The sequence below is a fragment of the Diadema antillarum genome, unplaced genomic scaffold, assembly GCF_040938485.1.
Source record: "Diadema antillarum isolate AM-2024a unplaced genomic scaffold, OU_Dant_1.0 seq00001838_RagTag, whole genome shotgun sequence".
NCBI classification, from domain to species: Eukaryota; Metazoa; Echinodermata; class Echinoidea; order Diadematoida; family Diadematidae; genus Diadema; species Diadema antillarum.
In genome coordinates, this window is record NW_027272511.1 from 76,358 (window position 1) to 148,446 (window position 72,089).

At 36.9% G+C, this 72,089-nt stretch overlaps 1 long non-coding RNA gene across 4 annotated transcripts; it reads right to left on the reverse strand.

Annotated features, from left to right (window-relative positions):
• Positions 1-1,105: 1,105 nt before the first annotated feature.
• On the reverse strand, positions 1,106-17,237 carry LOC139712665 (uncharacterized). Of its 4 annotated transcripts, none has more exons than XR_011709587.1 (7): positions 17,163-17,237; positions 15,814-15,858; positions 13,714-13,824; positions 12,912-13,045; positions 11,799-11,871; positions 2,002-2,025; positions 1,106-1,273 (listed from the first exon to the last, which is right to left on the reverse strand). It is a non-coding gene; the product is annotated as an uncharacterized lncRNA (long non-coding RNA). The 4 variants fall into 4 exon arrangements; XR_011709585.1 differs by having other exon boundaries at positions 1,134-1,270; XR_011709586.1 differs by having other exon boundaries at positions 1,178-1,270; positions 11,807-11,871.
• Between the last annotated feature and the right edge of the window lie 54,852 nt (positions 17,238-72,089).

Consider the following 72,089-nt stretch of genomic DNA (forward strand, 5'->3'; position numbering starts at 1 on the left):
CGCGGCCGAGCCCAGTAGTGTAAAGGAACAAAATTGCGGGGCTTGGCCTCGCAATTGAGGTTATGCTCAACCACGGCTTGGCCGCAGCATGGTGCAGCCCCACACTGTAAACAGGGTCATAGAGTCTTCCTCAACTAACCCCACACCTAGAGCATTACTGAAGGTTTACATATATGTGCATACACAAAATATATGCATCAATTACAGACCAAGTCTCTCATTATGGTGAGACTCATGCATTTAGGGTCTGTCTCACGATTTCACACATAGTACCCATTTTTCTCAGACATCAAGTGAAATTGCAACTTGAACCAAAAATGAGGAGTGTAGCTAAAAGGATTGAAGTGATGCTTGCAATTGAAGGTGTATTTCCCTTCATCATGCCAAATTAGCAAACAATAGTCACTTAATTATGCACCAGATCCTTTATTAACAGCTACAAATTTAAAAAAGGCTCCTTACTGTGGGAGGGGGAATACCCTTCTCGTTTGCGCGAGCGCAAAGACACTAAGTCATGAAAATCTTGTTGTTAATTTTTTTTAAACTTTGCATCTTTGCAATTATTCAAAGGATAAAACAGAAAAAAAGACCCACACTTGCTTCTCACAATCATCATCTAATATCTAAGTCATAGCTTTGATCCATAATGGAAAAATGTAAAAATACTGCACATTTGCATTTCACATACTTCTACTTTTATGGTCTACATTTTGGTTTTGCCCTTAATCAAAGACGTTTCTGTGTCAATCACGAAAACAATATGGTGGTGTAAATGATTATGCTATGGGTCATTAACACGTTACCACTTGAGTGTCTCCAGGGACGGTGGCTTAACATGCCACTATGGCTAACTTACCGTACCTTCCAATACTACACATGATCTGATTACCACCACATAAACATAAAATTAATAATTATTGAGGTATTTTATGTTGCGTAAATCATTCCACAATACTTCAATTACATTTATACCCTTTGCTTTTGCATTTATCATGCATACTGTTCACTGTGCTTAGAATTATTGTAGATGGAAGAGAGTGGAAGTCCTGAGAAACTATTACGTTGCTCATCTGTTATCATCTGATATGAAGTGCTTGCATGTCAACCAAGTTTGATCCAAGATTGACAGCTGTCCACACAGTTGAAATAGATGCGATCCACACCTGGTCCAATTGACTGGTTTTGAGCCTTTAACCAGTAGAGTTCTACTCCCTGTGCTACACCAACGCTGCAAAGCAAAGCTGGTGTGTTCTCTCTGTTGGTCAAGACCCTGCTTTAAAATACATAAACAACATACTGTTACAAATGAAGTACACTGCTTATCTTTTAACATCGATAAAATGAAAGAACTGAAATATGTGTTGTTAGAATGGGAGAACATAAATATCATTATCACAAATGTTACGAAGAAAGTTACATTATGTTTTACATATTTTAGACAGATACAACCAATTTCTTGTAGTCATAACTTGCGAACACAACTGTACTGAAACATTCACAACTTCACATAACATCACATCACCTTTTATGTTAACCTTTCTTTTCATGAATACATACACCTATTTCTCTTACAGGAGTACAGCATATACATCATAGTTCTCTGGATGTATATCATGTTTAGCTACGATGTAAATTGGACAGAACAAAACTACACTTGTACAGTCACATTTATAAGAATAAGGAATATGTGAATAACATTTCATAAATGTAATATGGAATTAACAAACTGTTTCAGATCACAGACTTTAGATGATAGAACATATATTACAAACATTTCAGGGGAAAAAAAAATAATTCTGAAGAAACACCTGTGTATGCATAATTCTACAGGTTATGCTAATACAGCTTAAAAACACACCTGGAGAGATTATTGTGAGAATTTAATTTGAACACTGAGTATGATTGAGCCTGATTTTGTCAAAAAGTTGTGTGAAAAGTTAAATGCATACAAATCTGACAAAAAGTAGGGGGAAAAAAAAGCAAAAAAGAAATAAAACTCACCGGTGGAAACACTTGGGTACAAGGCTGGACATGATTGCGGCACAAGCACAGACCAGTTCATCATTCACCAGGCAAATGTAAAGACATAAAGATGTTAGCCATAAACACCTAGATGAAATACACCTAATTGATGCTTTTTTCATTTTGGCCAGTGCTTTATTCTCACTACCATGGGTGCTAAAGAGAAACAATGACATCAATCAATGAAAGCAAATGTTTGAGAAACAGGGGTTTGAAAACTCAAAACATTTTTCATAAATTTGCATGAAATCAATCAAAACTTGTGCTATGTAGCTCATAATGTTTACGTAATAAATACAATTCTTGCACCACATACATGATCACTCATGGATTTCACTCTATCTTCTCTGGTGAAATATTCATTTCTATCAATTACAACATATGCCTATTGATCAGGTTTTGCACATATAAATGCAACTCCTACTTTTTCCATTTATTTCAAAGCACTTTCATCAGCATTTACAATTTGATTTTCCTCAGCTCTAAACGCTCATCAAATAGTAACATAAACTTATCATTATCAGCATTTAATTCTCTGAAAAAAAATATTTTTCAAAATGATTATTATGCCAAAATCTACCTTTCTGCACTGTCATTTTCTGGGCTATGTTTTATTTCTGTTGTGCCTGTTCTATTTTTATTCTTTGTCTATTCTATTTCAATTCCATTTTCTGTCTTTTGTTTTATTTCTGTTCCATACTGAACTTGTATCTTCCTTTTATAGTTACATTTCCAACAATGATATTTAGAGAAGAGCAACTACCAGCTCAGCTACTGCTTTGTGAAAAGGGTTGATAATTCTCACCTAGATTCAGCATTACCACTTCATAAATTTTTAATATCACCACTATTGCTGACATACATGTAACATTATAATTACAGTCCTTTAAATCATTTTTGCAATTACACAATTTATGTGTTTTTCCTTCTTCTTGACATGCAAGCCCACATTTCTTTCAACAAGCAATCAAAGATCATTGTTTCTGTTGCATGCTCTTGTCGTTGTCTATTTATTTTTTCTTTATAATGTCAATGTGTTATGTAGTACTTTTATTGTTGCCCAAGTTTTGTTTCCTGTGCACAATCAAGGTCGCTTCAGTGGATCTCTCCACCCTTTGCACACTTTGCTCATGGCACACTGTTTTCCTCACTTCAATCACTTCAGTATTCATTACAATTTAATATTATCATAAGGTTTCACTACTGTTGAACATTCTGTTCATTTCATTCATCATATTTCATCTATTCTCCATAACATCATAAAAATATGTATGATGAAAGATGAAAATATATTTCATTTGATTTCAGCATTGTGAAAAAAACCTTGAATAAACATCTAATGTTATTAGTAAAAACAAGTTCAGTGAAACAGTATTCAAATAGCTTCATGGTAACTGTAGTAAAGGCGAATAACTTCAATGGTGAGATCATTAATACCTATACTACATACATGACCGATAAATGTGCCACCTTCTGTTGTAGCATCAACTTCATGTTGTTGATATTCATAAGAACACATCAAATTATGCCAAGCAAATCACTTGAACCTTGTCTGAGAATTTCATTAAATTCACCAATAACTATGCTTTTTGTGCTTATTTGGTGCAATTCAACAACTAATTTCCATAATTTCTCACATTATTTTTGGGTCATATTTAGGAAGTCTATAATCACTGAATTGTCACTTTCTGTCTCATAATGTCGCTGTTTTCTGTAGTACTAGTAGTCATACTTTTGTTGAAGTCTTGTTTCATATTCACAAGCATAATCTTCCCAGTGGAACCCTCCATACTTCACATGTTTTACTCATTGCAATTTTTTTTTTTAACTTCAAACACCTCAGTATTGATCATAAGTATCACTTCTACTCATTTGTTTTTGAATTGCTGTATGCTCTGTCCTATTCACACTTTTTTATTTTCCTCATTCTGTATTACAAAAGGAAATATGATGACAAAAGAAAATAAATATCAATTGATTTGAATATATGTGCCACATTACTTTGCGTAAACTCAAGACATCACTCATCAGAACTGTATTTTGATAGCCTCATGGTAACTGTAGTAAAGTGGAATAACTTCAACATGAAGTGAGTCTATACCTGTGCTATATACATGATCAATCAATGTATTACCTTCTGTTGTAGCATCAAGTACATGTTGTTGATATCCGTAAGAATACATCAATTTATGCACACATGAATCACTTGAACCTTGTCTGAGATTTTCATTGAAGTCACCAATAACTATGCGTTTCGTACTTCTCTGCTGCAATTCTACGAGTAGTCTCTTCAGTTTCTCACAAAATTGTTTCTTATCATATCTGGGAGGTCTATATATCACAGAAATGAGACATGAAGGACAAGTTACTGCAAATGTAATATATTCTAGATTATTGACATGTAAATCCAGCCTACTAATAGATTTGATTTTACTGTACACTGCAACTCCACCATGTGCTTGATTTTTCAGTGCCGAAAATAAGGGACTTTCATCTGAATAAGATTTTGACCGAGGTTGATTGTACATTTTAAAATGATCTAAATTCACATCAAAAATGTCATCATTAAGCCAAGTTTCAGTTAAACAAATAATATCAGAATTTCTACATAGGAGGTTTGATTGGATATCTTTGAAATGTGCTTTAAGACCTTGAATGTTATGTAGCATTATATTCAGAGTCGCAACAGAAACATCATTATCAAAGCTCTTTTCATCAACAAATGTTGGCATGTTTTCTAAACTTTCTTTAACAGTTGGATTGCAATATATAACTTTGGGATCAAAATCTTCAATAGTTAGTCCACGTATTGATGTGACACGGCTCAGAGCAACATATGCTTGTCCGGGCAAAAATATATTTTTCAGAGAAACAACAGCTTTTTCCATTGTCATGCCCTGTACTTTATGTATTGTGCATGCATATGCTAATTTCAAGGGAAATTGTTTCCTCGTATATTTTTTCCCAATTGATTCCTGTTGCATTTCTATTGACTGTGTTCCTACTTTTTCATTGTCAAATTTCACAAGCACACTTGAGGGTCTGGCATTTTCATTTACTCTTACTAAGTCAGTTACAGTGCCAATGCAGCCATTTGATAAACCTTTGGTCACATTCACATTTTTGATCAGCATCACTCTAGAATTTTCAGCAACCCAAAGATATGCTGGCAAAGAAGCTTTAGTACATCTCCGTGGCTTGTCACATGCTTTGTTTTTACCCTTATCGCCAAGTTCAAAATCTTCTGCATCAAGACAGATGATATTTGTGCATTTCTTGTGAAGCATTATTTTATTCCAGTCATTTACTTGTTTGTTTGAAGAATATATATGCAGTGCATCCTCACATTGCTCTCCAGTTTGGCATGATTGAAGAACTGCAAAATCATCACTTGATAATTCATCTTTCTTTTCTTTTACCCTTAATTTGTTCAAAAGAACAGCAAAGTCTGCATCATCCTTTTGTCTCATTATTTCATCCAAGTTAATCATAGAGAAGTTGTCTGTCCATAAAGAACTTTGCAATGTATCTTTATACAAAGGAGTACCTTTTACTGGGGGTAACTGATAAAAATCTCCAACTGCAATAACTGAAACCTTTCCAAATGGAGCATCATCACGCGTCTGCTTTATTTGCCTTAAACGTCCATGTACATACCACAGTAGCTTCTGATCAACCATGGATATTTCATCAATTATTAGTATCTGTAATTGGCCCAGCTGAGTACGTAAATGACTTATCTTTTCTTCTCCAAGGGGTTGATAAGGTAATGAAGCAGAAATGGGTATGGACAGTGCATTATGAATAGTACTACCATCAATATTGTAGGCTGCAATTCCAGTTGGAGCTACTTTCATAATTGAAAGATCATCTGGATTATGCATCATTTTACCTAGAATTCTTGTCCCTTCATTACATATGCATTTCACCAGATGACTTTTTCCTGTTCCAGCACCACCTGTCACAAATATCTGAAACGGTGTGGCTTCTTTTCCATTAACTCTGTCAAGACACCATTGTCGTATTTTGTAGAACACTTTTTGCTGCTTGCTGTTTAAAGTTCTTAATAAGACATTACTGTCTTCTCTCGAAATGCTACATGATCGAAATTCTATGCCATATGACTCTTTCTCCTGAGATTTAGATTCAAGATCTGGGATTCTAAACTCATTGTCAGCATCTTCAACTTCTACATGGATTTTAGCTGTTTCATGTCTTTCAACTTCTGTTTCTGGACAGAGTAATCCCCATGCATCTTCTTGTGCACCAAATTTCTCAAGATATTCTTGTGCCTGATCAATTGTATCAGCGTTTTTTTCATACTGCCTGAGATTTTCATTGGCAATACTTTTGACACTTTCCAAATTCTTATTAAACATTCGAACAGATCCATTTTGATAAAATTCCTCATATGTCAAAAATTGGTCAGGTTTTAACTGTTTATCAGTACGATATGGCAAAAATAGTTGCAATATACTCTGATAATATTTTTCTGGGGTTACAGTCGGTGAAAAACGAGGGTATCTCACTACAGCATCATTGGTTCTTGTTCTTTTTTGTATATAGCCCAGCTGATCTCTCAATTTAAACACACTCTGTTTCTGTTTCTTACCCTTTATATCAGATTCACTGAGTAGTCTATACTTTGAACAAAATGTGGCTAAACACATATTTTCAAATTCAAAACCATCAGGTCGGGCTTTATATTTATCAATTCTGCTTGGCATCCATGGGCTCCTATCATCATCGTCTCGTCTGCTTTGAATAACACTCAGTGGTAGACTCATTCTCACAGGGTTTGGTCCAACAGGTATAAACTCTACTTTTCTTGAGCACTCTTTCAATCTCAGGCCACAAACACGATACACACTTTCTTGTGCTGAAACTTCACGGTTTTGCATATACACATGTCCTATTTCTTTCATACTCTTTCGAGCATCTTCATTGCCCTCTCTCATTTCACTTTCAGCATTTTTCAAGAGCAAACTCATTTCTCTTTCTGCTTTTGACATGTATGACACAACATAAACAATGCAGGCATACTCATTTGTTATATACTGCAAATCCATATTGGCATTCCAAGCTCTGAGTAAGAATGAATTATATTGATTAACCCATATATCTTTTGGATCTCTTTTCATGACTACATCTTCTTTTGTAGCTACAGCATTATAGGCATCTTCAAATTCCTTTTGAGACATCCCAAGAGCTTCAAAGAGCTGCCTAGCATTATCATATTTGCCTTCCACACATGATGAATTCTTTACTGCAGACAGAACATCTTGAGCCTCATCTGTAACTTCTGGATTATCATCAGGCTTCACAACAAATGTTTTCTCAGAAGGTGGTCTTGGAAAATTAAATCTACAGGAGGTTCCCTTTTTCTTGCATGATTTTGAATGTTTCTTTGAGTGAAGCTGAACATTCTTCACTATTTCATACAGTTCTTCATCTTCATCCTCACATGGAATGTTGCATGAAATATACTTATCAATAAAATCTATGACAGTTTCATCTTTCTCGACACCCAAATTAGGTGCATTTTCAACCCAGAATAAACAGTGTGTATGTGGAGATCCTCTCTGTTGAAATTCAATCCTGTAAAAATAGTCAATTATCTTGCCAATAGGTTCTGCCTCAGAAAGAATCACTCTGTTCAAAAATGCATGAAAGCGTTTATCAAACATACGAGCTACTGTCACTGGATTTGATTTTAATAAATTACACTTATCTGTCCAATCCAGATCACTTGCTTTTCTCCCATCACCTTGTTGATTTAGCAATGTGTTAATAACTTCAGGCCATCTCATTTCAGCTGATGAAAATGATGCAAACCATGTAGGCTTTCCAAGTTGTCTAACCATTGCTAATACATCTTTCTGTGTAGATTGCCAGTATGGAGGTGTTCCTCGTATTTGTTTCAGAAATTTATATCCTTTATTCGAATCCAGTATCTCATGAAGTTTTCTTGCATCCTTTAGATCTGAACATCGCATCAATGTGGAATTATCTATTTTCTCTGAGCTTTTTCTGACAGCTATAGAAACACTAGAAAGTATTTGTTGCAGTTCATAAATACACTGAGCATAGAAAATATATTCTGTATTTTTTGCAAATCTGTTGTCTACATGCATCAAACGATTATGCAAATAACGACCAAGTGTTACTTTAATGTACCTGGTATCATGAAATGTTGGCTGGCCTGTTGGAAACAGAGCAGGAAAACATTTTGCCTCATTACTCTCATCCATCAATAGTGACACAGGACTATTCTTTTCACAAGGAGCACAGCATATAATATCATCAAAAAACTGATCAAGCACTTCTTGTCTCATATCGACCTTCTGCAAACATGTGCCCAACTGAATGCCTTGTAATCGTCCATCTTGATCATCCTCTATATCATCATCATCATCATTAGTTTCACTTAAATCAAATAGTTTACCACAAGCTGTTTTACTATTTTTGTCTGATAAATCAGAGTCCCATTCGCTATCAATAGCAATATCAGAATACCACTTATTATTCTTTTTCAAATATTCCAATGCAGCTAGGACATTGTTTTTCTTGACAAACTGATATTCATAATGTCCTTTATATGACAGTTTCCTCTTTAGCTTTACGCGAATTAATTGATCATCAGTCTCCGGTCGAGGTAATATCTTTACAGTTTCATTTGTGCGTGAAGGTACACAAACTGTTGGGCCATGCACTCCATATTGTCCTCCTTTAGGCAAATTCAAAACTTTCATAAATGGAATGTTTAGTGCAATCAAATGTGTTTCCAACTGATTCAGATTTCCAAGTTCCGCAGGAATAGCACGTAATTCTAAATTATTTCTGCTAGCTTCAGCAGGCATATTACCAGCTAATAATTTCCTGTGGCAAGTGTAACAAACCCATAAAAAATTTCTTGATGACTTTACTATTTGACAGTCAATATCACAGTCATCGCTGCATGTATGTAAATACTCCTCCTTTAAGCACCTCAAATCGTTATATTTTGCTTTTGTACACTTCAATACTTGATTCTTGAATAATAATTTCAAACATACGCAACATACATATTCAGGGCCGTGTGAAACAATTTCCCTAAATTTTTTCAAAACATGGTCACAATTTCTCATATTCATTTTTTCTTGTTTTTTTCGTTTCATGTTTCTCATTGCAACCTGCTGTCTGTACAAAAAATTTGTCTTGTACTTAATGTTTGAAACTTTCCTCATAATTTTCTTACGCCTCTCTCTGAATAAAGCATTGTTTTGATATCTAGCTTTCCTCATTTTCTTAAGCCTTTCTCTATGTAGAACATTGCACCCATAGTTTACTTTCCTCGTTGTCTTCAGCCTTTTTCTGAATGAAGCACTGTTTTGATATTTGGCTTTCATCTTTGTTCTCATCCTTTTCTTAATTTTTTCTCGAAATGAAGCATCATTTTGGTATCTAGCTTTCATCTTTGTCCTCATCATTTTCTTGATTTTTTCTCTTAATAAAGCATTGCGTTGATATCTAGCTCTCATCTTTCTGCTCATTGCTCTCTTGACATTTTCTCTGTAAGTAGGATCGAACAAGTACCTGTTTCTTTGTCTCTCCTTAATTTCTCTTCTCTTTTCGAACCGGTAAGGTTCATCTGTTTGATATTTTACTTTCTTTGCAGCTGCATTTTTTAGTTTGCGGAATAGAAAAGGCTGAACATCTGATAAACATTCTATTTCTAACTGTCTTTGCTCATTTTTTTTCTTTTCTCTCTGTGCTCTCATTCGATCTCTATTTTTTCGTCTGGTAATATTTGCATTACTTTTTTTTCTTTGTTTTTTCCTTTTTGTAGTTTGCCTTGTAGTTTCAACTTCTTCAGATTCTTCACTATCCCTACTCATTTTAACAGCACGTTCAATGTCATCCTCTAAAACTTCATTGTTCAATACATTTATTTGACAATCACCGACTTGTTTCGTAACTTTTCTCTCAGTTGTGAGTCTTCTCTTTCTTGTCACAGGCGTTTCCATAGCGGTAATGTTTTGTGGTCTTGACAAGTTTTGGCATGAACTTAATGTTTGGATCCTTGGACATACAGACTCTACAACATCGTAATGATTGCCATTTGTGTGTTGCAAGTAAACACCTCTTTGTGATGTAACAATTCCAAACTGAAGTTTGCTTGCACCAAATAATTTCCATTTTGAACAGTTTTCTTCATATGTATAAATATCAGTATCTAGTAGATTTGATAAGGCCATTATTTCCAATTCTGTAGCCCATGTGCCATTGTTGAATACTCTTTCCTTTGCAATGTATTTTACAACATCTGTGTATCCTGATTTTAAAAGGCTTACATAATCTTGCTTGTTTTGTAAAATATGCATAACTGTTGCTTTTCGAACATCACGGTGTGAATCTTCCTTGCCACATGTGACATATGACATAGCTCTGTAAAAGCAATTTCCATCACCACTAATTTTATAGATAGTTAATGGTTGTGACAGGACAGTAATATTACCATTTTCCACCATATCTTTTGGCACATCATTACTGCTACATTTGTCATTAACCTTTATGCCTAATTTGCAACAAAACTTCTCTCTGTCAAATTTATTCACAGGTGTGTACATGAGATTAATCTTTTTAATTTCTCCCACTTGCTTCACCTCGGATGCATCAACATCGACTACTGTCTGTTGACATGTGTTTTGTAATGGAATTTGTGTCTCTTGCAAGTTTGACACCATTATTTGTTTGGACATCATTTTCTTCACTCTAACACTGCCTTTCTTCAATGTCAAGTTTTCGGTAGCCTTAGATGATTCATGATGACTTTCTTTTTTACTTTCCACATTTGCATCTGAATTCACATGAAACACACTTAATTTTTCATCCAAAGTACTAGACTGAACAGCAGTTACACTTTCAACTACATCAAAATGATTGCTTCCAGTGAACACAATATATATGCCTCTTTCAGTTGTTACCTTGTTATAGTACCCCGGTTTCCTTGCAGACAAAATTTGCCAATTTTTTGTACGATCATCATACACATATATATCACAATCTAGCATATGTGCCATTGAACTAATATCAGTGTGACCAGCCCATGTTCCTAAATCCATCAATTTCTCTTGAAGTACAAAGTCCCTGACATTCTGATATTTCACTGTGTTAATTAAATTTTTAAATAAATCACCCGTTTCCAGTAAATGTGCCACATTGGATTTCCTGAGCATGAAATGGTTTCCTTCACTGCCAGTAACTACATGAGAAATACTTCTGTAAAAGCAGTTGCCATCACCCATAACTCTCTTGATATTTACAGGTTTCCTCATACACAAATTTTCATTTGTATCTTCCACTGGTTCACTGGCTGCGCCACAGTAATTGACATTTAATCTATTGCACAAACACTGCTTGTCTACATATGTAATTGGTGCAAATTTGAAGTTTCTATCTCTTCTTTGTGTTGTCTTTTCAAGTGAAACAAATTCAACTTCATTCTCACTTCCATAGTCATCACTGCTTACATTAACTCTGGTTTCCTTTATTGTTACATTTTGAGTCTCATCACTATAACTCAGATTTCTTTCAATATGATGACAATGTTGCGAATAGTCGCTGTTTTGATCATTTATATTCCCACACGCAGTATTTAGGGTCTTTGATCTCTTAGAGCCACTAGTTGTCAATACATTTTTCTTAGAATTGAATTCTACTGCCAGACCGGTTAATTCAAACTGAGTAGTACGTAAATCACATGCCATAGATTTTGCCAAATTCAAACAGTGTACCTGTATACCTTGCCATGATGAAATGCTAAGCAAGACACTGCATCCATCTTGTACCAAGTATCCATCATGACTTCTGGAATGAGAATCAAACACATAATAACCACTGTGATGCCTAATGATTGCAAATGTACTCTCAGCAAAATTCATAAGACATGCATCATATCGGCACAGTTCTTGTTCTAATGCTTGACTCAATGGCAAAGCACCAAAATTTGACAAATTGTTTTGATCTCCTTCCAACACTCCATATTTCGATTCACCATAGGTTATTTGAAATTTTTCATCCAGAATATGAAGTTCCTTCGGTAATTCATCTATCATTACAAGCTCTTCATTCAGTTGTGAATCCTTCTTTATGTAATAATACAACTCATTCCCAAGTGTCAGAATCTGATCAAGATCACGAGGTCTCATTTCGATTCCATTCTTTGTTTGAATGTAGAGAACTGCCACAATAGAATTACATGCACATTGTTTGCCAGCAGTATAACCAAATCGTTGATCACCTTGATTAAAATTTCCTTGTGCGATTGTTTTAGTCAGAGGATATGATTGCCTTCTATCATATTCTGAATCTGAAAGAGAAACAGGCTTACAGACACGTTCTTCAGTCTCTAAATCATTTGCAGCTGGTTCACCATCTAATATAAGTACAGACGATTCTTGAACATCATATGAATTATGGTGGTCAACACTATTTGCAGAACCAGCATTCATTACTATGCAATCAGATGGATTAATAGTTTTTTCACGTTCAGGCAGGAATATTGATTCATTACAAACTTGAACACACATGTTTTGCATACCTGAAACAGGTTTGTGACACGGAGAGTGAACATTTACATTTGTAGTAGAATTCACAGAGAACAATTCATTCACTGATATTTGACTGTCACCTTCAACATCTTTTGTTTCGCTGTAACATGGGTTTAGTTCATGCATATCGTGGATTCTGTCACACTTCACTTTGGACATATCATTCGAGCCTGTGTTGTCTCTATTTGTGGAATTACTGTCCTCACGGTCAGATATTTCATTCTTACACAACTTTTCATTCTTTGCTGCATGTTCTCCTTCAAAAATGTCATGTTTCACCTTTTCATTGTTACGCACCTGTGAGTCAGCATTTTTAACCACTGGCACACTTTGTTTGTTGCGGATCTTCGTGAAACGACCTTTCTTTCTTGGTTGCCGTGCATTTCCACCTCCATAGAGCCTGTTTACATTCCAAACTTCTTTTTCAATGTCTGTGGAAAGGACAGAGACACATGTAGCCTGATCACCACTCAGTACGAAACATCCATTAGTCATATTCGGAGTGCTTTTAGCCACATCAGCCCAACTTCTCTGTGTTTTTGCATAGATTTGCTCAGAGTATTTTGCCATAACATGAGGTGACTGAACACACTTTGAATATACATTCAATACAGATTCAGTATACACCTGCAGACTATCATTTCGTTCTGTGTCCAAGTTTCGATTCATATTTCGCTTCACGAGTTCACCATGTTCTTCTTGCCTTGTTTCTACTTTTGATTTTTTGCCTTTGCTGGTCTTGGCTCTTCTCTGTTTTTCAAGATAGTAGCCTTTCATTGCTTTGCCAATGTAGGTCACGCCAGGTTGGAGAATCACACCATTTACTGATCTCACTGTGCTCTTGTTATTGGTCTTGGTCTTAGGATTGTTAGTCATTGTTTGGGATGTTGTCAGTTTGGCCTTCTCAATCACTTTTGTCTTCCTTGATTTCACAGTTGTCCAACCATCATCAACTGCAGTTTCTAATGGTTCAAATTGCCTCCTAGTGAGATTTGAGATGAATGTCGGATCTGATTCATCTCTGTCACAATTTGCTCTTTCCTCCACACACACATTTGTCATTTCTAGAACACCACGTTTGTTCTTTCTTCTCACATACCTCTTTTTCAGTCTCATCTTCGTTGGTTTCTTTCTCTGGTTGCTCTTGCGTGATGTAAGTGAAACATCAACATGAAAATCTTCATCACCAAGGTCTTCGAGAAGTTCGTATCTATTGAAATGACAAGGAATGCCAATTTTGTCAAAGATGCGATGGGCAATATTATTGCTTCCACATGCTGAACATATCCAAATCAACCTTGCATCACACATTCTAGCCTCATGAGAAATAGTTCCTGTACACATCACATGAAACTGCTTGCCACAATCCTCACATGGTACTCTGCTTTCATTTTCATTGATCACACTGCAACATGCATCACATTCACTGACCTCTACATTTCTCATCAAGTCACAACTATGGAGGATATCTAGGATATCACCAATAACAATCTTGAATTCACTTGCTTCCATTGTCAAACTACAGGGCTTTCGAATCTTTGAAAGTATAATGGTACCTATTACTAAATAAATGTATATCAATCAACTGTCAATCAACACAGTTATATTCCTTGAATCACTATACTTTTATGAATCACACCTACTCCACTAGTACTGCGATTGGTAACAAAATTGTCGGATTGAATAGCTTTGAAAGTTGCACTAATACATGTGTACAGTACATGTACTATATTTCACTGCAATACAAATTCCAGCAGTAAGCTGCAACACCGATCCATATAATGTTTCTACCAACAGGTGGGGATATTTCTACAATGTTTGCTTGTTTCTAGCAACAGGTGGCACTCTTTGTCTGTTACGTGCTTCAATTCCTACTTTATAGAAAAGCTATGCCAATTTCCTTTTACGATATCTGCCAACAGAAATTTCAGCTTCAATTCTCTAACATTTGATTTGACTAAATTATGCCTTTATCTCGAGATTATGCTCTTTGTAAAAAAGGTTACAATTTTACCAATTATGCTTTTGCCTTAACTGCACAATAATCGGTCTCCCTTATATGTTTTTCTCTTAGGGTAGGGTCTTTCGCAACAAAAATTTCAATTTCACCAATTATTCTTTGTCTTCACCGACAATTAAAGAAACAGTAATGTTTCTGTTTTGAGATGACTCCTTTTGCAATAAAGGTATGTCTTTTACTAATTGTGCTTTTGTTTTCACAGCCCAATATTTATAAATAGCCCTTTAAGGTGCAATATTAACGTCTCTCCCTTCATTTACTATGACTAAAATGCTTTTATCTGAAGATGGCGCTCTTCAATTATTCTTTTATCCTATTAACAATTAACGAAAATTCAAGACTCAAGATACCAAAAAATATTTTTACATAAAATTTTTAGTATACTTCTCGCCTCACCTCATAAATTGTTTCTCACACTTTTAACAATTCCTTCAAAATTTCAACTCCTAGCTATTAGCTCTTGCCAACTGTAGTTGATTTATTTGCAGCAACTTTCAATGCAGAATATATCAAATATCAAATAATCCTTGAAGGTGCAAATTTTGTCTACCCCAATTAGTTTACAACACTATAATGCTTTCGTCTTATGACGGCACTCTTTAATAATCTTTCAGTGTAATCTGGACTCTTAAACACCTTTTCTCAAATTAACTGTTTCTATTTTCAAGTTTCCAGCAAACTTCTCGCCTTCTCTAGGACAATTCTCTTTCCAGTTTTTAACTATCCTTTTAAAGAATGCACTCTTTCATTCAAACACTCTTTAAAACTCTGTTATTCTGCTTAATTTTTACTCCTTTTTCGTCAACTCTCACTCTTCCTCTCTTTGATTTCACTCTTTTTCTCTTTGACTCTAACCCTTTCTGCCTCTGATTCTGAAACTTTCTCTCCTTCTGATACTGTCTTATTCTCATGCACTCAGAAGTTCTCTGTTCTCAGCTTTCTTCAAGTTCAAGTTAAGGTATTTCAGGTAAAGTTCAAGTTAAGGTATTTCAGGTAAAGTTCAGGTATTTCAGGTATATTTCAGATATTTCAGGGATGAGTTCGTGAATTCCAGGATGAATTTCCAGATGTAATCTCAGTGAATATTCACTGAATATTCAAGGATGAAGGTGAAATGGTATGAGATGAAATGTAGGATGAAGATGATTCAACAAATAACAAACACAAACACAAACGTACTTTCAACAAAGACCAACATAAATCTCCTTCCAAAGCAACCAGTACCTGCAGAAAGAAAAGAAAGGAAAAATACAAACGTTACAACAATACCTGTATAGGCTATACAGTGAACTCTCTACAATTATCACTGATACGACGAAGTTCACTATAACAAGGTAATTTTTTTGTGGTCCTAGATTGTAATTTCAATTTGTATTGTATTATTTTTGTAACCCTGATATAACAAGGTTTCATTATAACAAGCACATTTTTCTGGTCCTGAGGACCTTGTGTTAAGGACAGACCACTAATAATGTGAGGTACACACATTCTGAAAATACATACCGGTACTTGAGAGGAATATGAGGCACAACACCCAAATTTTTTATACAAATCTTTGTAAAATTATTTTACTGTTCCTGCAATCTAAACAATTCTTATAACAAAGGAAAACCATCTTTTAAACTTATAATCTTGCTTAAAAACACATTTTTCACTGTGCACACATCTGCACAGGGAAACCCTATTGTTATAACACGGTCAGCATAACTCAGTGAAATTAGGTCAAAGTCAAGCTTGTGATGTGTAATTGTGGGACTACATATTGGAAAATAAATGACTTCTCTTCAGTTACATTTCATGATTAAACAGGAATGATACTTCTGTATGACAAAACAAGGTCCAGGCTAAGTAACGTTATATTTCTTCCCCTGCATGCCCCCTATAAAAAAAGGTGAAATGAAAGGGTTGTTGTTGTTGGTGGTGCTTAAAGGCGCATCATTCAATATTGAATATTTACGGGACAGGAAAGGGGGACAGGGAATATTTACGGGACAGGAAAGGGGGACAGGAATCACCGCTATATAGCACTGTAAAATACGCCCTCTACTGGTCGTGGTGTTAGCTACGCATTAAAGTATGGCGCCCGCATCTCGCCCAGATTTGGCAGAAGCAAATCACCAGAGTAACGCTAAGCCCTCTTAGTCAACGTCAACTCTTAAAGTAGGTTCTTTGGAACTTAGCCTTCCTAGTAATTACATAGCAAATCATGATATGGCTCACACCTTGTCCATTCAGGAAACGCGGTCTAACGTTAAAAACTTCGCAACTTCCTTCCTGATACTCCTGACATTTAAACGTACGGTCTACGCACTACAACAGCTTCGTACACGTATAGGGCCTGAGCTGTGGTGATACGATGGGCATGTCCCCAGACACTACTGAACACATAAGAGTGATACTACTGATAGACCCTAACGTTTATTATAGTCACTAACACTAACAGCACCACGACTACACACATGAAATTTTGTTCTAAAAACCCAAACATCTGTGTTTAGGCATGCCTGCGTTTACAGACTAATACCCACCTGGTACTCGAACTCCAAACTAATCAAACCGTCAGTCTCACGCAAAGGTCTTCAGAAGTCGTATTTGTGAGCCTGTCACTGCGCTGCCACGCCAATGCAGTAGGTTACGAATTGACAAACACGTACACCACCTCCGTATTGTGTATGTGGGTAAGGTACTACGCATAAAGCATGGAGCTACTAACAGAGTAGAGCCATGGTATAAGCGTACGAGCACGCGTGCGCTTCTATACTCTTTGGTACGTACGTACACTCCACGCAGGCATGCACTGTGTGGATCACGGAGGGAGCACTGCGAGAGACGCGATACTACCATGGAAAGCCCGTCGCACACGCCCGAGAATTCGTGGGTGTTTCATAAAGCTGTTCGTAAAGTCACCAACAACTTTCGACCGACTGGTGATCAGTTCTTGTGCTGAATTATTGAAATTCTAATAACTATAGCAATCGAAAAGTGATCACCAGTCGCTCGTAAGTTGTTCGTAACTTGATATACGAACAGCTTTATGAAACAATTTACGCACAACTTTGTCTTCACATACTAGCAGGGGCGTCACCAGCTTTTTTTCAAGGGGGGTGCGTTTTGACACTAAATGTTTACGAGATTTTTTGGACAGACATTTGGAATATAGGAAGCTCTCAATCCCTAGACTTTTACTGTTTTTTGAGGGAAACCAAGCGGGGAAAGGGTTAGGGTATACCCCCTATAAATGGATTATGGAATGACGGTGTGAAACGACAAATTACTGGCAGCGATATCAGGAGAATGGCATGACGACTACATGCGAGCGAGGGGAGCGAGCGAGCTTGAAAATTTTGACATTTTACAGTCCAAAAACTGCCGTTTGTAGCCATATTTTTTTGCTTTGTAAATTAAGGGGGGCGCACCGGGCGCAACTGCTGGCAATTACTGGCAGCAACATCAGGTAAACTGCATAGTAATTAAATGCGAGCGAGCAAAGAGAGCGAGTTTGGAAATTTTGACATTTTACATTTGGAAGTAAAGGAGGCGTGGGGGGGGGGGGGCGCAACGGGTGCAACTGCCGGTATTTACTGGTAGCAACATCAGGAGAATTGCATAACAATTAAATGCGACCGAGGGGAGCGAGCGAGCTTGAAAATTTTGACATTACAGTCCAAAAACTGCCGTTTGTAGCCATATCTATTTGCTTTGGAAATTAAGGGGGGCGCACCGGGCGCAACTGCTGGCAATTACTGGCAGCAACATCAGGTGAATGGCATAGCAATTAAATGCGAGCGAGCGAAGAGAGCGAGCTTGAAAATTTTTGACATTTTACAGTCCAAAAACTGCCGTTTGGAGCCATATTTCTTCGCTTTGGAAATAAAGGAGGGGTGGGGGCGCAACGGGGCGCAACTGTCGGTAATTACTGGCAGCAACATCAGGAGAATTGCATAACAATTAAATGCGAGCGAGCGAGCGAGCGAGCTTGAAAATTTTGACATTTTACAGTCCAAAAACTGCCATTTGTAGCCATATTTTTTTTTTGCTTTGGAAATTAAGGGGGGGGGGGCGCACCGGGCGCAACTGCTGGCAATTTTACTGGCAGCAACATCAGGTGAATGGCATAACAATTAAATGCGAGCGAGCGAAGAGAGCGAGCTTGAAAATTTTGACATTTTACAATCTAAAAACTGCCTTTTGGAGCCATATTTTTTCGCTTTGGAAATAAAGGAGGGGGGGGGGGCGCACCGGGCGCAACTGCCGGCAATTGCTGGCAGCAACATCAGGAGAATTGCGTAACAATTAAATGCGAGCGAGCGAGCGAGCGAGCTTGAAATTGTTGACATTTTACAGTAAAAAACAAACAAACTGCCGTTTGTAGCTATATTTCTTCGCTTTAGAATTTAAGGGGGCGCATCGGGCGCAATTGCTGGCAAATACTGGCAGCAATATCAAGAGAGCATAATGATTACATTCGAGCGAGCGGAATGAGCGAGCTTGAAAATTTTGCATTTTACAGTCCAAAAACTGCCGTTCTTAGCCATATTTTTCGCTTTGGAAATTAAGGGGGGAGGCGCAACGGGCGCAACTGCAGGCAAGTACTGGCAGCAACATCAGAAGAATGGCATAAAGATTAAATGCGAGCGAGCGAAGAGAGCGAGCTTGAAAATTTTACATTTTACAGTCTAAAAACTGCCGTTCTTAGCCATATTTTTTCGCTTTGGAAATTAAGGGGGGGGGCGCACCGGGCGCAACTGCAGGCAATTACTGGCAGCAACATCAGAAGAATGGCATAAAGATTAAATGCGAGCGAACGGAGCGAGCGAGCTTGAAAATTTTGACATTTTACATTCCCCAAACTGCCGTTTGTAGCTATATTTTTTCGCTTTGGAAATTAAGGGGGGGCGCACCAGGCGCAACTGCCGGCAATTACTGGCAGCAACATCAGAAGAATGGCATAAAGATTGAATGCGAGTGAGTGAAGAGAGCGAGCTTGAAAATTTTACATTTTACAGTCTAAAAACTGCCGTTCTTAGCCATATTTTTTCGCTTTGGAAATTAAGGGGGGGGGGGCGCACCGGGCGCAACTGCAGGCAATTACTGGCAGCAACATCAGAAGAATGGCATACAGATTAAATGCGAGCGAACGGAGCGAGCGAGCTTGAAAATTTTGACATTTTACAGTCCCCAAACTGCCGTTTGTAGCTTCAAGTATATTTTTTCGCTTTGGAAATTAAGGGGGGCGCACCAGGCGCAACTGCCGGCAATTACTGGCAGCAACTCCAGGAGAATGGCATTACGACTAAATGCAAGCGAGAGGAGCGAGCAAGCTTGAAAATTTGACATTATTTACTGTCCACAAACTGCCGTTTGCAGCTATTTTTTTTTTCGCTTTGAAAATTAAAGGGGGGGGGGACGCCCGGTGCGCCCCACCCCCTGGATCCGCCACTGGTAGTCAAGGGTGTGGGTTTATGTTCATGACTGGGGGAGGTATGACCAGCGAGGTGGCGTCGAAGTGACCAAGCGTTGAAAGGACGTCCAAAATCTGCACTTTAGAGCATCCCCTAAACTAATTGTGCGTGTTTGTTTGTGTGTGTGTATATTATATACATGGAAAAGTTAGGAATTAACCCAGGTCAAGTCTTTTTATTGGCAATGCAAGACATTATATATATATATATATATATATATATATATATATATATATATATATAGACTAGTATGTAAAGCAACACTGCAAAATCAATGATCTAGCTTTGATATAACGAAGCGTAACGTACAAAGGTGTACATTCTACATCACATTGCGCAACATTGTAGCAGGGAGGTGGAAGCCCCTGATTGTAGCGACTCTTCGTTCGGATGTACTGAGTACACTGCGCACATCCTGCTTATATGCAGAATGCCAACCAGGAATCACAATCTTTTGTCGGGTCCGGGCTTTTTGAACAATGTTTCACACTATATACCTATTTAATTATGGTTAAAAGAAATCATAGAAAGATATCTTATTTCTGGATCACCCTTTCATTCAAAAGCAGTTTACTAACACTTGAACTACTATTTCGGGAAATCCTTTTTTTTTTAACCAGCGCATTGGGAGGGGCCGCACCCCCCCCCCCCCCCCTCTCCGTAGTTACGCCATTGCTTTTGGGTGAAATAATTGGACAGATTTCTTGAATTCTAACAAAAAAGCAAGAAAATCTTTTCATCGCGGGAATTATGATTATGTGGGGTGGGGCAAATGGTGCGCTTGCCTTCCAATATTTTCATGGGGGCAACATTTTTGTTTTCTTTCAAAAGCAAGAAAATCTTCTCATTTCGGGAATTATTGATTACGGGGGGGGGGGCAATTAATATGCTTGCCCCTCCATTTCTTTTTATTTTTTTTTATGAGGCTAAGGCTCGCTCTTGGGCTGGCAATATGGATTGGTCAGAAATAACGTACATAGACCCTACATACTTGTAAGTAGCACACGTACATGCAAACGTGTATAAGTGCTCCGTATCGTACGGATGTACAGTATGGTCGATAAATAGTAAATACTGTAGAATACTAATAGATAAGTATAAAATCAGTGCTGCCAGAACCAGGGGTGCGAATTGTTTTGTGTGTGTGTGTGTGTGTGTGTGTGTGTGTGTGTGTGTGTCCCTGGTGCAAAATATAAAAAAAAGTAGAAAAGAATAATTATTTAGCGTCCGGCGTTGAGGTCGCTCGCAGACTAATTTTTTTTTTTTTTTTTTTTTTTAAAGGATCTGAAGGGGGGTGCGTTCGCACCCAACGCACCCCCCCTGGTGACGCCCATGTACTAGTAATATTCTCAAAGCTGCGGCGATGAATGGTACATTTCCCCCTTTCATGGGTAGCCGTTGGCCGAAAAATCGGTCTGCATAATTATTTCTTTCTGCAAATTTCTTTGCAGAAACGCATGAAAAACAGCCCCATCACCCCAATATTTTGCATATGTTTAGTTCATGTCACGCACATTATTTCACAAAATAACTACAACTACTTGATCGGACACCATCTTGGGTATGTAAATTAGGGACAAAGGTCACAATTTTCTCATCCTGTATCTTGGTGAATACATGTCCTATCTCTCCCATATTTCGCACACGCAAAAACCATTTCACAAGAATCATCTCACAAAATAACTGCTTTTTGCACAGATGCCATCTAGCCTGTGCAAAGTGGAGTCAAAGTTCGACATACGTACTACACCAGGTACTTCTTTCTGTATCTTCATGATCGTACGTGTTATCTCTATGGGAAGGAATTTTTCCAGATATGAAAACTGACATGATTGTCTTTATCGAGTACTAGCTCACTTACCCTTAACTGAATTTCTCCCACATTTTAATATGTTGTAGCTGACACTTTGAGATGTAGTGTGAGCGTCCTCCGTGTTTTCACCCGATGTCGGGATTAGAAGTGAAAATTGACATGATCCCCTTTATCAAGCACTTGCTCATTCACCCTTCAGTGAATTTCTCCCAGATTTTAATATGTTGTAGCTGACACTTTGCGCTATCGCATGTGTGCCCTTCGTTTTTTCAAGCAATGTTGTGATCACGTTAGAAAACCTGGTTGAAATTAAAGCCTATCTTCGATGTACTGAGATATTTCTTTCTTTCTGCAACTTTCTTTGCAATAACTATTAAAAAACGGCCCCTACCACAACCATATTTTGAACATGTTTACTTCATATCATATACATTATTTTATAACGTAACAACTTCTTGATCGGACACATCTTGGGTATGTAAAGTATAGACACAAAGGTCATAAATGTTTCACCCTGCATCTTGGTGAACACCTGTCCTATCTTTCACATATTTTGCACACGTATAGACAATGCCCAAGAATCGTTTCACAAAACCATAGAGATTGTAATTTGTCATGACTGACAAATTAAGGTGTTCCGATTTTTTTTTTATCAATGATTCGTTTCCTGATCGCAAAAGGATGACCATACAGGTTTCAAATGTGTCTAGAGACATTGGCCGTGTGATGTTTGCATTCTCATGTAGAAAAAGGAGTCATATCTGCCATTTTTCGGTATGTATAAATTAGGGTCAAAGGTGATAGATGTTTCATCCTCTATTTTGGTGAATACATGACCTACCTTTCTCATATTTTACACACGCAAAGACCATGTTACAAGAATCATTTCATAAAACAACCACTTTTTGCTTAGATGGCATCTTGTCTGTGCAAAGTGCGTTCAAAGGTGGTGTACTTCTTTCTACAGGTATCTTCGTTATGACGTACATACGGGAGGGAATTTTTCTGGATGTGAAAATTGACATGATTGTCTTTATCGAGCACTGCCTAACTTCAACACCCTCGGTGAATTTCTCTCAGATATTGATATGTTGTAGCTGAGGCTTTGCGCTATCGTATGAGTCTCCTTCGTTTTTTCACACGATGTCGGAATCGCGTTAAAAACTTGGTTAAACTGAAGGTTAACTTCGATGTATTGAGATACTCTTTCTGCAACTTTCTTTGCAGTAACTCAAGAAAAACAGCCCTTAACATCCCCATATTTTGCACATGTTTAGTTCATGTCACGTACTTTATTTTATAAAACACCACTACTTGATCGGACACCATCTTGGGTATGTAAATTAGGGTCAAAAGTCATAAATGTTTCATCTTGTATCTTGGTGAACACCTGTCCTATTTTCCCCATATTTTGCACACGTATAGACGATGTAGGAAGAATCATTTCATAAAATAACGACTTCTTCCTCAGATGCCAACTTAGGAGTGTAAAGTCGAGTCAAAGGTCATATGTATTTGTTGTTGTATCTTCGTTATTTAGTGTATACAGAATTTGGCACCAAAGATGGCAGATGTGACTCCCTTTTCTAAATGAGAATCCAAACATCACACGGCCAATGTCTCTAAACACATATGAAACCTGTATGGTCATGCGTATTGCGACCAGGACTCGAATCATTGATAAAAAAAAATCGGATCACCTTAATTTGTCAGTGATGACAAATTACAATCTCTAGTTCTTCTTCTTCTTTATTTCTCCTCAAAAGTTGTGCAGAGGTTAGCTCAGAAAGTGCATTGCCTCTCAATGTCAGACTTATACCATATATGTATCATGTCGCAAAGACGACAGCGCAAGTAAAATCATAGTGATCAGTCGACCGTGACGTCACTATGACGTCATTATATGAAAACACATTTTCAATCATATCTCATTAATGGAAAGGAATTTTTCAATGAAATTTACGTCACGTAAATTTCAATTCAAGGGAATTCTACTCATATTCTCAAAATTCATTTTTATCTCAAAACGCGCGCGTACGCGCGCGTTGAAATATTTGTATGCTCAAATCCAGCTCAAATTTTTTTTGCACACGTTTCAGACCATTTGGAGCATTTTTTGAAAAATTGAAAAAATTGGACGGACGCGTACGCGCGCGCACATATACGCACGCACAGCTAATATGAAATAGAAATTTTCAATTTTTTCACACGGATCGGATGTGCGAAATTTCAAGGAATATTTCTACCAAGTTTCAAGTCGATCCGATTCAATATGACGTCATACGGGCCCGTCAAATTCAAAATTCCGCGCGTGCGTCAATGGGGATACACAGTGCAACTATGCCAAAAAACCGCCAATTTTAAATCGGATTTTACTCGTCAGGATGGACGGTGACCCCCCATTTTCTTTACATATTCTGAAAGGTGATGAGTTGTACATGTCATTTCATGGGCTGGCTATGCTGATAAAATGATTAAAAGATATCAAATTTCTTAATAAAGTAAAAAAAGTAGATTTTCAAAATGACGTCATCAAATTTCAAGTTTACTCGAGCGTATCTCACTAATCCTTTGCCAATTTTCACCCAAATTTCAATATGTTGTAGCTTATGAAATGTTCTTTCATAAATGTAATTAAACAATTTTGATTTGATGACGACATCACCTCGAAAAAATGGATTGAAGGTAACCTTGTCAAATTTGACCAGTTTACGTGTAATCTCTATGGGAGTGCAATTTTTATGGAAATGAAAATTGACATGACTATCTTTATCGAGCACTAGCTCACTTATGCTTCGGTGAATTTCTCTAAGATTTTAATATGTTGTAGCTGAGATGTGGGGCTATCGTAAGTGTGCCCTTCGTTTTTTCATACGTTGTCGGGATCACGTGAAAAAACTTGGTTGAAATTAAAATTTATCTTCGATGTATTGAAATATTTCTTTCTTTTTGCAACTTTCTTTGCAATAACTCAAGAAAAACAGCCCCTATCACCTTCATATTTTGCACATGTTTAGTTCATGTCACGAAAATTATTTCATAAAATTACAACTACTTGATCAGACGCCATCTTGGGTATGTAAATTAGGGTCAAAGGTCATAGATGTTTCATCCTGTATCTTGGTGAATACATGTCCTATCTTTCCCATATTTTGCACACGTAAAGACCATGTTACAGGGATCATTTCATAAAATAACCACTTTTTGCTCAGATGCCATCTTGTCTGTGCAAAGTGGGGTCAAAGGTCATATGTACTTCTTTTTCTATCTTTGCTATGACGTGTTATCTCTATGGGAGGGAATTTTTTAGATGTGAAAATTGACATGACTCTCTTTATCGAGCACTATCTTACTTATGCTTCGGTGAATTTCTCTCAGATTTTAATATGTTGTAGCTGAGACTTTGCAGTATCAGGACTCGAATCATTGATTAAAAAAAAGATCGGATCACCTTAATTTGTCAGTGATGACAAATTACAATCTCTAGTTCTTCTTCTTCTTTATTTCTCCTCAAAAGTTGTGCAGAGGTTAGCTCAGAAAGTCCGCTGCCTGTCAATTTCAAAATTATATCATGTATGCATCATGTCCCAAAGACGGCAAATCTAATGTATCATTGTGATCAGTCGACCGTGACGTCACTATGACGTCATTATATGAAAACACATTCTCAATCATATCTCATTAATGGAATGAAATTTTTCAATGAAATTTACGTCACATATATTTCAAGTTATGCGCATTCTACTCATGTTCTCAAAATTCATATTTTCTTTTAAAACGTGCGCGTACGCGCGCGTTGAAATATTTGTATGCTCCAATCGAGCTCAAAATTTTTTTGCACACGTTTCAGACCATTTGGAGCATTTTTTGAAAAATTGAAAAAATCGGACGGACGCGTACGCGCGCGCGCATATACGCACGCACAGCTCATATGCAATTGAAATTTCCAGTTTTTTCACTTTGATCGCATGTCTGAAATGTCAAGGAATATTTATACCACGTTTCAAGTCAATCCGACTCAATATGACGTCATACGGGGCCGTCAAAGTTGAAATTCCGCGCGCGCGTCAATGGCGATATACAGTGCAACTATGCCAAAAAACTGCCAATTTTAAATCCGATTTTACTCGTCAGGATGGACGGTGACCCCCCATTTTCTTTACATATATTGAAAGCTGATGAGTTGTACATGTCATTTCATGGGTAGGCAATGCTGACAAAATGATTAAAAGATATCAAATTTCTTAATAAAGTAAAAAAAGTAAATTTTCAAAATGACGTCATCAAATTACAAGTTTACTCGAGCGTATCTCACTTATCCTCTGCCAATTTTCTCCCATATTTCAGTATGTTGTAGCTTATGAAATGTTCTTTCATTAATGTAAAAACAACATTTTGATTGGATGACGTCATCGCCTCGTAAAAATGGATTGAATGTATCCTTGTAGAATTTGACCAGTTTACGTGTTATCTCTATGGGAGAGCAGTTTTTCTGGCAGTGAATATTGACATGACTCTCTTTTTCGAGCACTAGCTCACTTTTGCTTCGGTGAATTTTTCCCAGATTTTAGTATGTTGTAGCTGAGACTTTGGGCTATCGTAAGTGTGCCCTTCATTTTTTCATACGACGTCGGCATCACGTCGAAAAACTTGGTTGAAAATGGCACGTGGCTTCGATGCAGCGTCATTTTGCTTAATACACAGGGCCTATGGAGCATGAAATAGGTCAATGCATAGCGCATCCGACTCGTAATCCTAAGGTCCCTGGTTCGAGGCTCACCCCTGCCAATATTTTTTTTTCATTTTTTTAAACACTTTTTTTCTTCTTTTTCTTTAGTTAGTCTTAATCTCCCTTCCTAACTTTATCTTTTTCTGATTTTTATATGCTTCTCCTTCAAATTTCTATAAAATAACATATTTTTTTCTTTATTTTTCTTTCTTTATACTACTTTCTGTGCAATAGATGAACAACAACAATGGCTATCAATCCCATATTTTGCACATGTTTAGTTCATGTCACGTACATTATTTCATAAAATAACAACTACTTGATCAGACACCATCTTGGGTATGTAAATTAGGGTCAAAGGTCATAAATGTGTCATCCTGTATCTTGGTGAATACATGTCCTATCTTTCCCATATTTTGCACACACAAAGACCATGTAACAAGGATCATTTCACAAAATAACCACTTTTTGCTCAGACGCCATCTTGGGTGTGCAAAGTGAGGTCAAAGGTCATATGTACTTCTTTCTGTATTTTCGTTATGACGTGTTATCTCTATGGGAGGGATTTTTTTTTAATGTGAAAATCGACATGCTTTTCTTTATCGAGCACTAGCTCTCACTTACCCTTCGGTGAATTTCTCCCAGATTTTATGTTGTACCTAAGACTTTGCATTTTGCATCTTGGTGAATACCTGTCCTATCTTTGCCATATTTTGCACACGAATATAGACGATGTCGCAAGAATCATTTCACAAAATAACCACTTTTTCCTCAGATGCCATCTTGGGAGTGTAAAGGTGGGTCAAAGGTCATATGTATTCGTTGCTGTATCTTCGTTATTCAGTGTATACAGAATTGGTACCAAAGATGGCAGATATGACTCCCTTTTCTAAATGAGAATCCAAACCTCACACGGCCAATGTCTCTAAACACAGATGAAACTTGTATTGTCATGCCTATTACGATCAGGACTCGAATCATTGATTAAAAAAAAAATCGGATCACCTTAATTTGTCAGTGATGACAAATTACAATCTCTAGTTAGGTGATCCGAGTATCCTCTCGGATCACCTTCTGTATCTGTACGGATTCTTTCTTCTTCTTTTTCTTTATTTCTCCCCAAAAGTTGTGCAGAGGTTAGCTCAGAAAGTGCATTGCCTATCAATGTCAAACTTATACCATATATGTATGGTGACCCAAAGACGACAAATCTTGTAAAATCATTGTGATCAGTCGACCGTGACGTCACTATGACGTCATTTTATGAAAACACATTTTCATTCATATCTCATTAATGGAATGGAATTTTTCAATCAAATTTACGTCACATATAGTTCAAGTCAAGCGCATTCTACTCACATTCTCAAAATTCATCTATATCTTAAAACGTGCGCGTACGCGCGCGTTGAAATATTTGTATGCTCAAATCGAGCTCAAATTTTTTTGCACACGTTTTAGACCATTTGGAGCATTTTTTGAAAAATTGAAAAAATTGGACGGACGCGTACGCGCGCGCTCATATACGCACGCACAGCTCATATGCAATAGAAATTTCCCGTTTTTTCACACTTATCGGCTGCCTGAAATGTCAAGGAATATTTCTACCAAGTTTCAAGTCAATCCGACTCAATATGAGGTCATACGGGCCCGTCAAAGTTGAAATTCCGCGCGCGCGTCAATGGCGATATACAGTACAACTATGCCAAAAAACTGCCAATTTTAAATCCGATTTTACTCGTCAGGATGGACGGTGACCCTCCATTTTCTGTACATATTTTGAAAGCTGATGAGTTGTACATGTCATTTCATGGGGTGGCAATGCTGACAAAATGATTAAAAGATATCAAATTTCTTAATAAAGTAAAAAAGTAAATTTTCAAAATGACGTCATCAAATTTCAAGTTCATTCGAGCGTATCTCACTAGTCCTTTGTCAATTTTCACCCAGATTTCAGTATGATGTAGCTTATTTAATGTTCTTTTAAACATAAAATTACGATATTTTGATTGGATAACGGTATCACCTCGTAAAAATGGATTGAAAGTAATCTTGTCAAATTTGACCAGTTTACGTGTTATCTCTATGGGAGTACAGTTTTTCTGGAAATGAAAATTGACATGACTATCTTTATCGAGCACTAGCTCACTTAAGCTTCGGTAAATTTCTCCCAGATTTTCATATGTTGTAGCTGAGACTTTACCCTACCGTAAGTGTGCCCTTTGTTTTTTCATACGATGTCGGAATCACGTCAAAAAATTGGGTTGAAATTCAGGCTTATCTTCGATGTATTGAGATATTTCTTTCTTTCTGCAACTTTCTTTGCAATAACTCAAGAAAAACGGCCTCTATCACTTCTATATTTTGCACATGTTTAGTTCATGTCACGTACATTATTTCATAAAATAACAACTACTTGATCGGATACCATCTTGGGTATGTAAAGTAGGGTCAAAGGTCATAAGTGTTTCACCCTGTATCTTAGTGAATACATGTCCTATCTTTCCCATATTTTGCACACGCAAAGACCATGTTACAAGGATCATTTCACAAAATAACCACTTTTTACTCAGATGCCATCTTGTCGTTGCAAATTGAGGTCAAAGGTCATATGTACTTCTTTTTGTATCTTCGTTATGACGTGTTATCTCTATGGGAGGGAATTTTCTTTAATGTGAAAATTGACATGATTGTCTTTATCGAGCACTAGCTCACTTACCCTTCGGTGAATTTCTCCCAGATTTTAATATGTTGTAGCTGAGACTTTGCGCTATCGTTTCATTTCCTTTGTTTTTTCATACGATGTCGGGATTACGATAAAAAATTGGTTGAAATTAAAGCTTATCTTCTATGTATTGAGATATTTCTTTCTTTCTGCAACTCTCTTTGCAATAACTCAAGAAAAACACGCCCTATCACCCCCATATTTTGTACATGTTTAGTTCATGTCTCGTACATTATTTCATAAAATAACAACTACTAGATCATACAACATCTTGGGTATGTAAATTAGGGTCAAAGGTCATAAATGTTTCATCTTGTATCTTAGTGAATACCTGTCCTATCTTTCCCATATTTTCCACACGTATAGACGATGTCGCGAGAATCATTTAACAAAATAACCACTATTTCATCAGATGCAATCTTGGGAGTGCAAAGGTGGGTCAAAGGTCATATGTATTCATTGCTGTATCTTCGTTATTCAGTGTATACAGAATTTGGTACCAAAGATGGCAGATATATGACTCCCTTTTCTAAATGAGAATGCAAACATCACACGGCCAATGTCTCTAAACACAGATGAAACTTGTATGGTCATGCCTATTGCGATCAGGACTCGAATCATTGATAAAAAAAAAATCGGATCACCTTAATTTGTCAGTGATGACAAATTACAATCTCTAGTTAGGTGATCCGAGTATCCTCTCGGATCACCTTCTGTATCTGTACGGATTCTTTGTTCTTCTTCTTCTTCTTTATTTCTCCTCAAAAGTTGTGCAGAGGTTAGCTCAGAAAGTCCGCTGCCTGTCAATTTCAAAATTATATCATGTATGCATCATGTCCCAAAGACGGCAAATCTAATGTATCATTGTGATCAGTCGACCGTGACGTCACTATGACGTCATTATATGAAAACACATTCTCAATCATATCTCATTAATGAAATAGAATTTTTCAATGAAATTTACGTCACATATATTTAAAGTTATGCGCATTCTACTCATGTTCTCAAAATTCATATTTTCTCTTAAAACGTGCGCGTACGCGCGCGTTGAAATATTTGTATGCTCCAATCGAGCTCAAAATTTTTTTGCACACGTTTCAGACCATTTGGAGCATTTTTTGAAAAATTGAAAAAATCGGACGGACGCGTACGCGCGCGCGCATATACGCACGCACAGCTCATATGCAATTGAAATTTCCAGTTTTTTCACTTTGATCGCATGTCTGAAATGTCAAGGAATATTTATACCACGTTTCAAGTCAATCCGACTCAATATGACGTCATACGGGGCCGTCAAAGTTGAAATTCCGCGCGCGCGTCAATGGCGATATACAGTGCAACTATGCCAAAAAACTGCCAATTTTAAATCCGATTTTACTCGTCAGGATGGACGCTGACCCCCCATTTTCTTTACATATATTGAAAGCTGATGAGTTGTACATGTCATTTCATGGGTAGGCAATGCTGACAAAATGATTAAAAGATATCAAATTTCTTAATAAAGTAAAAAAAGTAAATTTTCAAAATGACGTCATTAAATTACAAGTTTACTCGAGCGTATCTCACTTATCCTCTGCCAATTTTCTCCCATATCTCAGTATGTTGTAGCTTATGAAATGTTCTTTCATTAATGTAAAAACAACATTTTGATTGGATGACGTCATCGCCTCGTAAAAATGGATTGAATGTATCCTTGTAGAATTTGACCAGTTTACGTGTTATCTCTATGGGAGAGCAGTTTTTCTGGCAGTGAAAATTGACATGACTCTCTTTTTCGAGCACTAGCTCACTTTTGCTTCGGTGAATTTTTCCCAGATTTTAGTATGTTGTAGTTGAGACTTTGGGCTATCGTAAGTGTGCCCTTCATTTTTTCATACGACGTCGGCATCACGTCGAAAAACTTGGTTGAAAATGGCACGTGGCTTCGATGCAGCGTCATTTTGCTTAATACACAGGGCCTATGGAGCATGAAATAGGTCATTGCATAGCGCATCCGACTCGTAATCCTAAGGTCCCTGGTTCGAGGCTCACCCTTGCCAATATTTTTTTTTCATTTTTTTAAACACTTTTTTTCTTTTTTTTCTTTAGTTAGTCTTAATCTCCCTTCCTAACTTCATCTTTTTCTGATTTTTTTATGCTTCTCCTTCAAATTTCTATAAAATAAAATATTTTTTTCTTTATTTTTCTTTCTTTCTACTACTTTCTGTGCAATAGATGAACAACAACAATGGCTATCAATCCCATATTTTGCACATGTTTAGTTCATGTCACGTACATTATTTCATAAAATAACAACTACTTGATCAGACACCATCTTGGGTATGTAAATTAGGGTCAAAGGTCATAAATGTTTCATCCTGTATCTTGGTGAATACATGTCCTATCTTTCCCATATTTTGCACACACAAAGACCATGTAACAAGGATCATTTCACAAAATAACCACTTTTTGCTCAGACGCCATCTTGGGTGTGCAAAGTGAGGTCAAAGGTCATATGTACTTCTTTCTGTATTTTCGTTATGACGTGTTATCTCTATGGGAGGGATTTTTTTTAATGTGAAAATCGACATGCTTTTCTTTATCGAGCACTAGCTCTCACTTACCCTTCGGTGAATTTCTCCCAGATTTTATGTTGTACCTAAGACTTTGCATTTTGCATCTTGGTGAATACCTGTCCTATCTTTGCCATATTTTGCACACGAATATAGACGATGTCGCAAGAATCATTTCACAAAATAACCACTTTTTCCTCAGATGCCATCTTGGGAGTGTAAAGGTGGGTCAAAGGTCATATGTATTCGTTGCTGTATCTTCGTTATTCAGTGTATACAGAATTGGTACCAAAGATGGCAGATATGACTCCCTTTTCTAAATGAGAATCCAAACCTCACACGGCCAATGTCTCTAAACACAGATGAAACTTGTATTGTCATGCCTATTACGATCAGGACTCGAATCATTGATTAAAAAAAAAATCGGATCACCTTAATTTGTCAGTGATGACAAATTACAATCTCTAGTTAGGTGATCCGAGTATCCTTCGGATCACCTTCTGTATCTGTACGGATTCTTTCTTCTTCTTTGTTTCTTTATTTCTCCGCAAAAGTTGTGCAGAGGTTAGCTCAGAAAGTCCGCTGCCTATCAATTTCAAAATTATACCATGTATGCATCATGTCCCAAAGACGACAAATCTAATGTATCATTGTGATCAGTCGACCGTGACGTCACTATGACGTCATTATATGAAAACACATTCTCAATCATATTTCATTAATGGAATGAAATTTTACAATGAAATTTACGTCACATATATTTCAAATTATGCGCATTCTACTCATGTTCTCAAAATTCATATTTTCTCTTAAAACGTGCGCGTACGCGCGCGTTGAAATATTTGTATGCTCCAATCGAGCTCAATTTTTTTTTGCACACGTTTCAGACCATTTGGAGCATTTTTTGAAAAATTGAAAAAAACGGACGGACGCGTACGCGCGCGCGCATATACGCACGCACAGCTCATGTGCAATTGAAATTTCCAGTTTTTTCACTTTGATCGGATGTCTGAAATGTTAAGGAATATTTCTACCAAGTTTCAAGTCAATCCGACTCAATATGACATCATACGGGCTCGTCAAAGTTGAAATTCCGCGCGCGCGTTAATGGTGATATACAGTGCAACTATGCCCCAAAACCGCCATTTTTAAATCCGATTTTACTCGTCAGGATGGACGGTGACCCCCCATTTTCTTTACATATTTTGAAAGCTGATGAGTTGTACATGTCATGTAACGGGGTGGCAATGCTGGCAAAATGATTAAAAGATATCAAATTTCTTAATAAAGTAAAACAAGTAAATTTTCAAAATGACGTCATCAAATTTCAAGTTTATTCGAGCGTATCTCATTAATACTTTGTCAATTTTCACCCAAATTTCAGTATGTTGTAGCTTATTTAATGTTCTTTCAAACATAAATTTACAAAAATTTAATTGGATGACAGCATCACCTCGTAAAAATGGATTGAATGTAATCTTGTCAAATTTGACCAGTTTACGTGTTATCTCTATGGGAGTGCAGTTTTTCTGGAAATGAAATTTGACACGACTATCTTTCTCGAGCACTAGCTCACTTACCCTTCGGTGAATTTCTCCCAGATTTTAATATGTTGTAGCTGAGACTTTACGCTATCGTGAATGTGCCCTTCATTTCTTCATACGATGTCGGGATCACGTCAAAACGTTTGGTTGAAATTCAAGCTTATTTTCGATGTATTGAGATATTTCTTTCTTTCTGCAACTTTCTTTGCAATAACTCAAGAAAAACAGGCCCTATCACCCCCATCTTTGGCACACGTTTAGTTCATGTCACGTTAATTATTTCATAAAATAACAACTACTTGAGCAGACACCATCTTCGGTATGTAAATTAGGGTCAAAGGTCATAAATGTTTCATCCTGTATCTTGGTGAATACATGTCCTATCTTTCCCATATTTTGCACACGCAAAGACCATGTTACAAGGATCATTTCACAAAATAACCACTTTTTGCTCAGATGCCATCTTGTCTGTGCAAAGTGGGGGCAAAGGTCAAATGTACATCTTTCTGTATCTTCGCTATGACGTGTTATCTCTATGGGAGAGAATTTTTCTAGATGTGAAAATTGACGTGATTGTCTTTATCGAGCCCTAGCTCACTTAACTTTCGGTGAATTTCTCCCAGATTTTAATATGTTGTAGCTGAGACTTTAGGTTATCGTTAAGTGCCCTCCAGTTTTTCATACAATGTCGGCATCATGTAAAAAACTTGGTGGAAATGAAAGCTTATCTTCGATGTATTTTCATATTTCTTTCTTTCTGCAACTTTCTTTGCAATAACTCAAGAAAAACAGGCCCTATCACCCCCATCTTTGGCACACGTTTAATTCATGTCACGTACATTATTTCATAAGATAACAACTGCTTGATCGGACACCATCTTGGGTATGTAAATTAGGGTCAAGGGTCATAAATGTTTCATCCTGTATCTTGGTGAATACCTGTCCTATCTTTCCCATATTTTGCACACGCAAAGACCATATTACAAGGATCATTTCACAAAATAACCACTTTTTGCTCAGATGCCATCTTGTCTGTGCAAAGTGGGGGCAAAGGTCATATACATCTCTATGGGAGAGAATTTTTCTAGATGTGAAAATTGACGTGATTGTCTTTATCGAGCCCTAGCTCACTTAACCTTCGGTGAATTTCTCCCAGATTTTGATATGTTGTAGCTGAGACTTTGGGCTATCGTTATGTGCCCTCCACTTTTTCATATGACGTCGGCATCACGTCAAAAAAACTTGGTGGAAATGAAAGCTTATCTTCGATGTATTTTCATATTTCTTTCTTTCTGCAACTTTCTTTGCAATAACTCAAGAAAAACAGGCCCTACCACCCCCATCTTTGGCACATGTTTAGTTCATGTCACGTACATTATTTCATAAAATAACTATTTGATCTGACAACATCTTGGGTATGTAAATTAGGGTCAAGGGTCATAAATATTTCATCCTGTATCTTGGTGAATACCTGTCCTATCTTTCCCATATTTTGCACACGCAAAGACCATATTACAAGGATCATTTCACAAAATAACCACTTTTTGCTCAGATGCCATCTTGTTTGTGCAAAGTGGGGGCAAAGGTCATATGTACATCTTTCTGTATCTTCGCTATGACGTGTTATCTCTATGGGAGAGAATTTTTCTAGATGTGAAAATTGACGTGATTGTCTTTATCGAGCCCTAGCTCACTTAACCTTCGGTGAATTTCTCCCAGATTTTGATATGTTGTAGCTGAGACTTTGGGCTATCGTCATGTGCCCTCCACTTTTTCATATGACGTCGGTATCACGTCAAAAAACTTGGTGGAAATGAAAGCTTATCTTCGATGTATTTTCATATTTCTTTCTTTCTGCAACTGTCTTTGCAATAACTCAAGAAAAAACAGGCCCTATCACCCCCATCTTTGGCACATGTTTAGTTCATGTCACGTACATTATTTCATAAAATAACTATTTGATCTGACAACATCTTGGGTATGCAAATTAGGGTCAAAGGTCATACATTTTTTATCTAGTATCTTGGTGAATACCTGTCCTATCTTTCCCATATTTTGCACACGTATAGACGATGTCGCAAGAATCATTTCACAAAATAACAACTTTTTCCTCAGATGCCATCTTAGGAGTGTAAAGGTGGGTCAAAGGTCATGTGTATTTGTTGCTGTATCTTCGTTATCTAGTGTATACAGAATTTGGTACCAAAGATGGCAGATATGACTTCCTTTTCTAAATGAGAATCCAAACATCACACGGCCAATGTCTCTAAACACAGATGAAACCTGTATGGTCATCAGGATTCGAATCATTGATTAAAAAAAAAATCGGATCACCTTAATTTGTCAGTAATGACAAATTACAATCTCTAGTTAGGTGATCCGAGTATCCTCTCGGATCACCTATTGTATCTGTACGGATTCTTTCTTCTTCTTCTTCTTCTTTATTTCTTTCTCCTCAAATCTTGTGCAGCGGTTAACTCAAAAAGTCCCCTACCTATCACTTTCAAACTTATACCATATATGTATCATGTCCTAAGGACGACAGATCTAGTGTATCAATGTGATCAGTTAACCGTGACGTCATTATGACGTCATTATCTGAAATCACGTTTACATCAATATCTCATTAATGGAACGGAATTTTTGAATGAAATTAAGACATCACATAGTTCAAGTCAAGGTCTATTTATATAATTCATAAAATTTAGTCACGTTCATAGTAAACGAGCGCGTACGCGCGCGTTGAAATTTTAACATGCTCTAATCAACCTCAAAATTGTTTTGCACACGTTTCAGGTCATTTACAGCATTTCAAAAAAAATCGACGGACGCGTACGCGCGCGCGCATATACGCACGCACAGCTCATATGCAATATAAATTTCCCATTTTATCGCACGGATCGAATGTCTGAAATGTCAAGGAATATTTCTACCAAGTTTCAAGTCGATCCGACTCAATATGACGTCATACGGGCCCGTCAAAGTTGAAATTCCGCGCGCGCGTCAATGGCGATATACAGTGCAACTATGCCAAAAAACTGCCAATTTTAAATCCGATTTTACTCGTCAGGATGGACGGTGACCCCGCATTTTCTTTACATATTTTGAAAGCTGATGAGTTGTACATGTCATTTCATTGGATGGCAATGCTGACAAAATGATTAAAAGATATCAAATTTCTTAATAAAGTAAAAAAAGTGAATTTTCAAAATGACGTCATCAAATTTGAAGTTCACTCGACCATATCTCACTAGTCCTTTGTCAATTTTCACCCAGATGTCGGTATGTTGTAGCTTATTTAATGTTCTTACAAACATATATTTACAAAATTTTGATTGGATGACGGTATCACCTCGTAAAAATGGATTGAAAGTAATCTTGTCAAATTTGACCAGTTTACGTGTTATCTCTATGGGAGTGCAGTTTTTCTGGAAATGAAAATTGACATGACTATCTTTATCGAGCACTAGCTCACTTACCCTTCGGTAAATTTCTCCCAGATTTAAATATGTTGTAGCTGAGACTTTACGCTACCGTAAGTGTGCCCTTCGTTTTTTCATACGATGTCGGAATCACGTCACAAATTTTGGTTGAAATTCAGGCTTATCTTCGATGTATTGAGATATTTCTTTCTTTCTGCAACTTTCTTTGCAATAACTCAAGAAAAACACGCCCTATCACTTCTATATTTTGCACATGTTTAGTTCATGTCACGTACATTATTTCATAAAATAACAACTACTTGATCAGACACCATCTTGGGTATGTAAATTAGGGTCAAAGGTCATAAGTGTTTCATCCTGTATCTTAGTGAATACCTGTCCTATCTTTCCCATATTTTGCAAACGCAAAGACCATGTTACAAGGATCATTTCACAAAATAACCACTTTTTACTCAGATACCATCTTGTCTGTGCAAATTGAGGTCAAAGGTCATATGTACCTCTTTTTGTATCTTCGTTATGACGTGTTATCTCTATGGGAGGGAATTTTTTTAAATGTGAAAATTGACATGATTGTCTTTATCGAGCACTAGCTCACTTATCCTTCGGTGAATTTCTCTTAGATTTTAATATGTTGTAGCTGAGACTTTGCGCTATCGATAACATTCTTTTCGTTTTTTCATACGATGTCGGGATCACGATAAAAAACTTGGTTGAAATTAAAGCTTATCTTCTATGTATTGAGATATTTCTTTCTTTCTGCAACTTTCTTTGCAATAACTCAAGAAAAACACGCCCTATCACCCCCATATTCTGCACATGTTTAGTTCATGTCACGTACATTATTTCATAAAATAACAACTACTTGATCGGACAACATCTTGGGTATGTAAATTAGGGTCAAAGGTCATAAATGTTTCATCTTGTATCTTGGCGAATACCTGTCCTATCTTTTCCATATTTTGCACACGTATAGACGATGTCGCAAGAATCATTTCACAAAATAACCACTTTTTCCTCAGATGCCATCTTGGGAGTGTAAAGGTGGGTCAAAGGTCATATGTATTTGTTGTTGTATCTTCGTTATCTAGTGTATACGGAATTTGGTACCAAAGATGGCAGATATGACTCCCTTTTCTAAACGAGAATTCAAACATCACACGGCCAACGTTTTTAACAACAGACGAAACCTGTATGGTCATGCCTATTGCGATCAGGACTCGAATCATTGATGAAAAAAAAAAATCGGATCACCTTAATTTGTCAGTAATGACAAATTACAATCTCTAGTTTTTCTTCTTCTTTATTTCTCCTCAAAAGTTGTGCAGAGGTTAGCTCAGAAAGTGCATTGCCTCTCAATGTCAGACTTATACCATATATGTATCATGTCGCAAAGACGACAGCGCAAGTAAAATCATAGTGATCAGTCGACCGTGACGTCACTATGACGTCATTATATGAAAACACATTTTCATGCATATCTCATTAATGGAATGGAATATTTCAATGAAATTTACGTCACATATATTTCAAGTCAAGCGGATTCTACTCATGTTCTCAAAATTCATTTTTATCTCAAAACGCGCGCGTACGCGCGCGTTGAAATATTTGTATGCTCAGATCCAGCTCAAATTTTTTTTGCACACGTTTCAGACCATTTGGAGCATTTTTTGAAAAATTGAAAAAATTGGACGGACGCGTACGCGCGCGCACATATACGCACGCACAGCTAATATGAAATAGAAATTTTCAATTTTTTCACACGGATCGGATGTCCGAAATTTCAAGGAATATTTCTACCAAGTTTCAAGTCGATCCGACTCAATATGACGTCATTCGGGCCCGTCAAATTCAAAATTCCGCGCGTGCGTCAATGGGGATACACAGTGCAACTATGCCAAAAAACCGCCAATTTTAAATCCGATTTTACTCGTCAGGATGGACGGTGACCCCCCATTTTCTTTACATATTCTGAAAGGTGATGAGTTGTACATGTCATTTCATGGGCTGGCTATGCTGATAAAATGATTAAAAGATATCAAATTTCTTAATAAAGTAAAAAAAGTAAATTTTAAAAATGACGTCATCGAATTTCAAGTTTACTCGAGCGTATCTCACTAATCCTTTGCCAATTTTCACCCAAACTTCAATATAATGTAGCTTATGAAATGCTCTTTCATAAATGTACTGAAACAATTTTGATTTGATGACGACATCACCTCGAAAAAATGGATTGAAGGTAACCTTGTCAAATTTGACCAGTTTACGTGTAATCTCTATGGGAGTGCAATTTTTATGGAAATGAAAATTGACATGACTATCTTTATCGAGCACTAGCTCACTTATGCTTCGGTGAATTTCTCTAAGATTTTAATATGTTGTAGCTGAGGCGTAGGGCTATCGTAAGTGTGCCCATTGTTTTTTCATACATTGTCGGGATCACGTGAAAAAACTTGGTTGAAATTAAAGTTTATCTTCGATGTATTGAAATATTTCTTTCTTTTTGCAACTTTATGTGCAATAAATCAAGAAAAACATACCCTATCACCACCATATTTTGCACATCTTTAGTTCATGTCACGAACATTATTTCATAAAATAACAAGTACTTGATCAGACGCCATCTTGGGTATGTAAATTAGGGTCAAAGGTCATAGATGTTTCATCCTGTATCTTGGTGAATACAGGTCCTATGTTTCCCATATTTTGCACACGTAAAGACCATGTTACAGGGATCATTTCATAAAATAACCACTTTTTGCTCAGATGCCATCTTGTCTGTGCAAATTGAGGTCAAAGGTCATATGTACTTCTTTTTCTATGTTCGCTATGACGTGTTATCTCTATGGGAGGGAATTTTTTAGATGTGAAAATTGACATGACTCTCTTTATCGAGCACTATCTTACTTATGCTGCAGTGAATTTCTCTCAGATTTTAATATGTTGTAGCTGAGACTTTGCAGTATCAGGACTCGAATCATTGACTAAAAAAAAATCGGATCACCTTAATTTGTCAGTGATGACAAATTACAATCTCTAGTTCTTCTTCTTCTTCTTCTTCTTTATTTCTCCTCAAAAGTTGTGCAGAGGTTAGCTCAGAAAGTGCATTGCCTCTCAATGTCAGACTTATACCATATATGTATCATGTCGCAAAGACGACAGCGCAAGTAAAATCATAGTGATCAGTCGACCGTGACGTCACTATGACGTCATTATATGAAAACACATTTTCATGCATATCTCATTAATGGAATGGAATATTTCCATGAAATTTACGTCACATATATTTCAAGTCAAGCGCATTCTACTCATATTCTCAAAATTCATTTTTATCTCAAAACGCGCGCGTACGCGCGCGTTGAAATATTTGTATGCTCAAATCCAGCTCAAATTTTTTTTGCACACGTTTCAGACCATTTGGAGCATTTTTTGAAAAATTGAAAAAATTGGACGGACGCGTACGCGCGCGCACATATACGCACGCACAGCTAATATGAAATAGAAATTTTCAATTTTTTCACACGGATCGGATGTCCGAAATTTCAAGGAATATTTCTACCAAGTTTCAAGTCGATCCGACTCAATATGACGTCATACGGGCCCGTCAAATTCAAAATTCCGCGCGTGCGTCAATGGGGATACACAGTGCAACTATGCCAAAAAACCGCCAATTTTAAATCGGATTTTACTCATCAGGATGGACGGTGACCCCCCATTTTCTTTACATATTCTGAAAGGTGATGAGTTGTACATGTCATTTCATGGGCTGGCTATGCTGATAAAATGATTAAAAGATATCAAATTTCTTAATAAAGTAAAAAAAGTAAATTTTCAAAATGACGTCATCAAATTTCAAGTTTACTCGAGCGTATCTCACTAATCCTTTGCCAATTTTCACCCAAATTTCAATATGTTGTAGCTTATGAAATGCTCTTTCATAAATGTTATTACACAATTTTGATTTGATGACGACATCACCTCGAAAAAATGGATTGAAGGTAACCTTGTCAAATTTGACTAGTTTACGTGTAATCTCTATGGGAGTGCAATTTTTATGGAAATGAAAATTGACATGACTATCTTTATCGAGCACTAGCTCACTTATGCTTCGGTGAATTTCTCTAAGATTTTAATATGTTGTAGCTGAGATGTAGGGCTATCGTAAGTGTGCACTTCGTTTTTTCATACGTTGTCGGGATCACGTTAAAAAACTTGGTTGAAATTAAAGTTTATCTTCGATGTATTGAAATATTTCTGTCTTTCTGCAACTTTCTTTGCAATAACTCAAGAAAAACAGCCCCTATCACCTTCATATTTTGCACATGTTTAGTTCATGTCACGAAAATTATTTCATAAAATTACAACTACTTGATCAGACGCCATCTTGGGTATGTAAATTAGGGTCAAAGGTCATAGATGTTTCATCCTGTATCTTGGTGAATACATGTCTTATCTTTCCCATATTTTGCACACGTAAAGACCATGTTACAGGGATCATTTCATAAAATAACCACTTTTTGCTCAGATGCCATCTTGTCTGTGCAAAGTGGGGTCAAAGGTCATATGTACTTCTTTTTCTATCTTTGCTATGACGTGTTATCTCTATGGGAGGGAATTTTTTAGATGTGAAAATTGACATGACTCTCTTTATCGAGCACTATCTTACTTATGCTCCGGTGAATTTCTCTCAGATTTTAATATGTTGTAGCTGAGACTTTGCAGTATCAGGACTCGAATCATTGATTAAAAAAAAGATCGGATCACCTTAATTTGTCAGTGATGACAAATTACAATCTCTAGTTAGGTGATCCGAGTATCCTCTCGGATCACCTTCTGTATCTGTACTGATTCTTTGTTCTTCTTTTTATTTTCCTTTATTTCTAACCAAAATTTGTGCAGCGGTTAGCTCAGAAAGTGCATTGCCATTCAATGTCAAACTTATACCATATATGTATCATGTCCCAAAGACGGCAGATCAAGTAAAATCATAGTGATCAGTCGACCGTGACGTCACTATGACGTCATTATATGAAAACACATTTTCATTCATATCTCATTAGTGGAATGGAATTTTGCAATGAAATTTACGTCACATACATTTCAAGTTATGGGCATTTTACTCATATTCTCAAAATTCATATTTTCTCTTAAAACGTGCGCGTACGCGCGCGTTGAAATATTTGTATGCTCAAATCGAGCTCAAATTTTTTTTGCACACGTTTCAGACCATTTAGAGCATTTTTTGAAAAATTGAAAAAATTGGACGGACGCGTACGCGCGCGCACATATTCGCACACACAGCTCATATGCAATGGAAATTTCCCGTTTTTTTACATTTATCGGATGCCTAACATGTCAAGGAATATTTCTACCAAGTTTCAAGTCAATCCGACTCAATATGACGTCATACGGGCCCGTCAAAGTTGAAATTCCGCGCGCGCGTCAATGGCGATATACAGTGCAACGATGCCAAAAAAACGCCAATTTTAAATCCGATTTTACTCGTCAGGATGGACGGTAACCTCCCATTTTCTTTACATATTCTGAAAGCTGATGAGTTGGATATGTTATTTCATGGGTTGGCGATGCTGGCAAAATGATGAAAAGATATCAAATTTCTTAATAAAGTAAAAAAAGTAAATTTTCAAAATGACGTCATCAAATTTCAAGTTCACTCGAGCGTATCTCACTTATCCTTTGCCAATTTACACCCAAATTTCAGTATGTTGTAGCTTATTAAATGATCTTTCATTATTATTATTACAACATTTTGATTGGAGGACGGCATCACCTCGTAAAAATGGATTGAAAGTAATATTGTCAAATTTGACCAGTTTACGTGTTATCTTTATGGGAGAGCAGTTTTTCTGGCAGTGAAAATTGACATGACTCTCTTTTTCGAGCACTAGCTCACTAATGCTTCGGTGAATTTCTCCCAGATTTTAGTATGTTGTAGCTGAGACTTTGGGCTATCGTGAGTGTGCCCTCTATTTTTTCATACGTTGTCGGCATCACGTCGAAAAACTTGGTTGAAAATGGCACGAGGCTTCGATGCAGCGTCATTTTGCTTAATACACAGGGCCTATGGAGAACTAGAGATTGTAATTTGTCATCACTGACAAATTAAGGTGATCCGATTTTTTTTTTAATCAATGATTCGAGGTCTGATCGCAATAGGCAACACCATACAGGTTTCATCTGTGTTTAGAGACATTGGTTGTGTGATGTTTGGATTCTCATTTAGAAAAGGGAGTCAAATCTGTCATCTTTGGTTCCAAATTCTGTATACACTAGATAACGAAGATACAGCAACAAATATATAATTTAGGCATGACCATACAGGTTTCATCTGTGTTTAAGGACATTCGCCGTGTGATATTCGGAATCTCATTTAGAAAAGCGAGTCAGATTTGCCATCTTTGGTACCATATTCCGTATAACACGTCATAATAAAGAGACAGAATGAAGTATATTTGACCACTGACCTCACTTTGCACAGCCAGGATGGCATCTAAGCAAAATGTGGTTATTTTGTAAAATGATTCTTGTAACATGGTCTTTGCGTGTGCAAAATATGGAAGAGAAAGGACATGTATTCACTAAGATACAGAATGAAACATTTATGACCTTTGACCCTAATTTACATACCCAAGATGGTGTCTGATCAAGAAGTTGTCATTTTATGAAATAATGTACGTGACATGAACTAAACATGTGCAAAATTTGAGGGTGATAGACGCTGTTTTTCTTGAGTTATTGCAAAGAAAGTTGCAGAAAGAAAAGACACATCTCAATACATTGAAGATAAGCTTTAAATTCAACCACGTTTTTTAACGTGATCCCGACATCTTATGAAAAAAAGAAGGGTAAAATACAATAGCCCAAAGTCTCAGCTACAACATATTAAGATCTGGGAGAAATTCACCGAAGCATAAGTGAGTTATTGCTCGAAAAAGATTGTCATAGCTTCATTCGCAGAAAAACTGCATTCCCAAAGAGATAACACGTCATAATGAAGATACAGAAAGAAGAATATATGACCTTTGCCCCACTTTGCACAGACATGATGGCATCTGAGCAAAAAGTGGTTATTTTGTGAAATAATTCTTGTAACATGGTCTTTGCGTGTGCAAAATATGGGAGAGATAGGACATGTATTCACCAAGATACAGGATAAAACATTTATGACCTTTGACCCTAATTTACATACCCAAGATGGTGTCCGATCAAGTAATTGTTATTTTATGAAATAATGTACGTGACATGAACAAAACATGTGCAAAATATGGGATTAATAGCCATTGTTGTTGTTCATCTATTGCACAGAAAGTAGTAGAAAGAAAGAAAAATAAAGAAAAAAATTGTTATTTTTATAGAAATTTGAAGGAGAAGCATGAAAAAATCAGAAAAAGATAAAGTTAGGAAAGGAGATTAAGACTAACTAAAGAAAAAAAAGGGAAAAAAGTGTTCAAAAAAAAAAACTGGCAGGGGTGAGCATCGAACCAGGGACCTTAGGATTACGAGTCGGATGCGCTATGCAATGACCTATTTCATGCTCCATAGGCCCTGTGTATTAAGCAAAATGACGCTGCATCGAAGCCACGTGCCATTTTTCAACCAAGTTTTTCGACGTAATGCCGACGTCGTATGGAAAAATGGAGGGCACACTTACGATAGCCCAAAGTCTCAGCTACAACATACTAAAATCTGGGAGAAATTCACCGAAGCATAGGTGAGCTAGTGCTCTAAAAAGAGAGTCATGTCAATTTTCACTGCCAGAAAAACTGCTCTCCCATAGAGATAACACGTAAACTGGTCAAATTTTACAAGGATACTTTCAATCCATTTTTACGAGATGATGACGTTATCCAATCAAAATGTTGTTTTTACATTGATGAAAGAACATTTCATAAGCTACAACATACTGAAATCTGGGTGAAAATTGGCGAAATTTAAGTGAGATACGCTCGAGTGAATTTGAAATTTGATGACGTCATTTGGAAAATTTACTTTGTTTACTTTATTAAGAAATTTGATATCTTTTAATCATTTTTTCAGTATCGCCAACCCATGAAATGACATGTACAACTCATCAGCTTTCAGAATATGTCAAGAAAATGGGGGGTCACCGTCCATCCTGACGAGTAAAATCCGATTTAAAATTGGCGGTTTTTTGGCATAGTTGCACTGTGTATCCCCATTGACGCACGCGCGGAATTTTGAATTTGACGGGCCCGTATGACGTCATATTGAGTCGGATCGACTTGAAACTTGATAGAAATATTCCTTGACATTGTGGACATCCGATCCGTGTGAAAAAACTGAAAATTTCTATTGCATATGAGCTGTGCGTGCGGATATGCGCGCGCGCGTACGCGTCCGTCCGATTTTTTCAATTTTTCAAAAAATGCTCCAAATGGTCTGAAACGTGTGCAAAAAAAATTTGAGCTCGATTTGAGCATAAAAATATTTCAACGCGCGCGTACGCGCACGTACCAAGAGAAAATGTGAATTTTGAGAATATGAGTAGAATGCGCATAACTTGAAATGTATGTGACGTAAATTTCATTGAAAAACTTCATTCCATTAATGAGATATGATTGAGAATGTGTTTTCATATAATGACGTCATAGTGACGTCACGGTCGACTGATCAACTTGATGTTAGTTCGATTGCCGTCTTTGGGACACGATACATACATGGTATAAGTTTGAACTTGATAGGCAGAGTACTTTCTGAGCTAACCTCTGCACAACTTTTGGGGAGAAATAAAGAAAGAAGAAGAAGAAGAAGAAGAAGAAGAAGAAAGAATCCGTACAGATACAATAGGTGATCCGAGAGGATACTCGGATCACCTAATGAAATAGGTCATTGCGTAGCGCATCCGACTCGTAATCCCAAGGTCCCTGGTTCGAGGCTCACTCCTGCCAATATATTTTTTTAAATTTTTTTAAACACTTTTTTTTCTTCTTTTTCTTTAGTTAATCTTAATCTCCCTTTCCTTACTTTATCTTTTTCTGATTTTTTTATGCTTCTCCTTCAAATTTCTATAAAATAACAATTTTTTCTTTATTTTTCTTTCTTTCTACTACTTTCTGTGCAATAGATGAACAACAACAATGGCTATCAATCCCATATTTTGCACATGTTTAGTACATGTCACGTACATTATTTCATAAAATAACAACTACTTGATTGGACACCATCTTGGGTATGTAAATTAGGGTCAAAGGTCATAAATGTTTCATCCTGTATCTTGGTGAATACATGTCCTATCTTTCCCATATTTTGCACACGCAAAGACCATGTTACAAGAATCATTTCATAAGATAATCACTTTTTGCTTAGACGCCATCTTGGGTGTGCAAAGTGAGGTCAAAGGTCAAATATACTTCATTCTGTATTTCCGTTAGTGTATACGGAATTCGGTACCAAAGATGGCAGGTCTCACTCCCTTTCCTAAATGAGAATCCAAACATCACACGGCCAATGTCCCGTCAACACAGATGAAACCTGTATGGTCATGAATATTTGGATCAGGACTCAAATCATTGATTTTCGAAGAGATCGGATCACCTAATTTGTCAGTGTTGACAAATTCCGGTTCTAGTTAGGTGATCCGAGTATCCTTCGGATCACCTTCTGTATCTGTACGGATTCTTTCTTCTTCTTTGTTTCTTTATTTCTCCGCAAAAGTTGTGCAGAGGTTAGCTCAGAAAGTCCGCTGCCTATCAATTTCAAAATTATACCATGTATGCATCATGTCCCAAAGACGAAAAATCTAATGTATCATTGTGATCAGTCGACCGTGACGTCACTATGACGTCATTATATGAAAACACATTCTCAATCATATCTCATTAATGGAATGAAATTTTTCAATGAAATTTACGTCACATATATTTCAAATTGTGCGCATTCTACTCACGTTCTCAAAATTCATAATTTCTCTTAAAACGTGCGCGTACGCGCGCGTTGAAATATTTGTATGCTCCAATCGAGCTCAAAATTTTTTTGCACACGTTTCAGACCATTTAGAGCATTTTTTGAAAAATTGAAAAAATCGGACGGACGCGTACGCGCGCGCGCATATACGCACGCACAGCTCATGTGCAATTGAAATTTCCAGTTTTTTCACTTTGATCGGATGTCTGAAATGTTAAGGAATATTTATACCAAGTTTCAAATCAATGCGACCCAATATGACGTCATACGGGCCCGTCAAAGTTGAAATTCTGCGCGCGCGTCAATGGCGATATACAGTGCAACTATGCCAAAAAACTGCTAATTTTAAATTCGATTTTACTCGTCAGGATGGACGGTGACCCCCCATTTTCTTTACATATTTTAAAACCTGATGAGTTGTACATGTCATTTCATGGGGTGGCAATGCTGACAAAATGATTAAAAGATATCAAATTTCTTAATAAAGTAAAAAAAGTAAATTTTCAAAATGACGTCATCAAATTTCAAGTTCATTTGAGCGTATCTCACTAGTCCTTTGTCAATTTTCACCCAGATTTCAGTATGTTGTAGCTTATTTAATGTTCTTTCAAACATAAAGTTACAAAATTTTGATTGGATAACGGTATCACCTCGTAAAAATGGATTGAAAGTAACCTAGTCAAATTTGACCAGTTTACGTGTTATCTCTATGGGAGTGCAGTTTTTCTGGAAATGAAAATTGACATGACTATCTTTATCGAGCACTAGCTCACTTACCCTTCGGTAAATTTCTCCCAGATTTTGATATGTTGTAGCTGAGACTTTACGCTACCGTAAGTGTGCCCTTCGTTTTTTCATACGATGTCGGGATCACGTCAAAAATTTTGGTTGAAATTCAGGCTTTTCTTCGATGTATTGAGATATTTCTTTCTTTCTGCAACTTTCTTTGCAATAACTCAAGAAAAACACGCCCTATCACTTCTATATTTTGCACATGTTTAGTTCATGTCACGTACATTATTTCATAAAATAACAACTACTTGATCGGACACCATCTTGGGTATGTAAATTAGGGTCAAAGGTCATAAGTGTTTCATCCTGTATCTTAGTGAATACATGTCTTATCTTTCCCATATTTTGCAAACGCAAAGACCATGTTACAAGGATCATTTCACAAAATAACCACTTTTTACTCAGATGCCATCTTGTGTGTGCAAATTGAGGTCAAAGGTCATATGTACTTCTTTTTGTTTCTTCGTTATGACGTGTTATCTCTATGGGAGGGAATTTTTTTAAATGTGAAAATTGACATGATTGTCTTTATCGAGCACTAGCTCACATACCCTTCGGTGAATTTCTCCCAGATTTTAATATGTTGTAGCTGAGACTTTGCGCTATCGTTAAATTTCATTTTGTTATTTCATACGATGTCGGGATCACGATAAAAAACTTGGTTGAAATTAAAGCTTATCTTCTTTGTATTGAGATATTTCTTTCTTTCTGCAACTTTCTTTGCAATAACTCAAGAAAAACACGCCCTATCACCCCCATATTCTGCACATGTTTAGTTCATGTCACGTACATTATTTCATAAAATAACAACTACTTGATCGGACAACATCTTGGGTATGTAAATTAGGGTCAAAGGTCATAAATGTTTCATCTTGTATCTTGGCGAATACCTGTCCTATCTTTCCCATATTTTGCACACGTATAGACGATGTCGCAAGAATCATTTCACAAAATAACCACTTTTTCCTCAGATGCCATCTTGGGAGTGTAAAGGTGGGTCAAAGGTCGTATGTATTTGTTGTTGTATCTTCGTTATCTAGTGTATACGGAATTTGGTACCAAAGATGGCAGATATGACTCCCTTTTCTAAACGAGAATTCAAACATCACACGGCCAACGTTTTTAACAACAGACGAAACCTGTATGGTCATGCCTATTGCGATCAGGACTCGAATCATTGATGAAAAAAAAAATCGGATCACCTTAATTTGTCAGTAATGACAAATTACAATCTCTAGTTAGGTGATCCGAGTATCCTCTCGGATCACCTATTGTATCTGTACGGATTCTTTCTTCTTCTTCTTCTTCTTCTTTCTTTATTTCTCCCCAAAAGTTGTGCAGAGGTTAGCTCAGAAAGTACTATGCCTATCAAGTTCAAACTTATAACATGTATGTATCGTGTCCCAAAGACGGCAATCGAACTAAAATCAAAGTGATCAGTCGACCGTGACGTCACTATGACGTCATTATATGAAAACACATTCTCAATCATATCTCATTAATGGAATGAAGTTTTTCAATGAAATTTACGTCACATATATTTCAAGTTATGCGCATTCTACTCATATTCTCAAAATTCACATTTTCTCTTGGTACGTGCGCGTACGCGCGCGTTGAAATATTTGTATGCTCAAATCGAGCTCAAATTTTTTTTGCACACGTTTCAGACCATTTAGAGCATTTTTTGAAAAATTGAAAAAATCGGACGGACGCGTACGCGCGCGCGCATATACGCACGCACAGCTCATATGCAATAGAAATTTTCAGTTTTTTCACACGGATCGGATGTCCACAATGTCAAGGAATATTTCTATCAAGTTTCAAGTCGATCCGACTCAATATGACATCATACGGGCCCGTCAAATTCAAAAATCCGCGCGTGCGTCAATGGGGATACACTGTGCAATTATGCCCAAAAACCGCCAATTTTAAATCGGATTTTACTCGTCAGGATGGACGATGACCCCCCATTTTCTTGACATATTCTAAAAGCTGATGAGTTGTACATGTCATTTCATGGGTTGGCGATACTGAAAAAATGATTAAAAGATATCAAATTTCTTAATAAAGTAAACAAAGTAAATTTTCCAAATGACGTCATCAAATTTCAAATTCACTCGAGCGTATCTCACTTAAATTTCGCCAATTTTCACCCAGATTTCAGTATGTTGTAGCTTATGAAATGTTCTTTCATCAATGTGATAACAACATTTTGATTGGATAACGTCATCACCTCGTAAAAATGGATTGAAAGTATCCTTGTAAAATTTCACCAGTTTACGTGTTATCTCTATGGGAGAGCAGTTTTTCTGGCAGTGAAAATTGACATGACTCTCTTTTTCGAGCACTAGCTCACTTATGCTTCGGTGAATTTCTCCCAGATTTTAGTATGTTGTAGCTGAGACTTTGGGCTATCGTAAGTGTGCCCTCCATTTTTTCATACAACGTTGGTATCACATCGAAAAACTTGGTTGAAAAATTGCATGTGGCTTCGATGCAGCGTCATTTTGCTTAATACACAGGGCCTATGGAGCATGAAATAGGTCATTGCATAGCGCATCCGTCTCGTAATCCTAAGGTCCCTGGTTCGATGCTCACCCCTGCCAGTTTTTTTTTTTTTTTGAACACTTTTTTTCCTTTTTTTTTCTTTAGTTAGTGTTAATCTCCTTTCCTAACTTTATCTTTTTCTGATTTTTTCATGCTTCTCCTTCAAATTTCTATAAAAATAACATAATTTTTTCTTTATTTTTCTTTCTTTCTACTACTTTCTGTGCAATAGATGAACAACAACAATGGCTATTAATCCCATATTTTGCACATGTTTTGTTCATGTCACGTACATTGTTTCATAAAATAACAATTACTTGATCGGACACCATCTTGGGTATGTAAATTAGGGTCAAAGGTCATAAATGTTTTATCCTGTATCTTGGTGAATACATGTCCTATCTCTCCCATATTTTGCACACACAAAGACCATGTTACAAGAATCATTTCACAAAATAACCACTTTTTGCTCAGATGCCATCATGTCTGTGCAAAGTGGGGTCAAAGGTCATATATTCTTTCTGTATCTTCATTATGACGTGTTATCTCTATGGGAGTGCAGTTTTTCTGCGAATGAAGCTATGACAATCTTTTTCGAGCAATAGCTCACTTATGCTTCGGTAAATTTATCCCAGATCTTAATATGTTGTAGCTGAGACTTTGGGCTATTGTATTTTACCCTTCGTTTTTTTCATACGATGTCGGGATCACGTTAAAAAACGTGGTTGGATTTAAAGCTTATCTTCAATGTATTGAGATGTTTCTTTTCTTTCTGCAACTTTCTTTGCAATAACTCAAGAAAAACAGCATCTATCACCCTCAAATTTTGCACATGTTTAGTTCATGTCACGTACATTATTTCATAAAATAACAACTTCTTGATCAGACACCATCTTGGGTATGTAAATTAGGGTCAAAGGTCATAAATGTTTCATTCTGTATCTTAGTGAATACATGTCCTGTCTCTTCCATATTTTGCACACGCAAAGACCATGTTACAAGAATCATTTTACAAAATAACCAAATTTTGCTTAGATGCCATCCTGGCTGTGCAAAGTGAGGTCAGTGGTCAAATATACTTCATTCTGTCTCTTTATTATGACGTGTTATACGGAATATGGTACCAAAGATGGCAGATCTGACTCGCTTTTCTAAATGAGATTCCGAATATCACACGGCGAATGTCCCTAAACACAGATGAAACCTGTATGGTCATGCCTAAATTATATATTTGTTGCTGTATCTTCGTTATCTAGTGTATGCAGAATTTGGAACCAAAGATGACAGATTTGACTCCCTTTTCTAAATGAGAATCCAAACATCACACAACCAATGTCTCTAAACACAGATGAAACCTGTATGGTGTTGCCTATTGCGATCAGACCTCGAATCATTGATTAAAAAAAAAATCGGATCACCTTAATTTGTCAGTGATGACAAATTACAATCTCTAGTTAGGTGATCCGAGTATCCTCTCGGATCACCTTCTGTATCTGTACGGATTCTTTGTTTTTCTTCTTCTTCTTTATTTCTCCTCAAAAGTTGTGCAGAGGTTAGCTCAGAAAGTGCATTGCCTCTCAATGTCAGACTTATACCATATATGTATCATGTCGCAAAGACGACAGCGCAAGTAAAATCATAGTGATCAGTCGACCGTGACGTCACTATGACGTCATTATATGAAAACACATTTTCATGCATATCTCATTAATGGAATGGAATATTTCAATGAAATTTACGTCACATATATTTCAAGTCAAGCGCATTCTACTCATATTCTCAAAATTCATTTTTATCTCAAAACGCGCGCGTACGCGCGCGTTGAAATATTTGTATGCTCAAATCCAGCTCAAATTTTTTTTGCACACGTTTCAGACCATTTGGAGCATTTTTTGAAAAATTGAAAAAATTGGACGGACGCGTACGCGCGCGCACATATACGCACGCACAGCTAATATGAAATAGAAATTTTCAATTTTTTCACACGGATCGGATGTCCGAAATTTCAAGGAATATTTCTACCAAGTTTCAAGTCGATCCGACTCAATATGACGTCATACGGGCCCGTCAAATTCAAAATTCCGCGCGTGCGTCAATGGGGATACACAGTGCAACTATGCCAAAAAACCGCCAATTTTAAATCGGATTTTACTCGTCAGGATGGACGGTGACCCCCCATTTTCTTTACATATTCTGAAAGGTGATGAGTTGTACATGTCATTTCATGGGCTGGCTATGCTGATAAAATGATTAAAAGATATCGAATTTCTTAATAAAGTCAAAAAAGTAAATTTTCAAAATGACGTCATCAAATTTCAAGTTTACTCGAGCGTATCTCACTAATCCTTTGCCAATTTTCACCCAAATTTCAATATGTTGTAGCTTATGAAATGTTCTTTCATAAATGTAATTAAACAATTTTGATTTGATGACGACATCACCTCGAAAAAATGGATTGAAGGTAACCTTGTCAAATTTGACCAGTTTACGTGTAATCTCTATGGGAGTGCAATTTTTATTGAAATGAAAATTGACATGACTATCTTTATCGAGCACTAGCTCACTTATGCTTCGGTGAATTTCTCTAAGATTTTAATATGATGTAGCTGAGATGTAGGGCTATCGTAAGTGTGCCCTTCGTTTTTTCATACGTTGTCGGGATCACGTGAAAAAACTTGGTTGAAATTAAAGCTTATCTTCGATGTATTGAAATATTTCTTTCTTTTTGCAACTTTCTTTGCAATAACTCAAGAAAAAACAGCCCCTATCACCTTCATATTTTGCACATGTTTAGTTCATGTCACGAAAATTATTTCATAAAATTACAACTACTTGATCAGACGCCATCTTGGGTATGTAAATTAGGGTCAAAGGTCATAGATGTTTCATCCTGTATCTTGGTGAATACCTGTCCTATCTTTCCCATATTTTGCACACGTAAAGACCATGTTACAGGGATCATTTCATAAAATAACCACTTTTTGCTCAGATGCCATCTTGTCTTTGCAAAGTGGGGTCAAAGGTCATATGTACTTCTTTTTCTATCTTTGCTATGACGTGTTATCTCTATGGGAGGGAATTTTTTAGATGTGAAAATTGACATGACTCTCTTTATCGAGCACTATCTTACTTATGCTTCGGTGAATTTCTCTCAGATTTTAATATGTTGTAGCTGAGACTTTGCACTATCAGGACTCGAATCATTGATTAAAAAAAAGATCGGATCACCTTAATTTGTCAGTGATGACAAATTACAATCTCTAGTTAGGTGATCCGAGTATCCTCTCGGATCACCTTCTGTATCTGTACGGATTCTTTGTTTTTCTTCTTCTTCTTCTTTATTTCTCCTCAAAAGTTGTGCAGAGGTTAGCTCAGAAAGTCCGCTGCCTGTCAATTTCAAAATTATATCATGTATGCATCATGTCCCAAAGACGGCAAATCTAATGTATCATTGTGATCAGTCGACCGTGACGTCACTATGACGTCATTATATGAAAACACATTCTCAATCATATCTCATTAATGAAATAGAATTTTTCAATGAAATTTACGTCACATATATTTAAAGTTATGCGCATTCTACTCATGTTCTCAAAATTCATATTTTCTCTTAAAACGTGCGCGTACGCGCGCGTTGAAATATTTGTATGCTCCAATCGAGCTCAAAATTTTTTTGCACACGTTTCAGACCATTTGGAGCATTTTTTGAAAAATTGAAAAAATCGGACGGACGCGTACGCGCGCGCGCATATACGCACGCACAGCTCATATGCAATTGAAATTTCCAGTTTTTTCACTTTGATCGCATGTCTGAAATGTCAAGGAATATTTATACCACGTTTCAAGTCAATCCGACTCAATATGACGTCATACGGGGCCGTCAAAGTTGAAATTCCGCGCGCGCGTCAATGGCGATATACAGTGCAACTATGCCAAAAAACTGCCAATTTTAAATCCGATTTTACTCGTCAGGATGGACGGTGACCCCCCATTTTCTTTACATATATTGAAAGCTGATGAGTTGTACATGTCATTTCATGGGTAGGCAATGCTGACAAAATGATTAAAAGATATCAAATTTCTTAATAAAGTAAAAAAAGTAAATTTTCAAAATGACGTCATCAAATTACAAGTTTACTCGAGCGTATCTCACTTATCCTCTGCCAATTTTCTCCCATATTTCAGTATGTTGTAGCTTATGAAATGTTCTTTCATTAATGTAAAAACAACATTTTGATTGGATGACGTCATCGCCTCGTAAAAATGGATTGAATGTATCCTTGTAGAATTTGACCAGTTTACGTGTTATCTCTATGGGAGAGCAGTTTTTCTGGCAGTGAAAATTGACATGACTCTCTTTTTCGAGCACTAGCTCACTTTTGCTTCGGTGAATTTTTCCCAGATTTTAGTATGTTGTAGCTGAGACTTTGGGCTATCGTAAGTGTGCCCTTCATTTTTTCATACGACGTCGGCATCACGTCAAAAAACTTGGTTGAAAATGGCACGTGGCTTCGATGCAGCGTCATTTTGCTTAATACACAGGGCCTATGGAGCATGAAATAGGTCATTGCATAGCGCATCCGACTCGTAATCCTAAGGTCCCTGGTTCGAGGCTCACCCCTGCCAATATTTTTTTTTCATTTTTTTAAACACTTTTTTTCTTCTTTCTCTTTAGTTAGTCTTAATCTCCCTTCCTAACTTTATCTTTTTCTGATTTTTTTATGCTTCTCCTTCAAATTTCTATAAAATAACATATTTTTTTCTTTATTTTTCTTTCTTTCTACTACTTTCTGTGCAATAGATGAACAACAACAATGGCTATCAATCCCATATTTTGCACATGTTTAGTTCATGTCACGTACATTATTTCATAAAATAACAACTACTTGATCAGACACCATCTTGGGTATGTAAATTAGGGTCAAAGGTCATAAATGTTTCATCCTGTATCTTGGTGAATACATGTCCTATCTTTCCCATATTTTGCACACACAAAGACCATGTAACAAGGATCATTTCACAAAATAACCACTTTTTGCTCAGATGCCATCTTGTCTGTGCAAAGTGGGGTCAAAGGTCACATGTACTTCTTTTTCTATCTTCGCTATGACGTGTTATCTCTATGGGAGGGAATTTTTTTAGATGTGAAAATTGACATGACTCTCTTTATCGAGCACTATCTTACTTATGCTTCGGTGAATTTCTCTCAGATTTTAATATGTTGTAGCTGAGACTTTGCAGTATCAGGACTCGAATCATTGATAAAAAAAAAGATCGGATCACCTTAATTTGTCAGTGATGACAAATTACAATCTCTAGTTTTCTTTATTTCTCCCCAAAAGTTGTGCAGAGGTTAGCTCAGAAAGTGCATTGCCTATCAATGTCAAACTTATACCATATATGTATGGTGACCCAAAGACGACAAATCTTGTAAAATCATTGTGATCAGTCGACCGTGACGTCACTATGACGTCATTATATGAAAACACATTCTCAATCATATCTCATTAATGAAATAGAATTTTTCAATGAAATCTACGTCACATATATTTAAAGTTATGCGCATTCTACTCATGTTCTCAAAATTCATATTTTCTCTTAAAACGTGCGCGTACGCGCGCGTTGAAATATTTGTATGCTCCAATCGAGCTCAAAATTTTTTTGCACACGTTTCAGACCATTTGGAGCATTTTTTGAAAAATTGAAAAAATCGGACGGACGCGTACGCGCGCGCGCATATACGCACGCACAGCTCATATGCAATTGAAATTTCCAGTTTTTTCACTTTGATCGCATGTCTGAAATGTCAAGGAATATTTATACCACGTTTCAAGTCAATCCGACTCAATATGACGTCATACGGGGCCGTCAAAGTTGAAATTCCGCGCGCGCGTCAATGGCGATATACAGTGCAACTATGCCAAAAAACTGCCAATTTTAAATCCGATTTTACTCGTCAGGATGGACGGTGACCCCCCATTTTCTTTACATATATTGAAAGCTGATGAGTTGTACATGTCATTTCATGGGTAGGCAATGCTGACAAAATGATTAAAAGATATCAAATTTCTTAATAAAGTAAAAAAAGTAAATTTTCAAAATGACGTCATCAAATTACAAGTTTACTCGAGCGTATCTCACTTATCCTCTGCCAATTTTCTCCCATATTTCAGTATGTTGTAGCTTATGAAATGTTCTTTCATTAATGTAAAAACAACATTTTGATTGGATGACGTCATCGCCTCGTAAAAATGGATTGAATGTATCCTTGTAGAATTTGACCAGTTTACGTGTTATCTCTATGGGAGAGCAGTTTTTCTGGCAGTGAAAATTGACATGACTCTCTTTTTCGAGCACTAGCTCACTTTTGCTTCGATGAATTTTTCCCAGATTTTAGTATGTTGTAGCTGAGACTTTGGGCTATCGTAAGTGTGCCCTTCATTTTTTCATACGACGTCGGCATCACGTCGAAAAACTTGGTTGAAAATGGCACGTGGCTTCGATGCAGCGTCATTTTGCTTAATACACAGGGCCTATGGAGCATGAAATAGGTCATTGCATAGCGCATCCGACTCGTAATCCTAAGGTCCCTGGTTCGAGGCTCACCCCTGCCAATATTTTTTTTTCATTTTTTTTAACACTTTTTTTCTTCTTTTTCTTTAGTTAGTCTTAATCTCCCTTCCTAACTTTATCTTTTTCTGATTTTTTTATGCTTCTCCTTCAAATTTCTATAAAATAACATATTTTTTCTTTATTTTTCTTTCTTTCTACTACTTTCTGTGCAATAGATGAACAACAACAATGGCTATCAATCCCATATTTTGCACATGTTTAGTTCATGTCACGTACATTATTTCATAAAATAACAACTACTTGATCAGACACCATCTTGGGTATGTAAATTAGGGTCAAAGGTCATAAATGTGTCATCCTGTATCTTGGTGAATACATGTCCTATCTTTCCCATATTTTGCACACACAAAGACCATGTAACAAGGATCATTTCACAAGATAACCACTTTTTGCTCAGACGCCATCTTGGGTGTGCAAAGTGAGGTCAAAGGTCATATGTACTTCTTTCTGTATTTTCGTTATGACGTGTTATCTCTATGGGAGGGATTTTTTTTTATGTGAAAATCGACATGCTTTTCTTTATCGAGCACTAGCTCTCACTTACCCTTCGGTGAATTTCTCCCAGATTTTATGTTGTACCTAAGACTTTGCATTTTGCATCTTGGTGAATACCTGTCCTATCTTTGCCATATTTTGCACACGAATATAGACGATGTCGCAAGAATCATTTCACAAAATAACCACTTTTTCCTCAGATGCCATCTTGGGAGTGTAAAGGTGGGTCAAAGGTCATATGTATTCGTTGCTGTATCTTCGTTATTCAGTGTATACAGAATTGGTACCAAAGATGGCAGATATGACTCCCTTTTCTAAATGAGAATCCAAACCTCACACGGCCAATGTCTCTAAACACAGATGAAACTTGTATTGTCATGCCTATTACGATCAGGACTCGAATCATTGATTAAAAAAAAAATCGGATCACCTTAATTTGTCAGTGATGACAAATTACAATCTCTAGTTCTTCTTCTTCTTCTTCTTCTTCTTTATTTCTCCTCAAAAGTTGTGCAGAGGTTAGCTCAGAAAGTGCATTGCCTCTCAATGTCAGACTTATACCATATATGTATCATGTCGCAAAGACGACAGCGCAAGTAAAATCATAGTGATCAGTCGACCGTGACGTCACTATGACGTCATTATATGAAAACACATTTTCATGCATATCTCATTAATGGAATGGAATATTGAAATGAAATTTACGTCACATATATTTCAGGTCAAGCGCATTCTACTCATATTCTCAAAATTCATTTTTATATCAAAACGCGCGCGTACGCGCGCGTTGAAATATTTGTATGCTCAAATCCAGCTCAAATTTTTTTTGCACACGTTTCAGACCATTTGGAGCATTTTTTGAAAAATTGAAAAAATTGGACGGACGCGTACGCGCGCGCACATATACGCACGCACAGCTAATATGAAATAGAAATTTTCAATTTTTTCACACGGATCGGATGTCCGAAATTTCAAGGAATATTTCTACCAAGTTTCAAGTCGATCCGACTCAATATGACGTCATACGGGCCCGTCAAATTCAAAATTCCGCGCGTGCGTCAATGGGGATACACAGTGCAACTATGCCAAAAAACCGCCAATTTTAAATCGGATTTTACTCGTCAGGATGGACGGTGACCCCCCATTTTCTTTACATATTCTGAAAGGTGATGAGTTGTACATGTCATTTCATGGGCTGGCTATGCTGATAAAATGATTAAAAGATATCAAATTTCTTAATAAAGTAAAAAAAGTAAATTTTCAAAATGACGTCATCAAATTTCAAGTTTACTCGAGCGTATCTCACTAATCCTTTGCCAATTTTCACCCAAATTTCAATATGTTGTAGCTTATGAAATGTTCTTTCATAAATGTAATTAAACAATTTTGATTTGATGACGACATCACCTCGAAAAAATGGATTGAAGGTAACCTTGTCAAATTTGACCAGTTTACGTGTAATCTCTATGGGAGTGCAATTTTTATGGAAATGAAAATTGACATGACTATCTTTATCGAGCACTAGCTCACTTATGCTTCGGTGAATTTCTCTAAGATTTTAATATGTTGTAGCTGAGATGTGGGGCTATCGTAAGTGTGCCCTTCGTTTTTTCATACGTTGTCGGGATCACGTGAAAAAACTTGGTTGAAATTAAAATTTATCTTCGATGTATTGAAATATTTCTTTCTTTTTGCAACTTTCTTTGCAATAACTCAAGAAAAACAGCCCCTATCACCTTCATATTTTGCACATGTTTAGTTCATGTCACGAAAATTATTTCATAAAATTACAACTACTTGATCAGACGCCATCTTGGGTATGTAAATTAGGGTCAAAGGTCATAGATGTTTCATCCTGTATCTTGGTGAATACATGTCCTATCTTTCCCATATTTTGCACACGTAAAGACCATGTTACAGGGATCATTTCATAAAATAACCACTTTTTGCTCAGATGCCATCTTGTCTGTGCAAAGTGGGGTCAAAGGTCATATGTACTTCTTTTTCTATCTTTGCTATGACGTGTTATCTCTATGGGAGGGAATTTTTTAGATGTGAAAATTGACATGACTCTCTTTATCGAGCACTATCTTACTTATGCTTCGGTGAATTTCTCTCAGATTTTAATATGTTGTAGCTGAGACTTTGCAGTATCAGGACTCGAATCATTGATTAAAAAAAAGATCGGATCACCTTAATTTGTCAGTGATGACAAATTACAATCTCTAGTTTTCTTTGTTTTATTATTTTTATTATTATTATTATTTTTTTTTTTGGGGGGGGGGGCTTTTTGGGGGGGCAAAAATGCGTTTTGCCCCCCCACTTTTTGGATTGGGGGGGCGGCCGCCCCCCTGCCCCCCACTTCCGGCGCCTATGCCAGTTACTTACCATCTTGAGCTAGTTCTGAAGAAATACTTACGAGAACAGTGCTTTTAAGCTGGATTACGCTGACTCTGCACACTCTGCACTACAGCCCTTGGCACACGCCCATCGCATTTTGTGCTATAGCCCTTGTCACCCCTGCACACACCTAGCTCACACTGGCTCTGCACACTCTGCACTGCAGACAGTAAACGCATGCTCGTTATACACCCTGCACTACAGCCGGAGTACAATATAAATCACCTGCACACACCCAGCTCGATATACTACAATCATCAATTATTCCCGAAACCCCCCCCCCCCCCAAAAAAAAAAAAAAAAAAAAACAGTAACACCAACTTGTAACTGATATCTTCTTGTCGGTTTTGTAAACCTACACATGACACATGACTTTACCACTTACAAGGTAAGTTAAAAAGGTAAGTTAAACGACGGATAGTTATAAAGGAAGAGAAGACTTTGGAGGGAAAATTATTTAGAAGTGAACTCCTGTCAGAACAGGATATAAACAAGCTCTAAGGGATAGTGTGGTACTGGTGGGCCTTCACCCAGCGGTGCATTTCAGCTATTTCAGGATATAGGTCTTAAATCCGTGAATTACTTAGACCGAAACGTGTGCAAGACAAGAGGAAAATGTACGTATTACCTTAATGCACTACAAGATGAAGAGTCTTTCGTGGTCTCATAGAAAATTAACTCGTTTTCACCTCCGTCATTTGATTTTAAAAGGGGCCCTTTTTACTCTCAAACTCTGCTCAGGAGTCCTGAAAGCTATAAATCTACGTTCCCTTTCACTTAAAAATTGCTTACATTCGATGTACCTATATTGAGGCCAAATAGTCCATTTAGATTTTAGTATGAAATCTCCTGACATCCACATTGTGAGTATCTTGCTTGTAGAAATATTTTCCCTCGCCAACCACAACCAAATCATTGCAACAAAACTCGGAAGCCTTATATTCCCTTTTTTCGAATTTTTCTCTTTAATCTTTTTAAGTGGCACCTACGGCACTGTATAAGGGGTCAGGGCAAGTCCTCGACCATTCCAGGTGTGTTATACCTGTACAAAAACAGGATGCAGACGGTTATAAATGCGAGAGAAAAAGGACATCCAGCCTCCTACACTGGGATCGTGATTGAGGGAGGTCTTGAATTCTACAGGTTGTTTGACATCAGTGTTTTTCATCGGACGGATTTATATGTTGGTGGCATCAATGGCCCGCCATAGACGACACAACCATCACTCACCCCGAAGGGAAAGATCCAAATTCAATACTCTTTATCCAAATGTTTTCTTTCTCTCCTCCTCTCTCTCTCCCTCGCTTATAATGACGATGTATTTACAGTCATGTTACTCCTTTGTTATTCTTGCAAAGTATGCATTGTTTATCTCAATCCTCTCATGTAGGCCTATACTTTGTATTATACTTTTTCAATTCAATTCAATGCTTTTATTTACATCATCATCAAAAGAAAACGATCTGAGTTCAAAGTATATACAAGCTAAAGGTTCAGTTTATACACTATCAAGAATAGTACTTAATGTACAAGCAAACTTATGCTACTTTATGACTTGTGTATAGAAATTGTTTAAACAAAATGATTTGTCAAATACATGTATATACTTTGTACTATGTATTACCTTCTGTTGGATGGAAATAAAGTCATCGAATCGAGTTGAATTGAACGCTGAGAAAGAATTAATAAATGACGAAGGAAGGTCTTGAAATCTGCGTAAAATATTGTGCGAAAAAATATCAAAGAGAATGATCTATGACGGAGGACACTTAGAAATATTACTTTTAATATATTCTTACAAAAAAAAAGCTGTTCGTTTATACTCTGACATTTTTGAGACGTATACATTGGTCCACATAGAGTGTGGGACTCATTACCTACGGAAGTTATGGATTTTAAAGTCTCCGAATTCATTGAAGAAAAGCAGTGAAAATATGTTTGATGTGTAAAATCTAATGTTTCCATAGCTGTGAAAAATACCAATAACAACACCAAAACCAATACCAATACCAATACCTATACCTATACTTTTTCCTATACCTATATCTCTACCTATGCTAGTATCAACACCAATACCAATACAAATACCAATACCAATACCAATACCAATACCTTTGCCATTATCAATATCTACCTCTACCTATGCCAATACCAATGCCAATACCAATACCAATACCGATACTAATTCCAATTCCAATGCATTTGCCATTATCAATATCTACCTCTACCTATGCCAATACCAATACCAATACCAATACCAATACCAATACCAATATCAATACAGTGTACCAATACCTTTACCAATGCCAATGCTAATGCCAATACCAACAACAATACCAATGGCTGTGTATAACGGGCTCGAAGCTCAGGAATTCTGTTTTACATTGGGGTAACGTAATCATTAAGTAGATGCGCATTGTGTAACCTGTCCTGACGTGGTGTTGAATAAAGTCGTCAACCAGCGGTGACTTTGTTAAAATCGTTGAAACATATAACATCTGAGTGGTTGATGCAGCTGCGATAAAAATTCTTCCCCAGCAACATCCTATCTCTGGAAGGATAGCGGGACATCCTCCTCCTGTCTCTTTTCTCCCCTTCTTCTCTCGAAACCAGTCACCTTGAACCCCCTAAACTCAATTTATTTGGCTGCAAAGACATCAAGATTTGCTGTATAGCCCTTCTATTTGTCAGATGTATCAAGATTTGCTGTATAGCCCTTCTATTTGTCAGATGTATCGCTTCAGATTATCTTGTATTATCATTGTAGACGTAAGAATCGTATTCCGTATGATCATATGATGATTGGTATTTGTTTCATGTATGAGTATTTGTATGTATGTATGTATGTATGTGCGTGTGTATGACAGATACAAAAACCAATAAACCAATAAACCAAATCAAATCAATAAGAAAAACAATTGCCTTGAACATCTATAATATTCATAATATTGTGAGAATGCATATTAGAATACGTGGATTAAGCCTAACTGAACAATGATTCGGAGAGTAATGACGAAGTTTCTTTTTTTCTTTTTTTTCTCTTGGTAAAATCCGTTCTAGCGACATCTACCTTGACTCTCCTCGCAAAGTGAGATTTCAAGTTACACCAGGTCATCTCAGCAGTGTGCACGCTGTGCACAAGTGTTACACTTGTGTGTGTAGTTAATTGCAATGGTCCTGTGGAACTTATTCATTGTGCACTCGTCGTCGCCATGTCGGGCGGGCCTGAGCGGGCTTTCGGACTGCCAAGAGTTATTTTGTCCTATTTTCGTAATGGAATTGAATAATTATGATAATGAATAATACTCTTCTCTGCACTACGGATGAGGGCTGTCATAATCAGCTGTTTTTGGAGGTCCCTGCCAAACCATTTTTGGTTAGATATATACAGTCACGTTTGCATTAGTGGGTATCCTCGCATGTACGACCCTTTATAGTATGTTTGTTAGTAAGGAGTTATTTGAATATTTTTTAAAAAAACATGAAAAACGCAGATAAGTGTGTAAATTGTTTGTACCAAAGAAATGGCTTTGTGTTGAAGTAATAATTTTGTATTTCATCCATCCTCTGTATGATTATGTTGCTTCGAGAAATCAATAAATTCTATCATTTGGAGAAAAAAAGGTCATCTCAGCAGTAGTTTCCTACTCATTGCATGATGTTTTCTCTTTTTCCTTTTGTCTGAAAGGGGATCAATGGCAATTGAAAAAAATTGAGTATTGTGCAATTTAGCCTTCATATCGAGTTTCGCAGATGAAGATGAAGTAAGCCTGAGATGATCATTTACTTTTCAAAGATGATCTTGCTGTCTGGAATGGAGAGAAAGTAGAAAGATAATATAGAAAAGATATAATGAACAGCCAAACTCTGAACAAGAGTCTAAGAAAAGACGATGCCAATTGCCTCTGATCAGTGCGATACTCTGGATTCAAAGTGATTCACATACTCTTCGATCATTGTCTGAACAGATGAACAAAGAAGGTAAAAAAAAAAATCGCGGCCATGATAAGAAACGCAAGCAAGAGAGAGAGAGAGAGAGGGGGGGGGAGGGGAAGATGAACGAGAAGAGAAGGGGACGGATAATATAATGAGCGACAGACAGATAATGAACAAGGACTGAGATAAAACGACACAAGGAAATGAAACCATGACGAAGCAGCGGAGTGACAGGCGTTGATCACTGCTTTGTTTCCTTTCCTGAAAAACGCCCACTCGCAGCAGCAGCATCACTGCGGCGAGGCGAGAAGATAAGGAGGAGCTGGAAGTCGCTGTGGCCGCCGGCGATACACGTTCCTGGGAGGGTGCCTCCAGAGGTTCGTCGTTTCTCACCCGGATACATCTACTCCCCACATCATCCCTATGGGAACAGGCGCCAAGAACTGAGTCTGCGTCTCCCACTGATCACCCGATTGACAACAGAAGACGCTAAATCTTCAATTCAAATATTTCTGCTTCTCCGAATTGCCTAGAACATGTACATAGATTCTCGAGATTCTGCCCTTAAAAAAACAAAACAAAAACAAAACTCTTCGTTAATATAGATAATATGGCTAATTGGTTTTCACAAAAACTTTAATCCAAAGTCACTTCGATTACTGCTGTACTATCTTGATAGATAACCTTTCAGTTGCTAATCCCTTTGCAAGTTGACAGTTTCCAAACGTTATGAATGGCATTGTACTACACATGGAAAGCTGACTGCCTTATTTATCGTTGGTGAAACAAGCACTGATTCTCACTCTCCACCATTAAACTCTAAGCCCCGAATTCACGAAGGTGGTACAAATGAAACCATGCTTTAAACCATGAACAAACACCATGGAGCGCCAAGTGTCGCACGGAATATTTCGTTACGAAATTGGTCATTTCGTCGACAAAATGACCGTTTCGTTAACGAAATGTTCATTTAGTTACAAAATGTTGTCATTTCTTTACAAAATAATTATTTCATCGACGAAATGACTGATTTCGTTTGATTTCGTAACGAAATATTCCATGGGACACTTGGCGCTCCATGGTTTTTGTCCATGGTTTAAACCATGGTTTCATTTGTACCACCTTCGTGAGTTCGGGCCATTGATTCTTCAAAGGAGTACTCTATATTCAGCATCCTAATTTTTCGATACATTACTTACACGCATAAGATCTATGAATTTTATCTTATTACATTATCAAAACCCATCCGACACCTTTCTTTTCTAAATCATCCAATTTTTACTTCTGTCAAGTTTCCTTATTTTGTTATGACCTCAGTTACCGTCTCTAACTTACACTGACTTGTCATTATGTTGGTTAACATTATCTTTTTAACTATTTGTACTTAAACTCGGTTATCTCTTTTCTGCCCCCCCCCCCCGTCTCATTGTGATTTCGCATACATCAATCAGTCATGTTATAAGTTGTATTCTCTTCAATGTGTGATTTGTGTAATGATTTTGAACTATAAATGCTTTATTCTTAAAATGTATATAATCAATATGTAAACAGCTTATAGTCGATAACAATGTTTTTAGGGGACCCTTCAATCTTTTTTTTTAATTTGGAACTTTTCATTTGTTAATTACCAGTATCGTTCATTTTGCAGTTAACCAATATACACTCAGCAAAAAAAAAAAGTAAACACTTTTTCGAGATTATATTTCTCATATAATATTTGGCTAAAAGTTAATGTATTATACACCATATTAAAGATAATTTAATTGGCTATCAACCCGGTAGATCAACAAAAAGGAAAACTTTACGCATGAGCGAATACCTTATTTTTCTCTTCCAGGGCACAAAAGTAAAAATTGCAAAACTGAGCAAGTTGTCATTCATGCGTAGGCGCTCTTCCATATAACAATGAGAACAAACAAAACATTTCACACAAAAAGCAACATGAATTAACTTGCGAAAATAAGCTTATGATCTCTATCATATCTTTAAAGCCCAAAAGATCAATGAAGGCTAAAAATAATGGAGGAAAATGAAGAATCTTCTGTCAAAACTAAATTCAAATGAAATAAGAAAAGAAGCAATAATTAACAAAAATGGCAGAAATTTTAGTTGTTTCTTTTTTCAAATTAGAAAATTGTCAATAATGTTTAGTTTTTGAATTTGTGTTATGAATTCTTTAAAAAAATGAAATAAAAAAATCTGTTTATTACTCCCTATATCATTTGAAGTTTGAGTTGACAGAAAATTCTTATTTTCCCCCTTTACTTTCCCACTTTGTTTTTGTTGGAGGTTATAAAGAGATAAAGAGAACAAAACCTTATTTTTGCTATTTTATTCATGTCTCTCATTGTGTTAAACTGGTCTTTTGTTGTCATTGTTTTCGTGAAGGGCATTTGTAAATGAAAGGCAACATGTCAATTCTTGCAATTTTTACTTTTGTGCTTTGGAGGACAAAAACGAATGTGTTTACCCATGCATAAGATTTCCTTTTGTATTAACCTACTAGCTTGATAGGCAATTAAATTGCCTTTAATATGGTATATAATACATTGATTTTCATCAAAATCTTCTATGAAAAATATGAACTCGAAAAAGTGTTTACTTTCTTTTTTTTTACTGAGTGTATTTAGGTATACTTTTATTATTTTGTTATTTTTTATTTTACGTTCTTTGGAAGACAAATTGAATTGAATAGAATTGAATTAAGTTATATCGAATTGAATTGATTTTACAGTAGTTAAATAAATAAACTGAACTCAACTCAACTCATCTCATCTCAATTTATTTACACTGACATCAGCCTGATTGGAGCTGTTTGACTCCGTATATCACTTTGGAGTCTGTCAATCGAGTTGCTTTTGTATTCATGACAGTATCTGGGTTCTGTTGGGATTCGCGAGTCGAAAATAAATACACATGTGTTAGCATGCAGTTGCTAGAGGCCCGGTCCCACTGCACTTACGGATGCAAAGAGGATGTAAAACGTTAAAAAAAATCTTGCCATTAGTTGGAAAACACTACGCATCCGCGGTGTACTCATCGCACACGTGTTTCATACGCTCTATCCATCGAGCATCCGTCCATTGTGATTTCATCCGCGCAAGAAGTTTTAATCTGCTTAAAACTTTTAGAACGGATGAACTTTCCGCCGTGTACGATGTATATCCGCGACATACGAGCAACAAACGTCGGGCCGGCCATCTTTTCAAGCAATGCTTACAATGGCGGCCCTCTGCATTATCATTTCCTAAATATAATATTGTTATTGTAATCCCAGCTGCATAGACATGCATACTGTAATATCATTAATTTCCTTTTATATCATTCTTTATGCAAGTCAAACGACTCTGTTTCAAATATACTTTGTATATTTCCCATGTTCACGATTATTCAGTTTATGTACAATGTATATTGATTTGCAGAAAATAAAGTATCTATCAAACAAAACTAAAAAAACTAAGTCCGTTATCATCCCACGTCCGCTGTATCCTCTCTGCATCCTCTGGGCATCCTCGCAACTCACATCCGCTGCAGCTGAAAACGGAAAGAGGGAGGAAAGATATGGTACATGGAACGTCTATACATCGTTAATAGGACGGAAATAGAAAGGATGTAAGCGTATGCATCTCGTATATAAAGTATTTAGAACGGACAAAGCGTTTGTTTCAGTTAGGCGTACGTGATGCATCCGCTTCATCCGCTCTGCATCCGCTCTTTCCGCTATGCGTCCGTTTCGCAATTATCTCCAGTAACCCCTTCGGAGCTGTCATCCACTTCCATCCGCTTTCATCCGCTAGGCTTCCGATGAACATCCGTTTGACATCCCCGCTACATACTATCCACGTTCTGTTTTCGCCAATTTTCGCCAATTTTGTCAATTTCTGGAGCGGATGAAAGCGTATGGAGCCATCCCCGAAATTTTGCTCGTCCGCTGTGTCCTTTCTGCATACGTTTTGTGTCCATCGGCCAGTGGGACCGGGCCTTAGTTGGGTAGGGCCTACGCTCATATCACAAATTTAGTCAATCGGAATGTGCACATAATCGCATGAATATCAGACTAACTTCTCCGTTTTTAAAGTTGGATTTAACAGGAGACAGAAAAAAATAAATGTATTTGTTGAAAAACACAGTGATATATCCCCGCCGTTATGAATCACTAGAATAAACCAAGAGGGAGATGAATAAAATTATGTAAAAAAATGACCAAAAAAGAGGGGCCTCAAAATGTGTTATACACTTCTCTTTGAGCGTTATGAACCAACAGTGATGCATGTAACAACTATACTTGTGATAGCAGAGCGCAGAAACTTCTTACATGTAATCAATTTAAATGCGTACAATCACAAAATCAATTCGTGCTCGACTTCAGAAAGTAGATAAAGCATTTTTTTACCGCGTGTATACCTCATATCTCAACATCTGAGAGTGATAAGGTCATCAACCCTTACAGCTATTCAGACCTTGACCTTGAGACAGACAGACAGACAGTAATTAATCGTGCAGACATCAATCTAGACCATCAAAATATATATAAGGATTCAAGTGGTGTGATGTAAACTGTGAATACGTGCGCAATAATTATTGATTGGATGATTAGACCCGTCCATGTTTCTAGGGTTATAGTGTCTGTCTGTGTATGCGCTTGTGTGTGTGAATGTTTGTGCTGACAAGGAGTACGCGTCACCAGACGGTATAGTGTTTATATATATATATATATATATATATATATATATATATATATATATATATAATAAAAGTAATTGTATTGAATTAACTTTGTTGTAAAATTGTTTCTCTTTGTTTGGTTACCCAAAGAGTTGGGAAAAGGCGCCATTACATAAATGAAGGTTACGTTTATTTTCACGTCATGTGAAGAAACTGCAGTCAGTTCTTGTCCAAGTGTAAACACAGCAATTTTTTTATCGCACTTTAGAGGCTATTTATACGGGCTATTATATATAGTACTTTAACATTAACTGCAACCATATTGCCACCAACTTATCCGTGGTAAAGACATGGCATTCTTGTCACATCTTGTAGAAGACATTAAAAGTCTAATACGATAGTGCAAAGAAGTCCCTTCGCTCATCTAAGGGACATAGTAGGACGTTTTCAATTATAACTGCTTTTATGCTTCCCTCCGAACATGAAGCAATTATGACTTCATAAAAGCTTTTCTTATTTTTTTTGATATTTTCCATTATCTATTTATAGCGAAAAGAAATTAAACAAAATAAAGATGAACATTTCTAATCAATATGGCTACACGCATCTTTCTAGGTAATATGATACACCTACACAGACACACATACATACACACGCACACACACACACATATATATATATATATATATATATATATATGCATACATACATATATATATATGCATACATACATATGTATATATATATGCATACATACATATACATGCATATATATATATATGCATGCATATAATAATGTATATATATAAACATTATACATGTATTTGGTAGAAAAACAACATGTTACTTTAAAAAACACCACGTTACTTTAAAAAACACCGCGCAGGGTTTTACGCAATGTGTGATGGTAATGTTAGCTTTAAATGCACACGAAATGAATTCAGAAGAGCATTCACCTTTTATTTCGTGATAGACAAAGTATCGGCTCGAAATCAGATTCGCTGGAACAATTCAGACTGTCAAGACAGCACCATCACATCATGAGCACAGAAGGGTGTTTGCCAAGAATAAATCCAAAAAGATGTGAGTCATCATTGTTGAATGCGACACCTTATACGAGTTAATCAATTACAACGGTTTTGTAATATTTTGGGCCTGGACTTTTTAAAGCTAAAACGTAGTTCTGAGAAGGGCACAAAATTCATCCTCTACGGTTGGGACTTTGCTTGCAATAGGGATTCCTATATAAAACAGGTCTTCCAAGAAACTTGTCTGGCTAATTGCCAGGATAATAATGGTTTTCGGCATATTTTGAGATCGAAGTTTGGAAATGAAAAAAGTTAGAAAACCGATTTTTGTGCGTGTGTGTGAGTGTAAATTCGCCCTCCCCGTTCAGTAGTGGGTACGTAGAATGTTACTAGCACAGCATACGTGACAAGCGTGGTGATCGCATGCAGCTAAACATACATGCCCATGACACGCTCTTCACTCTCGCTCAATGTATACAGTATGTTCCCAAAAAAAAATTACGATCAAATTTTCGCATTGATAACACCCAATATGATGAAACTGTCTAAATGCTACTTCAGGGTCTTAAAGTATAACATCCTAGCTCTATTTTGCAGAAAACCCCATTCAGCAAGCGGTCACAGAGAAATGTGAAAAGTTGTAAAGCATGTCATGAGTCTGATTCTTCCAAGTTTAGCACTTCGATGCTTTTGTGTGTGAATACCATAGACAGAACTTGGAAGGAAGAGATTCTTGACATCCTCTTGAAAATTCTTCATATCTCTTTGACCACTGAAGCAAATCGAATGGGGTTTTCTGTAAGATGTGGCCAATGAGTTATAGTTTCATACCCTGAATTTGTATTTGGATTGATTTACTATCTTTAAAGATATCATTGTGAGGGTCCCGTTGTAATTTTTTTGGGGGACATACGGTACTACTATAGCGCGATATATTGTGATCGATGTATTTAATCGAATCGTAAACATCACATAGCAACCACGTTCGGGAATGCTCTGAGGTTGCTATACTTCCGACGTATACCTTTTCAGGTAATACAGTATGTCTCTCACTTTCCCCCCTTTCCCGAAAAAAAAAATCGGATTTCCGCATCGATAAGTTCCAATATGATGTAACTGTCTAAATGCTATCTCAGTGTGTAAAAATATGACATCTTACGTACATTTTGCAGAAAACCCCATTTGATTTGGCTAAGCGGTCACCGAGAAATGTGGATCATTGTACTGCATGTCATGGGTCTGATTCTTCCACGTTTAGCACTTGCATGCTCTTGGAACTGCATTAATGTGTGAAGACAATGGACAGAACCCTGAGGGAAGAGATTCCTGACATGCTCTACAAAGATCCTCATTTCTCTTTGACCACTGAAGAAAATCAGATGAAGTTTTCTGTAAGATGTGGGTAATAAGTTATAGTTTCATACCCTGAAATTGTATTTGTATTGATTCATTATTCTTCAAGTTATTGTTGCGGAGGGGTTTTTTTTTGGGGGGGGGGAGGAGGGGACATTTTTTCTTTTTCTTTTTTTTTTGCATTTTCGCATTTTCGTTATTATATGTCTTCATAATCATAATTAGAGCAAAAATCGACAGTCTGCAGTCATTCTATGGAAACTACATTTTACCTTTGAGATTGTCGAACTTTTTTGACTGAGCTCCACGGTATAATGGATGACCCTGACAAACGATTTGAAAATGATGCCGTCGTCATTACGATAGACTAGGGGATGATAATCGTCATAACCTACTAATCCCTTTCCATAGTCGATTATTCTGACCCTATTGTCCACTAAAATCAGTCACTTTCATAAGCATTTCGTTAACGTTTCAATCGGAGCTTTTTTGTTTTTGGCTTATCCCTTGAAGAGCTTAACGATAACTTAAACAGATTCTTTTTTCACAATTACAATTGGAATTATCAAGAGTACTTGCGCTCGTTGGTACCGATAACAGTGGCGGATCCAGAGGGGGCGCACCGGGCGCGCCCCCCCCCCCTTTATTTGTTGTTAATTTGCTATTTAAACAACAGAAATAAAAAGAAAAAAATAGATGAAACCCAGAAGTATCAACAGAAATATTGTTTGCCCCCCCCCCCCTTTACGGAATTCCTGCATCCGCCCCAGGATAAGCACTCGCTACACACTAAGAAAAAATGATTCATACTTGCACCTTTTAAGGGTGCAAAGTGATGTCACACTGGTGGCTCCCTATGGGTGTTATCTTGCACCCTCAAGAAATTGGTGCAAAAGTAGCACCATGGTGCAATGGTATAATTTTGCACCCTGTGGGTGCACCTTTGCCCCTCCATAGAGGGTGCAACATTGCACACTTTATTTAGGGTGCGAAGTTCTTCCCTTGGGTTCATATTTCCACCCACACTAAGTGGTGCTAAGTTTCACCCTTTTCTTGAGGGTGCATCTTTCCACCCACACTAATTGGTGCCGAGTTGCACCTTTCTTGAGGGTGCGATCTTTCTCCCTTTAATTTTCGGCGCAACTTTGCACCCTCTCTTGCCTCTACTTTTGGTGCAACTTTACACCTTTCGTGAGGGTGCAAAGAAGCACCCTAAGTTCCAAGATTGTAGCCTCTCTTGAGGGTGCGATTTTGTGCCATATGTATAGGTATAATGTTGCACCTATGTGGTGCTTATTTGATCCATGACTGCAGCAAAATTGCTTCTTTAAAGGAGCCAGTCAGTGTCACTGTCTACGCCTTTAGAGGCGCAATGTTGCCCAGTATAACCTCAAGT